Source organism: Pristiophorus japonicus, chromosome 6, assembly GCF_044704955.1.
Source record: "Pristiophorus japonicus isolate sPriJap1 chromosome 6, sPriJap1.hap1, whole genome shotgun sequence".
In the NCBI taxonomy this organism is placed as follows: domain Eukaryota; kingdom Metazoa; phylum Chordata; class Chondrichthyes; family Pristiophoridae; genus Pristiophorus; species Pristiophorus japonicus.
The window spans coordinates 224,603,067-224,675,155 of NC_091982.1; the positions used below are offsets into that span (position 1 = coordinate 224,603,067).

The following is a 72,089-nucleotide window of genomic DNA, read 5'->3' on the forward strand; positions in this document are numbered from 1 at the left end:
TGTTCAATTGGTCTACCATTTCTTTGTCCCCCGTTATGACTTCCCCTGATTCTGACTGCAGGGGACCTACGTTTGTCTTTACTAACCTTTTTCTCTTTACATATCTATAGAAGCTTTTGCAATCCGCCTTAATGTTCCCTGCAAGCTTCTTCTTGTACTCCATTTTCCCTGCCCTAACCAAACCCTCTGTCCTTCTCTGCTGAGTTCTAAATTTCTCCTAGTCCCCAGGTTCGCTGCTATTTCTGGCCAATTTGTATGCCACTTCCTTGGCTTTAATACTATCCCTGATTTCCCTTGAGAGCCATGATTGAGCCACCTTCCCTTTTTTACTTTTACGCCAGACAGGGATGTACAATTGTTGTAGTTCATCCATGCGGTCTCTAAATGTCTGCCATTGCCCAACCCCTTAAGTATCATTCGCCAATCTATCCTGGCCAATTCATGCCTCATACCCTTCTTTAAGTTCTGGACCATGGTCTCTGAATTAACTGTTTCATTCTCCATCCTAATGTAGAATTCCACCATATTATGGTCACTCTTCCCCAAGGGGCTTCGCACAACGAGATTGCTAATTAATCCTCTCTCTTTACACAACATCCAGTCTAAGATGGCCTCCCCCCTAGTTGGTTCCTCGACATATTGGTCTAGAAAACCATCCCTTATGCACTCCAGGAAATCCTCCTCCATCTTATTGTTTCCAGTTTGGTTAGCCCAATCTATATGCATATTAAAGTCACCCATGATAACTACTGCATTGCATGCACCCCTAATTTCCTGTTTGATGCCCTCCCCAGCATCACTACTACTATTTGGAGGTCTGTACACAACTCCCACTAACATTTTTTGCCCTTTGGTGTTCTGCAGCTCTACCCATATATATTCCACATCATCCAAGCTAATATCCTTCCTAACTATTGCATTAATCTCCTCTTTAACCAGCAATGCTACCCCACCTCCTTTTCCTTTTATTCTATCCTTCCTGAATGTTGAATACCCCTGGATGTTGAGTTCCCAGCCCTGATCATCCTGGAGCCAAGGACACCGATGCTGCTGGAATAGATGGCAGGTAAAGTTGAGGTGACTGAAGCGCCCTGTCAATGGTGAGAGAGCTTGCTCCAAGCAGATGACAATGAATAGAGAGTTCACTGAATACAGTTCCAAAGTGCATACACCTCAAAGTCTCTTCCAAACTATGAAGGCTTAAGCTTCTGACATTGGAAAATGACCAGCTGTGAAATGGCAGCTGTCAACTAGGCAAAGCAATAGAGAGTGACTAAGAACCCAACTCCAATTACCTGGCATGAAACCCAAGGGACCCCAAAATTGGTAAAATTGTAAGTGTCTGCTTTTAACCCTCTTAACAAGCATTTAAGTAAAAGAAACACTTGCATTTATATCCCGCCTTTCACAGCCACCGGATGTCTCAAAGCGCTTTACAACCAATGAAGTACTTTTGGAGTGTAGTCACTGTTGTAATGTGGGAAATGCGGCAGCCAATTTGCACACAGCAATGTGATAATGACCAGATAATCTGATTTTTTTGTTATGTTGATTGAGGGATAAATATTAGCCAGGACACTGGGGATAACTCCCCTGCTCTTCTTCGAAATAGTGCCGTGGGATCTTTTACGTCCACCTGAGAGAGCAAATGGAGCATCGGTTTAACGTCTCATCCGAAAGACGGCACCTCTGATACTGCGGCACTCCCTCAGTACTGCACTGGAGTGGAATGATGTTAATTATCTGTCCCGCCGCTTACTGTCGGGTCTGCTATCCGAACGCAGATCTGACAGCTGAGAAATTCACACGGAGGCAGGTTCTGAGCAGCATCCCGACCCGCTGTCAATCATGGCCATTTTGACAGTAGGCCCGCCTCCAAACCCGCACTCACGTGGCTGGAAAGATTCCGGCTCTAGAGTGGGACATGAATTCACAATCTTCTAATTGAAAGGGAAGAATACCATTACTAAACCAAGCTTAAATAGAGCCAGCTTCCACATATATACTGATGACACCCAACTTTGCCTCTCCACCATCAATACTGTTGCTGCTCTCTCCAACTACACATATCTGTCATTAACACTGAAAGAGATTTAACTTCTAGTTCAATGTCAGTAAATCTAAAGCTTTGGAATAGTCTTCAACCTAACCTGAATTCCTTCCTCACATCCAATCCATTACTAAAACTGCTTTCTTTCAACTCCAAAAATGGCCACCATCTCTCCTTACCTCTCTCCTATTGCTGCCAAAACTCGAGTCTGTGTCCATTTTGACTTATTTTATCCTTTGTTGGTCTCTACTCTCCTTTGCTAGCCTCCAGCCTCTCAAACTATATCTTATCCAGAGTACCTTGTCCCTTGCCCACGCCTGCATTATTCCATGACTGTCCATGCTAAGCTCCATTGGCGTCCCGTTCCCCGATGGATCAATTATAAAATCAGCTTCTTCAAATTCCCCAAATGACCACCTCCGCCCTATCTTTGCGATCTCCTCCAGCTCTACATCCTATATCCATCCTTGTTTGCTTGTCCCTCCATTCCATCATTAGTGAACATTCTTTCAGTCACTAGGCCCTTGTCCTCCAACACTCCATCCACCTTGCTGCCTCCCTCTCTGGTTGCAAAAGCCTCCTTAAAATCCCTGCCGTTGACCATTTCTCTGCTGTGTGTCTGTCTTTTTTTTGTAAAGCACTGGGATGATACTCTCTGCTGTGGGAGAACTATTGAAATGCAAGTTGCTGTCAAAGTGCTGAGAAAGCAACTCAACATACCTGGGGATAAACTGCACTAGCATTCTGTGGCCTGCCCTTTATACTGTAGTGTGCAAACTAGGGCACTCACAAGGGTGGCTCCACATAGCATGAACACCACAATATTTAGGACACGGTCTGTGTGTGTGATTCACAAATATGCCTGTTGTGACAAAACCATCAGGATTCCAGATTTTTTTTAAATACCCACCTATCCATAATCTTAGCAGGTGACAACTTATAGTGCACAACTTCTCTGCAATCGCATAGGAACAGACTTAAGTAGTTGATAGGCGCCGTTCTGCTACAGGCGGTGCTTCCTCTCCCCCTCTCCTCCTCCTCCCCTCCAACTGCAGGAGGCACGGTGCCAAGCTGTGGCGCAGCGCGCGTGCTTGCCATCCCTTCTCCCCCAAAGTGGGCGATGCACTTCTCCTATCGCTGCATGTCTCCCCCTCCCCTCCTTCTGTGTGTGCACGGTTACCTGGATCCCTCCCTCCGACACACTGCACACACTTTAACAGGTTTCCAAAGTGCCGCAGACTGACTGCCCCAATCTGCTGACACACTCACAGCTACACATTTACACACTCACAGTTACACACTCTCCTCCTCCTCCTCCTCCTCCTCTGGCAGCGCGCGCCCGCCTCGCCCCGTTGCGCATGGCGCGCGGCCACGAGCCCCGGTGCGCGCAATGCGCGTGCACTGTCCGCTGCGGCGCGCCCGGCCGGCTATGCGCAACGCGCCTGCTCGCTGCGCCTTATAGCCGCGGGGCGGGCGCTGCGGTTGTTCACTGCAGCATCGCCGGGCGGGCGGGTGGAGAGAGAGATCTTCATCCAGACAGCAAACAGTGTGAGCCACAGCCGGCTCTCCTGGCCCCACTTCCGCACACTGTCTCTGCACCATGGCTGATCAAAAGCAGAAGAAGGATTTGGAGGAGGGAGGCTGGAAGAAGTTTATCTACAACCCGGGCACCGGCCAGTTTATGGGCAGGACCGCCAGCAGCTGGGGTAAGCAGCCAAGGGCAGGCAGCACCCGCACCCAGGCTTCTCTGCAAAGCGTGCGGGCACAACCAAATCATGCATCCTTTAAACTATCTAAAATTACTTCTAGAGCTGCATTCTGATTGCATTGTAAAAGCAGCAGCTCCGTCCATTGTGAGTGTTTGCATTCGGGTTTGACAGGTGCATTGTATTTAAGGTTCGGGATGGGCGAGAAGCTCCTTGTACGCGGCGGTTTGGAGAGAGAGGATGCAGTGCCCGCAATGCTGAGATTTCTGAGATGCTGAGGATTGTGCTGGGCAGGCCGGGCTCCCCTTCCCCGCAGGGACTGAAGGCAGAATGTGGGGAGAGGGAGATTGGGACACTCGCTCTCTCATGCCTGGCTATAAGCAGCATTGCTGGCCGGGGGAGGGGGACAATCCATGCTCTGTTTAGGGGAAGATGTTGCTGGTGTGACAATGATTTTTTGGAGGGGCAGGCGGATGGTAATTGGATGGAAACCTGCGCATTATGCAGTGACCGTCAATCACCAGGCTCAGAAGTGTTAACGTGAGCCAACTCCTAATGTTTGCTCTGATTGACTGGCTGTACATTTGTTCCAGCAAGATTTTAATGTTCAAATAGAGGCGCTGACAACGGAGGAAATTTCCACTGCTGTAGGGTCTTGTGGTTGTGTTGTAAATGTGAGAGCTGGATGCAAAATAAATGTCAGTATTTTAAATGTGTTTTTCATTTTTTGATTGAGAAACACCATATCTGATTTAATGCAGGGATTCGCCTATTGAGTAGTAACATTTTATATCAATCAATATCACTTAATACAAAGGTTTGCGTCGGTTGTTAATTGCAACCCTTTCAGAAGGGAGCTGTGATCCTCATCAGACTCGGAAACTAGCAATCCAGCTCTCCCAGAAAAGGAATCCCTGCGGATAAATAACTGGAGAAGGGAAGCTAGGTAAAGCTCTTCAGAACTGCTAGTGTATAATACAGTCTACTTTTAATTCCAAATTAACTGATGCTTTAACATTAAATTTCCACTTTGCTGTTTTACTTAAGTTGCATAATTTAAATTATTTGATTATTCAAACGATTTAATAATTCCAAATTTGCACAAAATCGATAGTACTCTAGCTGTAAATGTAAAGGTCTTGTTTTCTGTATATGTCATTGTGCTGTACTGGTATTGATTTTGTGGGGGGTTTGGGAAGTAACAATAACTCTGACTTTGGCAATTTCTACTTTAGTACATTGTGTCCATATTTGGAAGGGAAGGAAAATCTTACGTGAGGAAATGTTGCTAGGCACACTAGGCAATTGAAGAGCTGTTTGGGTTAACGCGGGTTTGTTTGTGGGGGCAAGGGCAATTCTCTCAATTAGCCTCAAGTACCAAAATGAAAGAGAGTGACGTTTAACCATTTTATTGCTTGGCTCTCCATTTTTTATGATCTATGCAGAAAAGAAAGATGATCTTGTCTGTTTATTCTTCAATGTATTGCATTGTTTGTTTAACAATTTTGCCTGAACAATAGCCACAAGAATCCAAAAGAAGACACCATTCAAAAACATGACTCCAGATAGTTTTAACTGTTTTAAAATAAATTTTCAAATATTTCCACTCATGGGGCTTCTCAGTAAATCTTTTTTGTGTCCTTCATTTTTATCTAAACTGATGCAGGTGCCGTGAGGTTATGAGACGAAATCCGTACTTTGTCAAGAACAACTGCTTATAACTTAATAGTGTGATTTTTTTTCCTGTCTGCAGATTTGCCTTTTTTTGACTGATTTCAGATGTGTTTGTTCATTCCCCTCCCCCCTCCCACCAACCCTCCACCCCCGAAAAAAATCCCAAAATAGGTGTTTTTGAAAACTGGGGGTGGAGGGGGAAATGCGGTTTCTGAACCAAACGTGGACTACAACACACAGCCGCAATGAGTGCCCCATTGGCTTGAGTTGTCACCAATATATTAGCATTACTGTTTAGGTAATGACACAGAAGCTCTGTTGAAGAGCTATTCCTGTGTGAAATATTGCACAGAAGAGCCCTATAAGGGCTTGTTCTTCACTTGATCAACTCCACAAAACAAAGGAAATTATCTATGAGGGGGCAGCATCAATGTCACTCAAAAGATGTTTGCACCATTATTTAATAGGTGTCCCTCCGCACCCCACCTTCCCCACCCCACCTCCAGTCCTGTTTGTAAGCTTCTCATGTGAACTCCATCCTCAGTTCTGGATAGACAGTGGAAGTAGAGATACCCAAGCACTGAATGAGAATGTGAATACTGAAACTCTTAATTTTAAATAATATACTCCAAGCAGCACCTGGTCTGAAGGGGAACTGAGGAGCAGGAAGTGCGGGAGCTTTGTATGTGGAGTTGAACTACACTCAGACGAACCATACCTATGGTAAGGAATGTGACCTTTCAGTGGCTAAATAATTATAATGAAATCAATACCTGGGATGACCTGAGGATAATTACTTAATCATAATACTTGCCTTCCCATTTAATCTGTTCCGTGTTTACTACCCTTTTCTCAGTTGGAGATTCCATTTGAAATGGATGCCAATATTGGCATTGGATAGTGAATAGCCATTACCAATGGTTGTACAACATGTGTGATATCTGAGTCAAAGGAGCTGATTATACTTTTGTATTGTCTATTGGATTGTATATGACACGCAAGTTATATACTCTTGTAAAACATTTTTAAAATTCTCCGGATGTGGCGAACACTGGTATTTATCACCCATACCTCGCTGCTCATGAGATGGTGGTGATAGTGGTGAGCCGTCTTCTTGAACCACTGCAGTCCGTGTGATTAAGGTGCTCCAACAACACTGTTCTTCCCATCATAACCTTGATTTAATAATGCAATGTATTTGCTTCATGGGTTCTTTGCTTAAGAATTCATGAAGCAATACATTGCTCTTAAGAACTAGTTGGTTTATTAACAAAGGTTTAACAATCACACTACACATTACTAGTTCATCCACTAAGCTCACAACTGCATACCTCATCGTGGATGACCTAGACCCATCTGACTGGGGCTTTATTGAGTCTTGTGAACATCACGTGACTGGCTCAGCCACTCACAATGCAACAGCTCTACAACTATTTTAATGTAAAACTATAAATCAATTTGGACCATTAAACAAATCAAATTAAAATTTGGTTGCCGGGGGTGATGATGTACTCCAGTCCCTCCGGTGCCCACCTCTCGGGGAAGGCCGTGAGCATACCGGTACACACTGCGTGCTCCATCTCCAGGGACACCCTGGCGCGAACGTAACCACGGAAGAGAGGCAGGCAGTCGGGCTGAACAACCCCCCTCAACCGCCCTCTGCCTGGACCTGTTAATGGCCACCTTGGCCAGGCCCAGGAGCAGTCCTTCGGCCGTCCGACCTGCCCATTTCCCTCCGCATCGGGTACTCAAAGATCAGGAATGTGGGACTGAAGTGCAACCAGAAATTGAGGAGCAGCCCGTTCAAATAATGTAACAGGGGCTGCAACCTCACACACTGAACATAAACATAGAAAATAGGTGCAGGAGTAGGCCATTCAGCCCTTCGAGCCTGCACCGCCATTCGAGAAGATCATGGCTGATCATTCACCTCAGTACCCCTTTCCTGCTTTCTCTCCATACCCCTTGATCCCCTGAACCGTAAGGGTCATATCTAACTCCCTCTTGAATATATCCAGTGAACTGGCATCAACAACTCTCTGCGGCAGGGAATTCCACAGGTTAACAACTCTTTGAGTGAAGAAGTTTCTCCTCATCTCAGTCCTAAACGGCCTGCCCTTATCCTAAGACTGTGTCTCCTGGTTCTGGACTTCCCCAACATCGGGAACATTCTTCCCACATCTAGCCTGTCTAGTCCAGTCAGAATCTTATATGTTTCTATGAGATCCCCTCTCATCCTTCTGAACTCCAGGTGAATAAAGGCCCAGTTGATCCAGTCTCTCCTCATATCTCTTTCCAGCCATCCCTGGAATCAGTCTGGTGAACCTTCGCTGCACTCCCTCAATAGCCAAACCGTCCTTCCTCAGATTAGGAGAACAAAATTGAACACAATATTCCAGGTGGGGTCTCACCAAGGCCCTGTACAACTGCAGCAAGACTTCCCTGCTCCTATACGCAAATCCCTTTGCTATGAAGGCCAACATACCATTTGCCTTCTTCACCGTCTGCTGTACCTGCATGCCAGCTTTCAATGACTGATGAACCATGGAACACAGACTCCTCAACAGCTCTACAACTCTTTTGGTTGTAATCAAATAAAACAATTAAATCAAGTGCCCCCCTGATTAAAGGGGGAGGACACTCCAAACATTTTTCAAGTGCCCTTTTTTTGTTTTTTTTCCTTATTTGGGTTTTTAATGTGTTTTTTTTTTAGGGCACCAAGAGGCAAATTATACAAGTGCCCCCTAACTGGGGGGACACTAAAACCCAGCAATAAAACAAATTAAACTTTAAAACATATAAAATCAAATAAAAATTTGGTTGCCAGGGGTAATGATGCACTCCAGCGCCTCCGGTGCCCACCTCTCGCGGAAGGCCGCGAGCGTACCGGTGGACACCACGTGCTCCATCTCCACGACACCCTGGCCCGGATGTACGCGCGGAAGAGAGGCAGGCAGTCGGGCTGAACGACCGCCCGCTGCCTGGACCGGCTGACGGAACCCTTGGCCGTGCCCAGGAGCAGTCCGAAGGCCCTCCGACCTGCCCGCTTCCCTCTGCATCGGGTGCTCAAAGAATCAGGAATGTGGGACTGGAGTGCAACCAGAAATCGAGGAGCAGCCCCTGCAAATAATGGAACAGGGGCAGCAACCTCACACACTGAACATAAACATGGAACACAGACTCCTCAGCAGCTCTACAACTCTTTTGGGGGACAAAAATAAACATTAAATCAAGTGCCCCCCGATCTGGGGGCCACTCCAAACATTTTTCAGGCCCTTTTTTGTGGTTTTTTTTGTATTTTTGTCGTTTTTTTTCCGGCACTAAAATCATGATTTTTACAAGTGCCCCCTATAAAAGGGGAGGGGGACACTAAAACCGGCAATTAAAACAAATTAAACTTTAAAACATATAAAATCAAATTAAAATTTGGTTGCCAGGGGTAACGATGCACTCCAGTCCCTCTGGTGCCCACCTCTCGCGGAAGGCCGCGAGTGTACCGGTGGACACCGCGTGCTCCATCTCTAAGGACACCCTGGCGCGGATGTACGCGCGGAAGAGAGGCAGGCAGTCAGGCTGAACGACCCCCTCAACTGCCCGCTGCCTGGACCGGCTGATGGCACCCTTGGCCGTGCCCAGGAGCAGTCCTACAAGGAGGCACTCGGACCTACCCGCTCCCTTCCATACAGGGTGCCCAAAGATCAGGAATGTGGGACTGAAGTGCAACCAGAAATCGAGGAGCAGCCCCTTCAAATAATGGAACAGGGGCTGCAACCTCACACACTGAACATAAACATGGAACACAGACTCCTCAGCAGCTCTACAAACCTGTGAGCATACTCAAAGGTGCATACATTACAAATATCATTTTCATTAAAAAAATTGTCTTAAACAAAGGATGAACCAGACTGTACACAATCTTGGTATCATATTTGATCCCGAGATAAACGTCTGAACATATATCCACGCCATCACTAAGACTGCCTATTTTCACCTCCATAACATCGCCTACTCCGCCCCCGCCATCTGCTGCTGAAACCCTCATCCATGCCTTTGTTACCTCTAGGCTTGACTATTCCAATGCACTCCTGGCCGGCCTCCCACCTTCTACCCTCGGTAAACTTGAGGTCATCCAAGATTCTGCTGCCCATGTCCTAACTCACACCAAGTCCCATGCACACATCACCCCTGTGCTTGCATGCCTCCATGGCGTCGTCCGTTCCCATGTCTATAATCCCCAACAACTCTACAACCCCCTCGCCCCTCCCGAGATCTCTGCACTCTGCCAATTTTGGTCTCTTGAGTATCCCCGTTTTAATTGCTTCACCGTTTGCAACGTGTCTTCAGCTGCCAAGGCCCTAAGCTCTGGAGTTCCCTACTAGACCTATCCCCACTCGCCACCTCTCTTTCCTCCTTTTAAGATGCTCCTTAAAACCTACTTCTTTGACCAAGCTTTTGGTCATCTGCCCTAATATTTCCTTTTGTGTTTGTGTCAAATTTTGTCTGCAAGCATTCCTGTAAAGTGCCTTGGAGCATTTTACTACGTTAAAGGCACTACATAAATGCAAGTTATTTTTGTTGATAATTCATGCACGTGGAAATATATTTCCAGGGATATGCAAAATATGCAAAATGGATACACATGAGGAAGGCCATTTGGCACATCTTGACTCATCCATACAGAAAGATTGTATAATTTCTTACCACTCCATTGCAACACAGCTTCCAAATGTTTGTGCTTCCAGGGAGTTTGCCTCCACTACCCTAGGTAGGAGTCAATTCTATGTGTTATTGAATCTTTGTATGAAGCAATACATCCAGATATCAGTCCTAAATCTGTTTTTTCATAGTTTAAACGTGTTCCCCCTTGTCCTACTCTCTTTTGAAATAGTGTTCCATATTTATCTTTCCAACATTCCATGGACTCTGGATCAGTTCCTATGGATTGGAGGGTAGCTAATGTAACCCCACTTTTTAAAAAAGGAGGGAGAGAGAAAACAGGTAATTATAGACCGGTTAGTAGGGAAAATGTTGGAATCAATTATTAAAGATGTAATAGCAGCGCATTTGGAAAGCAGTGACAGGATCGGCGGTCCAAGTCAGCATGGATTTATGAAAGGGAAATCATGCTTGACAAATCTTCTAGAATTTTTTGAGGATATAACTGGTAGAGTGGATAAGGGAGAACCAGTGGATATGGATTTTCAAAAGGCTTTTGACAAGGTCCCACAAAAGAGATTAGTGTGCAAAATTAAGGCACATGTTATTAGGGATAATGTATTGACATGGATAGAGAACTGGTTGGCAGACAGGAAGCAAAGAGTGGGAATAAACAGGTCCCTTTCAGAATGGCAGGCATAGAAACATAGAAACAGAAAATAGGTGCAGGAGTAGGCCATTCGGCCCTTTGAGCCTGCACCACCATTCAGTAAGATCATGGCTGATCATTCACCTCAGTACCCCTTAATGATTGACTAGTGGGGTACCGCAAGGTTCAGTGCTGGGACCCCAGCTATTTACAATATATATTAATGATTTAGATGAAGGAATTGAATGTAATATCTCCAAGTTTGCAAATGACACTAAGCTGGGTGGCATTGTGAGCTGTGAGGAGGATGCTAAGAGGCTGCAGGGTGACTTGGACAGGTTAGGTGAGTGGGCAAATGCATGGCAGATGCAGTATAATGTGGATAAGTCAGAGGTTATCCACTTTGGTGGCAAACACAGGATGGCAGATTATTATCTGAATGGTGGCAGATTAGTAAAAGGGGAGGTGCAACGAGACCTGGCATCATGGTACATCAGTTATTGAAAGTTGGCATGCAGGTACAGCAGGCTGTAAAGAAAGCAAATGGCATGTTGGCCTTCATAGCAAAAGGATTTGAGTATAGGAGCAGGGAGGTCTTGCTGCAGTTGTACAGGGCCTTGGTGAGACCACACCTTGAATATTGTGCGCAGTTTTGGTCTCCTAATCTGAGGAAGGACATTCTTGTTATTGAGGGAGTGCAGCGAAGGTTCACCAGACTGATTCCCGGGATGGCAGGACTGACATATGAGGAGGGACTGGATCGACTAGGCTTATATTCACTGGAGTCTAGAAGGATGAGAGGGAATCTCATAGAAACATATAAAATTCTGACAGGACTGGACAGGTTAGATGCAGGAAGAATGTTTCCAATGTTGGCGAAGTCCAGAACCAGGGGACATAGGCTAAGGATAAGGGGTAAGCCATTTAGGACTGAGATGAGGAGAAACGTTTTCACCCAGAGAATTGCGAACCTGTGGAATTCTGTACCACAGAAAGTCGTTGAGTTCAGTTAGTTGGATATATTTAAAAGGGAGTTAGATATGGCCCTTACGGCTAAAGGGATCAGGGAGTATGGAGAGAAAGCAGGAATGGGGTACTGAAGTTGCATGATCAGCCATGATCATATTGAATGTTGGTGCAGGCTCCTGAACCTATTTTCTATGTTTTTATGTTTCTGTACCACTTACTATTTTTATAGCTCTTATAAGGTCATCTCTTGGTTATCTTCTTTCAAAGCTGATTGTTTCTTGAGTCTCTTAACTCATTCCTCTTTCTCCAGGATCAGTCTCTTGGCTCTTCTCTGCACAATCTAAAATGCCAATCATTTTGGTGACTAGAACCAGGCACAGTACTCAAGGGCACCTTATAAGGCAGCTTTAACTAATTTTATTGGGCTACTAATACTCATTTACATTGTTCTTTCCCAGTTAAAAGTCTGCAGTACACATTCTGGACAGATTTATAATGTAATATTACAAGAGACTGAGTAGCTGCCTTGATCAAGTGGCTTATCGAGGCATGAATATCTTTTTTGAGATTGTTAAATCCTTGTAATATATTATGAATTAACTGTTATCCATGAGACCTGCCTCCTGCTTTTTTGACTCTCTTTCCACTAAACTGCTGACTGTCCAACTTCCCTTCCTGGCCCCCATGTTAGCTGATAATGTAAGCAGTTCCCGCTCCTCGGGTACTCAAATCTACCATTAACCCCCAACCCCTCAGAAAATCCACCTTTGACCCCCTGACCTTGCAAATTACCATCCCAATCTCCGACCTCCCTTCTTCAAAGTCCTTGAACGTGATGTTGCCTCCCAAATCCGTGCTCATCTTTCCCGCAACTCCATGTTTGAGCCTCTCCAATCAGATTTCTGCCCTGCCACAACTCTAAAATATCCCTAATAAAATTCACAAATGACATCCTCTGTGACTGTGACCATTGTGCACTATCCCTCCACATCCTCATGGTATGGTCAGCTATGTCGCCTTTGACATAGCTGACCATACCATCCTCCTCCAATGCCTCTCTCGCCATTGTCCAGCTGAGTGGGACAGCCCTCGCCTGGTCCCACCCTTGCCTATCCAGTCATAGCCTAAGAATCTGCTGCAATAGCTTTTCTTCCTGCCTTTGTACTGTTTCCTTCTGGAGTGCCACAATATGCTTTCCTTGGTCACCTCCTATTTCACATCTGCCTCTTGGCGACATTATCTGAAGACACAATCAGGTTCCACATGTACGCTGATGACATCCAGCTCTACCTCCGCATCATCTCTCTCAACACCTCCACTGCCTCTGTATTGTCAGACTGCTTGTCCAACATCCAGTCCTAGATGAGCTGAAATTTCCTCCAAATAGACATTGGGAAGACTTTGGCCCCTGACCCAAACTCCACTCCCTGACCACCGATTCCATCCCCCTCTCTGACCTGTGTCTCAGGCTGAACCAGACGTTTTCTGACCTTTGTGTCCTATTTGATCCTGAGCTAAGATTCCGAACCCATACTCTCTCCATCATCGACCGCCTACTTCCACCTCTGTAATATTATTGGTCTCGGCACCTGCTTCAGCCCATCTGCTGCTAAAACCCACGTCCATTCTTTTGTTATTTCCAGATTCGAATCTTCCAATGTTCTGACCGGGACCAATCTTCTACCCTCCATAAACTTGAGCTCATTCAAAATTCTGTTGCCTCCAACCCAACTCGCACCAAGAAACGTTTATCCATCACCCTGTGCTCCTTGATCTATATTGACTCACAGTCCAGCAGCGCCTTGATTTTTAAAAGTTTTCATCCTTGTGTTCAAATCTCTTCATGGCCTTGCCCCTCCCTATCTCTGTAACATCCTACAGTCCTCCAAGAACCCTGTGTTCCCCCCCCCCCCGCCACTTCATTTGCCCCACCATTGGTGGTCGTGTTTTCAATGGTCTAGGCCCTAAGCTCTGGAATTCTCTCCTTTAACGCACTCCTTAAAACTTTCCTTTTTGACCAAGCTGTTAGTCACATGTCCTAATATACCCTTCGGCTTGGTTCATTTTTTCTGATTACGCTCCTGTGAAGCGCCTTGGGATGTTTTACTACGTTAAAGGCACTATATAAATACAAGTTGTTTTTTAAATGTCTTTGTCATTGAATATCCAGTTGACTCTTTAATATTAAAATTTAACTGACATTTGGATGATGGTAAGGGGAGCTCTAGTCTTGCTTGCAAACATGTCTGCTAGTTCTACATTAGTCCAGTATATAATGTCCCTAAATATCATATAAATTAATGGGTAAACTATTCCCATTGTATTGCTTCAGTATTTCACTGTTATGAATTGTGTATTCCATTAAAGTAATGAGTACTGCAGAAATCATTAATAATTTGTTTTTCTTCTATGCTTATTCTGACAAAACAAACAAGAAATATCCAATATAACATTTGCCGAAAGTGATTAACAGCACAATAGTGTTCTCTTCCAAAGCTTTAGACCAAGTTGTGTCAGATCAACAAGTCTAAATACTTCATTATAATGTGCTTCTAACAATGCAGGGACAAGAGCTAGAAAATAAAAATGTTGATTAAATTGGATTCACTTAAAATTTTGCTAACAATTGAAAAGATTATATCTGAAGCATCTATGTGGGGTTAATGTTGCAATTCATTACCATACTATGATAACCCTTCATCCTATTACTTTGGTGTCAACGTTTTCCATTATAAATTCCAAATTCTACATTTATAATGGAAACTGCCGATAAAAACTGTAAAACTATAATTACACACTCCCACCAGTGGTGGCACTGTAGTGCCTCAGCTTTGCATCTTGTAGCTCCTGAGCCTTTACTACCGAGAAACCCCAATACTCCAACCAACTCTATTTCTCTATCTCCTAATTTAGTATACATTTTGCTATTCATCCATAATATAAAATCAAATTATTATTAAAATGAGAATTGAAGTCTGCATTAGTTCAATTATTTGCATCTTCTAACCCTACTTCACTGAAGACTATACTTGATTTTGACTCTGTGTAATGCCTCAAGTGATTGACTAGTTAGATGTAATGACACCTTTATATAAAATTATCTGTTGCAGTTAATTAAGTTTAGTGTAAAAACTAATTTGCTGAAAAATCTTAATGTAAATTGTTTTCTGATGGAAAATAAATTCAATATTCATATTTTTATTGTAATCAAAGTACATACAACAGTGTAAAATTGGTATTTGTGAAGTATTTAAACTTTATAATCTAACACTTTGAGAGAAGTTTTGAAAGGGAATTTTATTGTGCTGTTTTTATTTACTTTGGTTGCGATTATTTAGGAATTTTACTCTTTCGTTTAATCCTACAAGTATATTTTTCGTCACGTAAGAAATATGTTGAAAATTCTGTGAATCCTGCATTTGTGATGTGCGGTGACATTTATTCAATAAATTCACAACTCTAATTTTGAGCTTTAAGTTGCACCTAAGCTTAAAACAGTGATCTCCAGTTCCTGCAGGAACAACCTCCTAGCTTTCTTTGCATCAATCCCCATTTATAATGTTGTTTAACCTGGGTCCAAAATGTATATTTTTCAAACGATGAGAATCTTTCCTTGTACTTAAATTATCTAAGCCCTGGTTTGACTCTCTTTGGATCTTGTCAGTATGGAGATCAGAACTGGGCATCAACTCCAATCGTAATAAACAATAATTGAAATATGGAGCTCAATTTATTACTTTTCAGTGGTGTGTCCAACAATGTTTAGCAGCTAGGAACCATTTGTTATCATGTAAGGGTTTTATACATTATGTAAGCACATAAACATTTATTCAGGTTGAGCGTCCGAAATCCGGAGTTCCGAAAGTCGTAATGTTCCGGAATCCGGACACCGGGCCAATCCGTGGCCGAGTCGTCCGGAATCCAGAAAATGTTCCGAAATCCAGACCCACCGCCCCCATCCCCACCCTGCTCCTCCTCCGTCCGGACCTCTCTGTTGTCGCCCAGACCTCCCACCTCTTACCTCGGCCCTTTGAAAGATGTTCCAAAATCTGGAAATACCCGAAATCTGGAAGAGCCTTGGTCCCGAGGTTTCCAGATTTCGGACGCTCTGTAGTAGGTATAAGAAATTAGATTATAGTGGATTTTGACACAACGACTCCAGACTTGGGAGAACTGAACAGTCTAGGTTTCTGTAGTAAGTATATGGAGTGGTAATACCAGAAGTATTCATTTGCATGAAATAATTGCATCATTGGTATGAATGCACTTTTTTTTCAGCTGTAAGGTGCAGTGTAACTATAATGAGAATGCACTATGTAATGGGGGGGAGGAAGGCGAGGTTATTTTCTTGGACTCCAGATTGCTAAACTTTAGCCTGTCTTTCATCCTCCCGGGAGAGAATCTTTTTCTGTGGATTTGATGGAGATTCTGCAAAAGTGATTTTCAGGCAAAAGGAGCAATAATAGTTATATTATACCATATAAGCAAGCAATCGCTTATTGAAAGCTGAGTGGCTCTTGCTATTCCTCCCACCCAGGCAAAGTGCAAGGAATTGTTTTGTGGTTTAGCAAATAGTTGCATTTGATTTACTGAAACTGATCTTAAACTTTCTTTGTCTGTAATCTTTTATTGAACAAAATCTTAAACCAAGCTCTTGGTTGATTTTTGGTCATTTGACCTACCAACCTTCTGAGATGGAAACACTAGAACATTCTATAGCGAGACTCAAGGTATCCAGATGATCTGGTGTTTTAGCCCTTTGATACCACTTTCTCTTGTCTACAAACTGGTGTGTGCATTTTTCTTATACTGAAGTTCTGTAATCTTGTGATTGTCTCTCAAAACAGTTGCATTCCCGATTTCTAATTTCTGAATCCCTTGTAAAACCATTGTGACTGGTATTTGGATCAGCATCTTCACATTTTCGTTCTCCTTAATTAGTCAATTAAGCGTGGTAAAATACCCTGGTTTTACAACTTAAAATCCATAACTTCCATGAATATGTTTTTATTGGGGGGTGGGGGGCAGGGTGGGGGTATATGGTAGACATAGAAAGACTAGCAGAAGAGGAAGACAATATTTAACATGGATATATATGCGGTAATACATTTTGGGAGATAAAATGAGGAATGGGACCACTGAATGGAACAACTCTGAAGAAGGTAAATGAATAGATACAAGAAGGGATTCAATACTCCATTCTCTGAAGGTGCAGATAGATCAAGCCAACAGCATTTTGGGTTTTACAAATGGGGGCATAGAATATACATGTAAAGAAGTAATACTATTTTCGGCCACCGTTATGAGAGATTTGAGATCCTGGGACTATTTCCACTGAATCAGAGAAGACCAAGAGGATATTTTAGAGATTTTTAAAAACAACAAAAATGATCAATTTTGATAGAATGAATCGGGAAAGACTATCCTCTTAGTTGGGTCATTGAAAAATGTAAAATTGTTACTGAGAGTGAAGAGAGATGTTAGGAAAATTTATTTTATGCAAAAGGTTGTTGGAGCATAGAATACTTTGCCACAGAAACCATTGCATCTTTTAAGGGAATATTGGAGATATAGTGGAAGGTACAGGGCCTTGGGGAGAAAGTACAGCAGTGGGATTAGTTTTGGGATTCCTGTAGCAAGGAGCCAGCATAGACACGATGATTGAATGGCCTTCTGTGCAGTAAACTTCTTTGGTTCCAATTGCTTATTTTATTTCCACTTTTATTTTGGTTCCTCGTCTGACGTTATTTGAAATGTGCACTCGAGTTTAAGCATTTATTCAAATTCTTATCTATTCTCTTTGCTCACCCTTCCTTCCTTCTTCCCAGTCCTGACTCCAAAACACAGTGCCCACTGCTTCAATTCTGTGGTTTGCAGTTGTGGTGCTATGTGAAAAAGCACTTTATATGTTGTCTGGTTACTGGTAAGTTAGAAATGATAAGCAATGTTTCAGCCACTCATGCACTCCTACATGCAGGATAATGTGTGAGCTGTAAAATGAATATATGAGGGATGAAAGGTATTTGGGAATACAAACTAACTTTTTTTATTTTTTCTGTTCAGCTTTGATTTTTCTGTTCTATCTGGTCTTTTATGGCTTCCTTGCTGGTCTGTTCAGCTTCACCATGTGGGTTATGCTTCAGATGCTCGATGATTACACACCCAAGTACCGTGACCGAGTTTCCAGTCCAGGTAACTGTTTCATATTGGTCATTGTTTTGAAGAATGCTTGTCGATAATCAAGTTTTTCAACAATGAACTCAACAATAGATACAAGTTTTTTTTTAATCAAAACTTTCACAATTGCATTTTATAAAAGTCAGCTTGGATTAGCTGCAGTGCACTTACCTCTAATTGAGAAGATTGTAGCTTAAAGTCTACTCTAGGATTTAAATACTCAGTCCAGGCTAACACTTCAGTACAGTACTGAGGGAGTGCTGCATTGTCAGAGGTGACGTCTTTTGAATGAGACATTAAACCAAGGCGCAATTCTGTCCAAATGGACACAAAAGATCCCATGGCAGTACTCAAAGAAAAGCATCACGTTCTGGTTAGCGCATATTCCGCAGCCAATAACACCAAAACAAATTATCAGGTCACACATCTAATTTGCTGTTTGTGGGACCTTGTGGTGTACAAACTGGCTGCCACATTAGCCTATAAAATAGTGAGTACACTTCAGAATTAATGAATTGACTGCAAAGCAGTTTGGGATGCCCTGAGTACATGATAGTTGCAACATAACTACAGGAAGAAAATTTAAAATGTGATTGTTATAGGGCTCCTTTTTAAGTGTATAATCTTTTTAGAGCATATGGCAAGCAAAATATATACTGAATATATCCACTGTGAAAACTGCAGCGGCTCAAATTAGTTTGCGTAATAGAAGCCATGTAGCTTATCAATAGACTTTCCCAAATCATTGGGACACAAAGGAAAGAAAATGAATGGGGCAAGTACCTGGTTACTAAATCTCTCTTGTAAATTTATGGCATTGGAAACAAAGCGGTGAAGTGGTGATCTTGTGGTAGAGGTGGGGACATATAGAATGATACAGCACACAAGGAGGCCAATCGGCACGTTGTCCCTGAGCCAGATAATGGTTTTCTTCTTACCTGGTCTGGCCTATATGTGACTCCAGACCCACAGCAATGTGGTTGACTCTTAACAGCCCTCTGAAATGGCCTAGCAAGCTACTCATTTGTACACAGCCATTACGAAAAACAATAATAAGAATAAAACTGGACGGACCACGTGGCATTGACCTCGGTACCGGCTACGGACACAACAACGGTACACCCAGCCCAGTTGACCCTGTAAAGTCCTTCTCTCCAACATCTGGAGAATTCTGCCAAAATTGGGAGAGCTGTCTCACAGACTAGTCAAGAAACAGCCTGACATAGTCATACTCACAGAATCGTACCTTTCAGCCAATGTCCCAGCCTCCTCTATTGCCATCCCTGGGTATGTCCTGTCCCACCAGGGATGTTATACAGTCAGGAAGGAATGGCCCTGGGAGTCCTCAACATTGTCTCCGGACCCCATGAAGTCTCATGGCTTCAGGTCAAACACGGGCAAGGAAACCTCCTGTTGATTACCACCTACCGCCCTCCCTCAGCTGATGAATCAATACTCCTCCATGTTGAACACCACTTGGAAGAAGCACTGAGAGTAGCAAGGGCACAGGATGTACTCTGGGTGGGGGATGGACTTCAATGTCCATCACCAAGAGTGGCTCGGTAGCACCACTACTGACCGAGCTGACCGAGTCCTGAAGGACATAGCTGCCAGACTGGGCCTGCAGCAGGTGGTGAGAGAACCAACACGAGGGAAAAACCTACTTGACCTCGTCCTCACCAATCTACCTGTCGCATTGGTAGCAGCGACCACCGCACAGACCTTGTGGGGACAAAGTCCCATCTTCACACTGAGGACACCCTCCATTGTGTTGTGTGGCACAATCACCATGCTAAATGGGAGAGATTCAGAACAGATCCAGCAGCTCAAAACTGGGCATCCATGAGGTACTGTGGACTATCAGCAGCAGCTGAATTGTATTCCACGACGTAGCCTCATGGCCCGGCATATCCCTCACTCTACCATTACCATCAAGCCAGGGGACCAACCTTGGTTAAATGAGGAGTGTAGAAGAGCATGCCAGGAGCAGCACCAGGTGTACCTAAAAATGAGATGCCAACCTGGGGAATCTGCAACACAGGACTACATGCATGCTAAACAGCGGAAGCAGCATGTCATAGACAGGGCTAAGCGATCCCACAATCAACAGATTAGATAAAAGCTCTGCAGTCCTGCCACATCCAGTGGTGGACCATTAAACAACTAACGGGAGGAGGAGGCTCAATGAATACCCCCATCCTCAATGATGACTGAACCCAACACGTGAGTGCAAAAGACAAGGCTTCAGCCAGAAGTGCATGGATAATCCATATCAGCCTCCTCCTGAAGTCCCCACCATCACAGAAGCCAGTCGGTTCAGCCAATTCGATTCACTCCACGTGATATCAAGAAGCGGCTGAGTGCACTGGATACAGCAAATGCTATGGGCCCCGACAAAATCCCGGCTCTTGTGCTGAAGACTTGTGCTCCAGAACTAGTCGCGCCTCTAGCCAAGCTGTTCCAGTCATCATGATCATAGGCTGTCTCTCGGAATCAAGGAAGACTTGCTTCCACTCCTGAAGTGAGTTCTTTGGTGCCTGAACAGTCCAATACGAGAGCCACAGACTCTGTCACAGGTGGGACAAATAGTCGTTGAGGGAAGGGGTGGGTGGGACTGGTTTGCCGCACGGTCTTTCCGCTGCCTGCGCTTGATTTCTGCACGCTCTCGGCGATAAGACTCGAGGTGCTCAGCGCCCTCCCAGATACACTTTCTCCACTTAGGGCGGTCTTAGGCCAGGGACTCCCAGGTGTCAGTGGGGATGTTGCACTTTATCAGAGAGACTTTGAGGGTGTCCTTGTAACGTTTCCTCTGCCCACCTTTGACTCGTTTGACATGAAAGAGTTCCGAGTAGAGTGCTTGCTTTGGGAGTCTCGTGTCAGGCATGCGAACTATGTGACCTGCCCAGCGGAGCTGATCGTGTGTGGTCAGTGCTTCAATGCTGGGGCTGTTGGCCTGAATAAGGAAGCTGATGTTGGTGCGCCTATCCTCCCAGGGGATTTGTAGGATCTTGCGGAGACATCGTTGGTGATATTTCTCCAGCAACTTGAGGTGTCTACTGTACATGGTCCATGTCTCTGAGCCATACAGGAGGGCAGGTATTACTACAGCTCTGTAGACCATGAGCTTGGTGCCAGTTTTGAGGGCCTGGTCTTCAAACACTCTTTTCCTCAGGCGGCCGAAGGCTGCATTGGTGCACTGTTGGATCTCGTCGTCAATGCCTGCTCTTGTTGATAGGAGGCTCCCGAATATGGAAAGTGGTCCACAGTGTCCAGGGCCGCGCCATGGATCTTGATGACTGGGGGGCAGTGCTGTGCGGTGAGGACAGGCTGGTGGAGGACCTTTGTCTTACGGATGTTTAGTGTAATGCCCATGCTTTCGTACACCTCAGTAAATACGTCGACTATGTCCTGGAGTTCATCCTCTGTATGTGCGCAGACACAGGCGTCGTCCGTGTACTCGACGACAGAGGTTGGGGTGGTCTTGGATCTGGCCTGGAGACGGCACAGGTTGAACAGGTTCCCATTGGTTCTGTAGTTTAGTTCCACTCCAGCGGGGAGCTTGTTGACTGTGAGGTGGAGCGTGGAGGTGAGAAAGATTAAGAGGGTTGGGGCGATGATGCAGCCCTGTTTGACCCCGGTCCGGACGTGGATTGGGTCTCACTGGCATCTATCCGACAATGTGGAAAGCTGCCCAGGTATTTCCTGTCCACAAAAAGCAGGACATATCCAATCCGGCCAATTACTGCCCCATCAGTCTACTCTCAATCATCAGCAAAGTGATGGAAAATGTCATCAATAGTGCTATCAAGCGGCACTTACCAATAATTTGCTCACCGATGCCCAGTTTGGGTTCCGCCAGGATCACTTGGCTCCAGACCTCATTACAGCCTTGGTCCAAACATGAACAAAAGAGCTGAATTCCAGAGGTGAGGTGAGAGTGACTGCCCTTGACATCAAGGCAGCATTTGACCGAGTGTGGCATCAAGGAGCCCGAGTAACACTGAAGTCAATGGGAATCAAGAGGAAAACAATCCACTGGCTGGAGTCATACTGAGCACAAAGGAAGATGGTTGTGGTTGTTGGGAGGTCAATCATCATAGCCCCAGGACAGCATTGCAGGAGTTCCTCAGGGCAGTGGCCGAGGACCAACCATCGTCAGCTGCTTCATCAATGACTTTCCCTCCATCATAAGGCCAGAAGTGGGGATATTCGCTGATGATTGCACAGTGTTCAGTGCCATTCGCAACTCCTCAGATAATGGAGCAGTCAGTCCATGCCCGCATGCAGCAAGACCTGGACAACATTCAGGCTTAGGCTGATGTGTGGTGCGAATGTTACTTGCCACTTAAGTGCCAGGCAATGACCATCTCCAACAAACGAGAGTCTAACCACTGCCCATTGACATTTAACGGCATTACCATCGCCGAATCCCCCACCATCAACATCCTGGGGGTTACCATTGACAGAAACTTAACTGGACCAGCCACATAAATACTGTGGTAACAAGAGCAGGTCAGAAGCTGGGTATTCTGCGGCGAGTGTCTCACCTCCTGACTCCCCAAAACCTTTCCACCATCTACAAGGCACGAGTCAGGAATGTGATGGAATGCTCTCCACTTGCCTGGATGAGTGCAGCTCCAACAACACTCAAGAAGCTCGACACCATCCAGGACAAATCAACCTGCATGTTCGGTACTCCATCCACCACTTAAACGTTCACTCCCTCCCCCACCAGCGCACCATGGCTGCAGTGTGTAACATCTACAAGATGCACTGCAGCAACTCGCCAAGACTTCTTTGGCAGCACCTCCCAAACCCGTGACCTCTACCGCCTCGAAGGACAAGAGCAGCAGGCGCATGGGAACACCACCACCTCCACGTTCCCCTCCGAATCACAGACCATCCTGACTTGGAAATATATCGCTGTTCCTTCATCGTCACTGGGTCAAAATCCTGGAACTCCCTCCCTAACAGCACTGTGGGAGTACCTTCACCACACGGACTGCAGCAGTTCAAGAAGGCAGCTCACCACCACCTTCGCCGGGGCGATTAGTGATGGGCAATAAATGCCGGCCATGCCCCCGACGCCCACATCCCGTGAATGAATTTTAAAAAAAACTTTACTTTTTGTGTGAATATGTCTAATCTATACTCTCATCTTGTGTTTGAATGGTTGCGATAGTTTGTGCACTGTATTAGTGGCCTTGTTTATTGTTGATCACTCTCTTTTTATCGACACATTGTAAAAACACCTCCCCCTCTTTGTCAGTTACATTATTCTCACTTCAGTTCAATTTGGATAATTAGGGGTCGAAATTTGGTTAATGACGTTGCCCATTTCCGCCGGAGAGGGACGGCTAACGGGCGGCTAAGTACTTGTCGGCAGCGACCTGGTTCCTGGTCTGTCGGGAAATTTAGTTCGGCGGTGGGGGTGGAGGCAAGACGTACTGCTGCGCGCTCAGCCACCCACGTGATGGCATCATCGAGCGTGCAACGCCCCCTTGCTGCCACTGCTGGGAAATTGAGTGAGTACGGTGGCCTTACCGGCTGGCGTCTGTACCACCTGGAAAAGGTGGTGGGACATCGGTGATCCCGGAATGGGAGTGTCCAGGGATCAAGGTAAGTGTTTATGTTTATTAGGTAGCATTTAGGTACTAATGGGACCAGTGGGGAAGTGTGGGTGAGGGAGCTGCCGCTCCTTTGGTGCCCGAGGATGAATGGGCAATGTAACTTTTAGCACTGCTCTCTCATCTTTTGGCGGCAAAATTGAGTTTTGCACCTACCGCCTGGCTTTAAAATCGGCACTCAGCCGGTGACACTGCCTCACGGCGGGACCCAATTTTGACCCCTTAAGGTCACTCATTTATTCTAGAATTGTTCCTGCATTTTTTCCCTAATTCGTTTACATAGGTCTTGGGCCTAGAAATTCGGGTCATTTGCACCTTCCATTGGTGCTAATGAGGCGCAAATGACTTTAGGCGGCAGGCCACTCACGGGGCAGTAGTTAAAGGGGAGGTGCAGTGCTTGTTTAAAAAAAGATGCCATTTTTTGAGCGCCCCGTTGAAGCTTTGAATGCAGGGTCTATGCCGCGATCGGTTACCCTGGCACTCTGCGTGAGTGCTGTTGGCACGGCACCCCTGCTCCCTGGTGGTCCAAGTTAGGCCCATTTTTATAATGCTAAGTTTGCAGCTTGGGCCCTTCCCTTTAAGAGCCCCTCCTACGCGGCAATGCTACACGGCCCAGTGCGTAGCACTGCGCCCTGCTCTCAACGCGTCTGCCCCGCTAGAGCCCCAGAAAGGAAATGGAGTGCGTTGTTTTGCGCTCCACTTCCTTTCGGGGGCGATAACCCCAATTTCTCGTGAGAGACGCAACTTCAGTGCCTGGCGCAAAGGCTCGAGCCTTGCGAGTTTCACCGTCCCCAAACGGGGTGCAATGGAATTTTGGTCGCCATCTCCTTTTCACTGTTTGGTGGTTTATAATATACTCCCGTTAGAGTAACAGTACTCTCCTTGTTTCTTAACTCTAACCAAATAGATTCAGCTTTTGTACTATGTATTAGTGTTGTAACGGTAACACTGATTAACAATACCACATTTCCTCCCTTAATCCTACCCTCTTCCTCCTCAATATTTTGCGACCAGGATTGTTAGTTTCTGATGATGCCATGTTTCTTGGAATACTTTTAGATCAGACTCCCTCATCATAATTTGTGCCTCTAGCTCTCCAACTTTATTCATACTTTATGCATTAATGCACATGCAATTCAAATAACCTTCTGTCTGTTTGCAATTTAATTCATTCTGTCATCTTTCTAACTGTTTTTCTCTTTTACTACACTCCTTGGGGCCGAAATTGTCCTCTGCCTGAAACGGGTTGTGCCTACCGTTTTTCAAATGTTCCATTGGGGCGGACAATCCAGTGATTTTCAGCTCTTTGGCTTATATTTCCGGTCGGAGCGGTGTTAGCGTGGGGAGAGGAGCGGAGTGCCAACACTGAAGTCATCGTGCTGGTGTGTCACAAATTCAGTTAAAGGGGAGGGCTGCTGCGAACTCTGCAGCCACTTTAGTGGTAAACACTGGGCCACCAGGGAGGGTTTCGGTTGGGCCAGCGGCCTGGCACCCAAGAGTGTTGGCGGCCCGGCCGAACCCGTGGGCATAATTGTCAGCCCGACCTGGCAGTCGGCCAACAAGAAAAAATAAAATGGAGTCGCTGGCAGCGCCATCTCCCTCCTTAGGGCAGCCATGCTGCCCAGCCACAGAAAGGGTACCAACAGAAAAATTTCTTAATGGCACCGACCAGCGGCAGCACCACTCCCACGGGGCAATTTCATAAAGGAGGTCGCCGCCGGGTCAGTAAGGGGTCGGCACATGCACGACGTGGCGGGAAAATGGGCAGGGCGGTCCTCTACACCGCTCCAAAACGAGGGCAATATACAAAATGGCAGCCCCTCTGGGGCAACTTGTTGGCCGCCATTTTCAGGCAGCCACAGGCCTTCTGGAAAGGACTCGACCTGCAAGGATCATCAGCAGGTCAGGGCCTTAAAAGGAGCATACCATTTCAAGGTACAGCGTGTGCTGGAGAGTGATGGCTGTGAAGAGGGCAACTGGATTGGTCATCACCAATGTCCAGATCGCTGATTGGAGCGTGGGCCGGCACAACAGGGGCGGCGGGTGATCGTGGAGCGATGTGATTGGGGCCCAGGAGAGGCGTGAGTTCGGGGCCCAGAAGAGGTGAGGGCCCAGGGGCAGCACGGACCAGTCCACACTGCAATATGTGTGCACACTAGGTCCATGCAGCAGAGCTGGTCTCCAGTCATCTTGGGTCATCCTTGCCACTGGACCAAGACCTAGCTCTGTCAAGCCCGTGTGGTGGCTGGTGTGCAACAGCCACCCCACGTTAAAAAAATCCACGCGCAGGCATCTTCCACCCTTCAGGACCTGAATATTAGATCCATCATTGAAACACCTGTGAACTCATCCCTTTTTGGCGTGGAAGCAAGTCATCCTCGATACGAGGGACTGCCTATGATGACAGTGATGATTAGAAAGGGACAATTTCAAATGTCTTGTCTCTTTTGATGCGGTTTTCATTTAATTAGTCAAATCTTGCAATTTGTGTTTTTTGAGAAGCCAATGAAATGTTGTCTGGATGCAAACCAAGTGGTCATTTTTGCCAATATTCTGAGTGATTGGGAGTTGGGTTAATACTAGATTTTAAGTAGGTACTGTCTCCGGTTGGGTTATTGCATCAGCCTGTTGATACTACTTATTACTGAAGGAAAATAATGCATGGGCAGGATAGGCTGATTTTGCTGCCTAGTTAATTCTGAATGAAGAGAATTCCTGTCCTAGAGGAAATTAAATTACCTTGTATTTATAGCAGAAAAACCGACCATTTGGCCTAACAGGTCCATGCAGCCTCCTTTCACCCTTCTACATCTAACCCCATCAACATATCCTTCTATTTCTTTCTCCCTCGTGTTTATCTGGCTTCCCCTTAAATACATTCATACTATTCGTCTCAACTACTCCTTGTGAAGGCAAGTTCCACATTCTAACCACTCTCTGGGTAAAGACGTTTCTCCTGAATTCCTTATTGGGTTTATTAGTGACTATCTTGTATTTCTGGTTCTGGTCTCTCCTGCAAGTGGAAACATCTTTTCAACATCTACCCTATCACACCCTTTTCATCATCTTGATGATTTCTATCAGGTCACCCCTCAGTCTCTCATTTCTAGAGAAAAGAGCCCCAGCCTGTTCAACCTTTCCATATAATCTCTCAATTCTGGTATCATCCCAGTAAATCCTTAATGCACCTTTCTCCAGTGCCTCTGTATCCTTTCTATAATATGGGGACCAGAACTGTTCACAGTGCTCCATGAGGTCTAACCAAGGTTCTATTCAAGTTGTAACATAACTTCTCTGTTTTTCAAATCTATTTCTCAATAAATGAATCCCAGTGCTTTGCTTTATTTTTATGATCTTATTAACCTGCGTTGCTACTTTTAGTTATTTATGTATCTGTATCCCCAGATTCCTCTGCTCCTCTAACCCATTTAGACACTTATTTTCCAAGGAGTATGTGACCTCCTTATTCCTACCAAATGTACCACCTCACACTTACCTATATTCAGGTTCATTTGCCAATTACACAGCCATTCTGCAAGTTTATTAATACCTTCCCGTATTTTGTTGTAGACCTCCTCAGCATTAATTATACCCTCCAATTTGGTGACTTATTTGCACTTTCTATTCCTGAATCCAAATTGTTTATGTAAATAGTGAACAACAGTGGTCCCAGCACTGATCCTTATGGAACACCACCTCTCACCTTTTGCCAGTCTGAGTAAATTGTCAATAGCTTCTGGCAAAAAAAGACTTGAGTCGTCCACCGAAACGGTTATCGACGTTACAGCAGTGCCTGCACCTCCAAAGTACTCAGTTGGTTGGACAACATTTTAGGATGTCCTGAGTCGTGAAAGGCGCAATATAAATGCAAGTCTTTCTATTTCATTGTCTGAACATTCCTTGAAGAATAATTTAGTTCAAAGTCCTTTGCTGTCTTACTAGTTGGAAGTTAGTAGCCCATATTAGGGAGAGTAGAAAGGAGAAAATCATCTTTCACAATATGTCAAAAGATCATGCAGCCCACTGCTTTCAACGTTCTCTAATGGAACTCCTATTCTTGGATGGGAATTTTTAATTAAACAAGTTTAGTTCACACTGGAAAACTGTTCAAACGCAGCAGCCAAACAACTGTTCTATCCAGGTTCAGCTTAGTCAGCCAACTCCGACTCGAGGGAATTTACACAATTACCCTTTTTGTTCCCAGGGAAGTTGTAATTTGGGAGCAAATGTTCCTTAAGTAGGGCCAGCAAGGCTGAGAGAGAGAGAGAGCTTGCAGCTGTTTCCTGTGAATTATCCTGTCTCTCAGATGTTCATTAGGAAGGGGTTTGCTTCTGACTTCTGCAGTAATTGGACCATTGTTTCTTTGGATGCATAGATGGTAGAGACTATGGGAAAGCTTTAAGGAACCTCTCCCAAATTCTTGCCATTGTCCAAAGATTTGTGTACTCTTCTGTACACAAGCTGCTAGTCATGGAGCTATTGAAGAGATAACACAAGGCCAGAAAATTCAGTTCTATTCTATTATTTTGTAGTCCTGAAAGGTGTAGGGCATTTTGTCTATCTTGAATCTCTGCACTTTTAATATCTTAATCCATAAGGAGAAGTTTAAGACCGATCATCCAAATAGTCTTCAGATTGGGTAGTCGTCTGATCTGATACTGACTTAGTGTCTTTGCCAACTGCTACTTGATGGCGCTGGTCATTGTAGCAGCTTTGTTCACGCAAGAGGAATTTGATGTATACTTAGATTGGGATTATGAATAATGGCATGATATGCCGCGTCCTTGGTAGAAGATCAAATGTGCTGAGCATGAATGATTTGATAGGATGACCCTAACAAATGCAGTCAGAATACGATTCCAGCAGTCAGTGTGGGCTCGATTATCCTCACAAGAACATAAGAAATAGGAGCAGGAGTCGGCATTTGACTCCTCGAGCCTGCTCCGCCATTTAATAAGATCATGGCTGATCTGATCATGGACTCCGTTCCACTGCCCTGCCCGCTCCCCATAACCCTTTATTCCCTTATCGCTCAAAAATCTGTCTATCCGCCTTAAATATATTCAATGACCCAACCTCCACAGCTCTCTGGGGCAGAGAATTCTATAGATTTACAACCCTCAGAGAGAAGAAATTCCTCCTCATCTCCGCTTTAAATGAGCGGCCCATTAGACTATGTCCCCTAGTTTTAGTTTCCCCTATCAGTGGAAATATACTTTCTGCATCCAACTTGCCCAGCCCTCTCATTATATATGTTTCAATAAGATCCCCTCTCATTCTCCTGAACTCTAAACAGTATAGACCCAACCTCCTCACCCTATCTTCATAAGTCACCCCCTCATCTCCGGAATCAACCTAGTGAACTTTCTTTGAACAGCCTCTAATATCCTTCCTTAAATACACAGACCAAAACTGTGCGCAGTACTCCAGGTGAGGCCTCACCAACACCCTCTACAGTTGTAGCAGGACTTCTCTGCTTTTATACTCTATCCCCCTTACAATAAAGGCCAACATTCCATTTGCCTTCCTGATCACTTGCTGTACCTGCATACTAACTTTTTGTGTTTCGTGCATAAGGACCCCCAGGTACTGAAGCACTTTGTAATTTTTCTCCATTCAAATTATAATTTGCTTTTCTATTTTTTTCTGCCAAAGTGGATAACCTCACATTTTCCCACATTATACTCCATCTGCCAAATTTTTGCCCATTCACTTAGCCTGTCTATATCCCTTTGCAGAATTTTTGTGTCCTCCTCACAACTTGCTTTCCACCCATCTTTGTATCATCAGCAAACTTGGCTACATTATACTCAGTCCCTTCATCTTAGTCATTAATATAGATTGTAAATAGTTGAGGCCCCAGCACCGATCCCTGCGGCACCCCACTAATTACTGTTTGCCAACCGGAAAATGACCCATTTATCCCAACTCTCTGTTTTCTGTTAGTTAGCCAATCCTCAATCCATGCTAATATATTACCCTCAACCCCATGAACTTTTATCTTGTGCAGTAAGCTTTTATGTGGCATGTTATCGAATGCCTTCTGGAAATCCAAATACACCACATCCACTGGTTCCCCCTTATCCACCCTGCTCATTACAGCAAATTTGTCACCCATGATTTTCCTTTCATCATAGGCGGTCCCTCTAACGAGGATGACTTGCTTCCACAAGAGTTCACAGATGTTTCAATGAAGGACCCGATGTTCCAGTCCTGAACTCCAATTGAGGGGGTGGAAGATGCCTGTGCGTGGATTTTTTTAACGTGTGGTGACCGTTGCACATCAGCCACCATGGTGACTCTGCTTGATTGAATTATGCTTTTCCAAATGTCCTGCTATTGCTTCCTTAATAATGGACCACAGCATTTTCCCAACGACCGATGTTAGGCTAACTGGTCTATAGTTTCCTGCATTCTGTCTGCCTCCTTTTTTAAATAGTGGAGTTACATTTGCAGTTTTCCAATCCGCTGGGACCTCCCCAGAATCCAGGGAGTTTTGGTAAATTACAACCAATGCATCCACTATCTCTGCAGCCACTTGTTTTACGACCCTAGGATGCAAGCCATCCTCCAGGAAAGTGTTCATATTAAAAGTGCATAATGCCAATTGGAAGCATTTTATCCACTGATGTCAGGAACACTGCTTCAAGCTGTTTGGGAGTAATGTGCCAGAAATTTTCAACTGCAGCTGCTGGTAAAATAGGCTTCGAGTCCATGTTGCTGCCATTTCAGCCTACCAGATAAGGTCATGGTATTCTGCAGAAGAAAAGTTGGCTACTACTTCATAGCTCCAAGATGTTTCAATAGACTTAAGTTTAGTTCTGAATAAACTGTCAAGCTTTGAGCCTATAATTTCTTGTAAACTGAAGCTGTTTGCCTTCAAAACTGCTGCTGTGACTCGTGCAGAGCCGGCAAGCCTAATTCATTGGACAATACTTAATCTGGATTGAGGATAGGGTTGTTCAGCAGTCTCACTTCTCATTCATGCCCAAAATTAGCTTCATTTTCAACTGTCTCAGGAAATTGGTGTACTGAAGTGTAATCTACTCTCATGGTTTCAAGAGGAGATACCATATGGTTGATTTACACAAGGCATTACTATGTAAACCTTTGCCAGTCTTCAGTTTTATTTTCCTAATGTCTCCCAACAAATCTTAATTCCTCACCTACAGTATTTGTAGATCTGTGATATGTTTTCTGATTCAACACTGAGGTTGATTGAATGAATGTTAATCGCATACTGTTTGTAGCATTTGCCATCTTTTAAGTACAGACTTCATGTAAGAAGCTCTGTCCTGGCAACCCCTCTCTTTCTGACCTGGTATGCAAGACCAGTGGCTTACTTTGTTTTTGTGTACATTATATATAGATATATAATCTGTATATAAATTATAGAACACTCTTCACTGTTTCATATTTTATAATTCAAGCGATTATTGTTAATTGTCTCTAGTTGGGTTTCTGTGTTTGCTCCAAAAGTAGTTTGGAATGTTTTAGAACTTTTCGCTAGACTCTGATTCTAATCTAATAATCTAATAAAGAATTGGGAATGCAATTAGTGAGACTGGACAGTCAGCAGGATGTGGGGAAGGGGCCCTGATTTGAAAGTGTGAAACTTAAAGGGTCATCACTGAAAGTGAATCCCCTGCTTGTAGATGGGGAATTTGTGTAGGGGCTGAACTTCAAAGAATGGCAGATTAACTCTATGTAGGCAGATTAACTTTACTCCAGACCAGGGAGACATTTTGGACATCCGTGTGCTGGTGCTGACTCATAATAACCTTCTCTCTTAAGAGTAAGCAACAAACATTGGGCAATACATGCACACGCATTGCGTGTATGTGAATTCAAATATGGAAATACACTGGTAAAGTGTATTTGAAGATTATCCCAACCTGCATGTGCCTGCTTTCTGCATTTTTCTGAAATAATAATTTTCACACTATTGATGCAATTTTTTTGCAAAGTGTGTATGTACCAGTGGGTTTCAATGCAGGACTTTGTCTCTTAATGTAGTAGACAATGAATCTTCATTTGGCTAAATGCTAAGGATTTTTGAAACACAATGGGTCAAATGTTTGCCTAGGGTGGAAAAAACAATTCAGCTGGATATTTAAAACATTTTTAATATGTTCTTTAATGTCCAAATAGATATACTTATTGCAATCTGTTTCCTTTATTTGTAGGTCTTATGATTAGACCTAAAGTAGGATCTGCCCTGGAAATTGTATTTAACAAATCTGATGCTAAGTCTTATGAAAAATATGTAGCTGCTCTTGATGGCTTTCTAAAACGTGAGTATTGATTAATTTGAATATTTCCCAGTGTTCTTTGTGTGCTTAATTCATTCTTGTTGAAATACATTTTTTTTTATAGCTTATGATGATTTGATGCAAGCGCGAAAAAATATTTTTTGTCACCCCGGAGATTACCTCACGCAGCCTGAAAGTATATTGGTGAAAAAGGCATGTCAGTTTAACCGCACAATGCTTGGTGACTGTTCTGGAGCAAACAATGGCAGTTTTGGCTATAATGAGGGAAAGCCATGTGTCCTTGTTAAAATGAATAGAGTAAGTATTCCTTAAGAAATATCTGTTTGAGAATGCTCTGACTAGCTAGTTCTGAAACTAAATCTTACGATTTGTTTTCTAGATAATTGGATTAGAGGCAGGTGAAGGCATCAATCCTGTATTAAACTGTTCAACCAAGGTTAGTTGTACACCAGTTTTTTGTATTGAATTCTGTTTTGTCTTAGTTGCAGTTGATTCTTTTTAGGACTCCGCTAAATGCAGCACTAAGGATTGTAGAGGGATGTGGTGGTTCTCTCTCATATCCACTGCCCTGCCACGTCCCCTCAAATCCAGTCAAATTACCTTCACCTTTTTTATAGGACTATATGAAAAGAACTTTCAGATCTTAAACATTACCTGTGTTAGCAACACTAGTCAACCAAATTGAGCAGGTTTGGTTGCTACTATGTAGACAAAGTGCGGGGGACATTGAGAGGAAATGTTAGTTTCTGAAAATATACCACAAGTCTGTCACATGTCCACAAAATTGTCTTTTTTTAATAAATTATTTTGCTCTCCAACCCATACTTTCCATGGTCTATTTTTGACCCTTCTTTCCAATTTTTAATTATTTTGTTTTTAATTTTTGTTTTAGCTTTTAAATTTATGATGTTCTTCCTTTCTGATCTGCCTGCCCTAAAGCTCCCCACCTGTCCTAGCATGAGCACAAGCTGAAGACTGTTCAGTCTCTACACTGTTCAAGACCAGGTGCAGCCTCCGCTCTGCCAACTTCCCCAGTCCTGAAATGGTTTGTGTTTACAATATTGTTGGCTATTTATATATTGATTTTATAGGAATTTATTGCTAATATGATTTTAATATTCTGTTGGTTGTTTTGTATAACAATTTGTAATGAAATCTTTGATCCATTGGATATAATTATAAATTGAAATATTAGGTATTTATACAATTATAATTGGGTATTAATATAATTTCATATTTAGGTGTTTATATAATGGAATAAAATCTGTTCGATATTTATATATAAATAAAGATTTTTCTTTCCTATAGTTGTCCATTAAGTCCCGCAGATCTGCTTCAATCCATCTTAACTATTTGACCATTAATGCTATATTGCTTATGTGGTTATCAGTCTGTGCACTCCTGGTCAAACTATTGTTCTGTAGCTGGGTCCCAGTTTCCCAGTTCCTCCGAGCCCAAGCTCGATCCCCAACTACCAGCTCCCACTCTCCACCCCTGACCTACCTACTCATCGCACACCTGATACACTTCAGGTCCCACTACCAAAGAGTCAAGATCCTTTCTGCGGTTATCAAAGATTTGGAGCTTCCGCGTCTGCCTCCAGGTCTCCGTGACAGGTGAGAATAAAAGGCACAGAAAGGGTGCAGAGCACGCTAGAAAGGCCAGCACAGACCTGCAATGAAAGGCAGCATCTGAGAGACAAGAGTAAGAGATCTACAGGAAAAGAGATAGAATTGAGGAGAAACTTGCATAGAGTGAGTAAGACTTGTAGAGCTGGAGATAACTAGAGTGTATGAGGGATCAGAAAAAGACATTCGAAGACTAATAAATGCAAAGAATCAAAGTAGGAGACACAAGAAGAGGTACTTTTTTTATCCTATAGGGAATATCATGCGAGATCAACTGGTAAGTAAAAATGAATTAAAAATGAAATGATATCTAATTTTCAAAATACAAGTGTGTTTTTTCCTGTGTGGGTTGACGATACTGTTTTCTTTCTATTATCCCACTCCCCCCCCCCCTCCCCCCACACACACACGCACAAAGATACCTTGCTTAGTTCTCTTAGCCATCACCCTTGTGTGAGTCATATAATGCTGTAACCTGAGGGGGAGGCTAATGGAGGATGGCAACAGCCTAAAGTCCCTTTTCTACCTGTTTCCCTCCAGCGGGGAAGTGCTCATAACCCATTGTCATCCAATAATAAAAACAGGAAATGCTGGAAATACTCAGCCGGTCAGGCAGCGTCTGTGGAGAGAGAAACCGAGTTAACGTTTCAGGTCCATGACCTTTCATCATGCAAAAGTTAGAGATGGTTTTAAGGAAGGGGGTGGGGGAGGAGGGAAGAACAAATGGGAAGGTCTGTGATAGGGTGGAAGGCAAGAGAGATGAAATGTCAATGGGGATGATGGTGCGAGGCAAAAAGGGGGTAGTAATGGGACAAGTAAAGAAACAAAAGCTGTGTCTAGTGGAGCTGTAAATGGAAACAGCAGAACCATTACCAACGCTTGTTGTCCGAAACAATGGTTGCAGTGGTTATCGGTCATCATCCACCCAGCTTCAAAATCTTCCCTTCCTTATTCTCCCGCTGGCTAAAGTTTTTTGGCCATCATCAAAATCCTTTCTGTTGCAAAATTTTACTTGGAATAAATTATTTTACACCATATGAGTTGTAGAACTAGGGTGCACTTTTCACCAACAATTTGATAAAATTCTCTTGAAGGAATAACTAAATTGAGTAGTTTCTGTACTAAACATCGCCAGTGCTTTTTTTTAAAAAGTCATATTTTTTGACTAAATGTTGACCAGACATTTCAGGTCTGCTTCTCAAAGTTGGTCCAATGACTTCCCTTGAGCTGCCTGGATCTCGGAGTGATTAATTTGATGGAAGTTTTACTTTGGATTTGGTACTGCAGAGAGAGCTGACACCACCATTCTAGGGACCTGAATGACAAGGCCCTCGGAGTGCTCCATTTACTACACTGAGGACAGGAAGTTTGGACCAAATTGGGAGCCAGCAAAGCTGCTGGACATGAGAAACAGCACTATTAGCAACATTTATAGCAATAGTAGTCAGTCGTGCTTTCTTCCAAACACCACCTGCTCCAGGTTAGTCCAAACTGCTGGTTCACATTTATTGGAGGAAAAGAGAGCTGGAATTATATGTTTTTGTGAGGAGCAAATTTGATATTTTATAATTTTCTTGCTGTATTTATTTAAGATCAAGTTGAGCGGTACTATGAAAGAAAATGCCTTCATTACACTTCCTTCGTTTAAGTTGAGGAATTAGTGCAATGTAGAAAGCTAATGTAAAATTGTAAAGAACTGAAATTAACTGTATAAAATCCAATATCTAAGAATTGTAAATGTTAAGGTTTATAAATAAAAATATCCTATAATATAAAGCTTAGATGAGTTTGTTAAAATTTGAGGATAGAAATTCAGCTTGCATATAAAAAAAGTCATCCAGAAAATGGTTTGGGGGGTGGGGAGATTCACCAATACATTGTCAATTTGATATTTTGGTACCACATAGTAGTCCAACAGGATGTAGTCATTTCCGTTCCCCGTTGCATACAAAGCCAGCCTGGTGCTTGTGTTTACTATGATTTTTCCATAATTAACTTGCATTCTTGGTAGTTTACTGTCCTCTTCAATTCTTCATGTAGAGAATTGCATTTTCACCTTTTCTATCGTTATCGGATTGACTGATTTTTGGAATGTATATTTTTCTGTTTCATAACGCTCTAGTTCAAGGCTTGGTTTCAAGACTTGTGCATCCTGCCATAGATTATTGCTATTCATCAGCTTGACTGCCTAGCACCAGACAGCTTAACAAATTTCAGATATGTACAGCATACTCCAAATTTCAGCTAATCTCATTTTAACAGCCTGGCTGGAAAATTATCTTGGAGAATAGGATGGCGTTGCTCAATAATTTCTCCTTGAATGAATGCAGCCCTTGTGGTGATGGTGTTAGGTAGGGAATTCCAGGATATTGACCAAGTGATGATGAAGGAATGGCAATATATGTTCAAATCAGGAGGGAGGCTTCAAGGTAATGGTGTTCCCACAATATCTCTGCTCTTGACCTTATCAGTCTTGGAGATTGTCAGAAAGGAGCCTTCATTAAATCAAACAAGATCATGGTCTCTGTCAGATAGTGTGCCCTAAGATAGGGTGCTCAAAGTCACTGTTTGTGTTTATTTAGTTGAAAGAATAGTATAATGGTGATTTGGGAGATAGTCTCCAAGTGCTTCCTGTAAAGCCTTGGTTTATGTGGAGCTTGTGCTGCAGGATGAGCCTCTGTAATTAGAATGGCCAGAGAGTCCACTGGGTTTGAGGGAACTTCACAGAATAGCTCAACTCCAGCCAGGTCCAGCATTCACTGCAAGATTGATAAACGCTTCTGCTTTTAGTCCGGACCCGTCTTTGGGCACAAACCGGGTGCAGCACGTACCCAAAGCAAAAGTCCTGAGGATCAATAGAAATTTGTCTTTGGGCCTCATCTGCATACCTGGGGTGAGCTGCTGGCACTGGTTGTGCCTCCACAGGCAGCTTGCCCCATATGTGATACTAATATTAGTCTGCCTGCTTTGCCAACAGCAGCCCTCGGGTAAGTCCCAGAAGAGAGTTGCGTCGCGACTCTTGTGGAATCGGGGGAAGCACTCCCGCTCTTTCTAGCTCCATAGAAAGGTATATTGGAGAATACACTTTTATAATGACGGAATTATTTTACAATTGTTGTATAACAAGGGAAATGTTTGTCTTCATAGGGCAGAAAACATTAGTGGGAGCTGTGTACAGACCACCAAACAGTAGTAGAGAGGTTGGGGACAGCATCAAATAAGAAATTAGCGATGCGTGCAATAAAGGTACAGCAGTTATCATCGGCAACTTTAATCTACATATTGATTGGGCTTACCAAACTGGTAGCAATGCGGTGAAGGAGGATTTCCTGAAGTGTATTAGGGATGTTTTTCTAGACCAATATGTCGAGGAACCAACAAGAGGGCTGGCCATCCTAGACTGGGTGATGTGTAATGAGAAATGACTAATTAGCAATCTTGTTGTGCGAGGCCCCTTGGGTAAGAGTGACCATAATATGGTAGAATTTTTATTAAGATGGAGAGTGACACAGTTAATTCAGAGACTTGAGCAAAGATAACTTCGATGGTATGAGGTGTGAATTGGCTAGAATAGACTGGCAAATGATACTTAAAGGGTTGATGGTGGATAGGCAATGGCAAACTTTTAAAGATCACATGGATGAACTTCAACAATTGTACATCCCCGGCTGGAGTAAAAATAAAACGGGGAAGGTGGCTCAACCGTGGCTAACAAGGGAAATTAAGGATAGTGTTAAATCCAAGGAAGAGGCATATAAATTGGCCAGAAAAAGCAGCAAACCTGAGGACTGGGAGAAATTTAGAATTCAGCAGAGGAAGACAAAGGATTTAATTAGGAGGGGGAAAATAGAGTATGAGAGGAAGCTTGCCAGGAACATAAAAAATGACTGCAAAAGCTTCTATAGTTACGTGAAGAGAAAAAGATTAGTGAAGACAAATGTAGGTCCCTTCTCGTCAGATTCAGGTAAATTTATAATGGTAAACAAGTTGAACAAATACTTTGGTTCTGTCTTCACGAAGGAAGACACAAACAACCTCCCGGAAATACTAGGGGACCAAGGGTCTAGTGAGGAGGAACTGAAGGAAATCCTTATTAGGCGGGAAATTGACGGGATTGAAGGCTGATAAATCCCCGGGGTCTGATAGTCTGCATCTCCGAGTACTTAAGGAAGTGGCCCTAGAAATAGTGGATGCATTGGTGATCATTTACCAACAGTCTATTGACTCTGGATCAGTTCCTATGGACTGGTGGGTAGCTAATGTAACACCACTTTTTAAAAAAGGAGAGAGAAAACAGGTAATTATAGACAGGTTAGCATGACATCAGTAGTGGGGAGCATGTTGAAATCAATTATTAAAGATGAAATAGCAACGCATTTGGAAAGTAGTGACAGGATCGGTCCAAGTCAGCATGAATTTATGAACGGGAAATCATGTTTTGACTAATCTTCTGGAATTCTTTGAGGATGTAACTAGTAGAGCGGACAAGGGAGAACCAGTGGATGTGGTGTATTTGGACTTTCAAAGGGCTTTTGACAAGGTCCCACACAAGAGATTGGTGTGCAAAATTAAAGCACATGGTATTGGGGGTAATGTACTGACGTGGATAGAGAACTGGTTTGCACACAGGAAGCAGAGAGTCGGGATAAACGGGTCCTTTTCAGAATAGCAGGCAGTGACAAGTGGGGTGCTGCAGGGCTCAATGCTGGGAACCCAGCTATTTACAATATACATTAATGATTTAGATGAAGGAATTGAGTGTAATATCTCCAAGTTTGCGGATGACTCTAAGCTGGGTGGCGATGTGAGCTGTGAGGAGGACGCTAAGAGGCTGCAGGATGACTTGGACAGGTTAGGGGAGTGGGCAAACATATGGCAGATGCAGTATAATGCGGATAAATGTGAGGTTATCCACTTTGGGAGCAAAAACACGAAAGCAGAATATTATCTGAATGGCGGCTGATTAGGAAAAGGGGAGGTGCAACGAGACCTGGCCATCATGGTACATCAGTCATTGAAAGTTGGCATGCAGGTACAGCAGGCGGTGAAGAAGGCAAATGGTATGTTGACCTTCATAGCTAGGGGATTTCAGTATCGGAGCAGAGAAGTCTTGCTGTAGTTGTATAGGGTCTTGGTGAGGCCTCACCTGGAATATTGTGTTCAGTTATGGTCTCCTAATTTGAGGAACGACATTCTTGCTATTGAGGGAGTGCAGCGAAGGTTCACCAGACTGATTCCCGGGATGGCAGGACTGACATATGAGGAGCAACTGGATCGACTGGGCCTGTATTCACTGGAGTTTAGAAGGATGAGAGGGGATCTCATAGAAACATATAAAATTCTGACAGGACTGGATAGGTTAGATGCAGGAAGAATGCTCCCGATGTTGGGGAAGTCCAGAACCAGAGGACACAGTCTAAGGATAAGGGGTAAGCCATTTAAGACTGAGATGAGGAGAAACTTCTTCACTCAGAGTTGTTAACCTGTGGAATTCTCTGCCGCAGAGAGTTGTTGATGTCAGTTCATTGGATATATTCAAGAGGGAGTTAGATGTGGGCCTTATGGCTAAAGGGATCAAGGGGTATGGAGAGAAAGCAGGAAAGGGGTACTGAAGTGAATGATCAGCCATGATCTTATTGAATGGTGGTGCAGGCTCGAAGGGCCGAATGGCCTACTCCTGCACCTATTTTCTATGTTTCCATGTTTCTTCGCTACCTACAATTGCTGAACTTTGAGCAAAGATGTCTGCTGCTATAGTGGAGATCGTTGCCGCATGGCTGTAAAGTGGCACATCTCAAGATCAATTAAAGACAAATAGGGAACTACTTGTAAATCTCTGGCTCCTTCCTCAGCAGGAAATGACTGACTTAAAAAAAATAAATTTTGCAAAAATTCAGTTGTGCTGTATTGAAATGGTCGGATGTAGGTGTGGCACTTTCGGTTGTGATGGATGAAAGACTTTTAAGGGTGGATATTCCACGTCCATCCATAAGTAGTGCCTGCGATTTTCCAATTTGTGCTGATGGTGGGTGAGGTGTCTCATTGCAGACGTGTACTCAAACTCGTTCCTTTCTTGTAGAAATTCTGTCTCCTAGCATAGTTAGGCTCAGTCACTACCCAGCCAGTTCCCATACCCTTGCAGATTCTTTGTCTCAAACATATACGTGTACTGATGCGGTTCTTTAACCTTGTGACCTACAATTGAGCAGCACAATTGCTTATATTTGGGAACTGGAATTTTATTTATAAAATTTTAGATATTTACTGAATGTAACATTGAATCATTGTTTTATTTTTATTTTCTTTATTCATATTCACTCCATTTTACTTTCATGCTGCAAATCTACAACCTAATAACATTTCTTGGTAAGGTGCAAGCACTATATACATTCAGGGCTCTAAAATTCAGTGAAAATGTTAACGCTGCTTTGAAAGCGGCAACAAATGCGGCTCAAGCGTTCCATATGCCCAGCTTTCAAAGCAACGTATTTCAGCATATTTTGATTTTCTTTGTGTGGCATTATAATTGTATGCTGTAACATTGAAATTATTCAGCATAGCAAATGTAGACAAATGTTATAGATTAAGATTCTGCTTGAATTATGAAGGTACACAAGGCAAGAGAACAGTTTTGCAAATTTTCACATTTAAAACATTCTCATGGTCTGAATGGTTTGATTTATGATTTTGTGTGTAAATCTCTACACATTTTAAAGTACAAATTTATATTAGCACAAGTAGCCTAACTACCTCCACAATCTCAAAATTGTATAACTCTTCACTTCCCTCAACGATGACTCCTTCTGGTTTCCTGCACTCACTTGGAGATATCCTGAAACACTTTACAGACGACATTGGGTGCACATGGGAGAGCAAAAAAGACGAAAGCATTGTCGAAGGGAAGGGTCGTTAGGCGGCTTTTGGAGGCAGGGATAAAGGTATTGAGGCGGATGAGATGATAATGCTCCAGAGGGTGAGGTGGCTGTTGATGGAGTGGAGGAAATGACAAATGCATAGGCCTATGTCAGATGGGTGGAGAGTGCATAAGGGTATATGTTAGATTCTCTTAATTTTTAATGAAATGCGAACTCCGGTTGTAGGTTTAACATAATTTTATTCCAACAGCAGCATACAAGCTTTTGGCTGACTGCCAGTCCTTTGTCCTTCTGAGAACACATATGGCTGTTCTTATACCTGATCAATTTACAGACAAGAACTCGCCTTCTTTGACCTTATTGGCTCAATTGATAGACTGTTAACCTCTAATTGGCTCGTTGCCAGACTGTTAACCTCTAATTGGCTCGTTGCCAAAGGTCCTGAAATGTCAAGTTGATTGATGACTTAATGCAGCACGTAGCAGCTCTGACAGGGAGGTCTGTGTTTTCTCACAGACTGCTTGTTTGAATTCTCTATCAATCCCCCCTTTGATTCTTTCACAAACTGAATCATAAAACATCAGGTATCACTGGTTAAACATTCTACAAAATAATTTCATACATGTTAATAGAGTTTCCTTCTAAAAATTTGTTGATGTGTTTCGCCACATATCCGGACTAGTAACTTCCACACAAATTTACACCAACCCGAATACCATCGTGGCCACAATGGAAGTCTGGTTTTAGTCGGTTAATTAACCTTATTCCAATTTAATCCAAATCAATATCTTAATTCACCCAGTAAACAACCTTCCCTTAAGCATAACATACCCCTGTGCCACGTACAGACGGTCTGCGGGGACCTGCAAGGTGCCTCACCTGCGGGACAGCAGCTACAGCTGCCTGGTTGCAACAACATTTAATCAGCATAAACAAACAATATAAAAGTAAAATAATTACAACAAATAGAATTTAAACCTTCCACCAATGAGGTTCCTATTGAACCTAGCCATTCAGTGGCTCCGCTCCACAAAGTGAATGATGGGGGTTGCTTAAGTTTTTCTACCTCCTTTTAGATATGCTCCGCTAAGTGGGTAATTTCTTCGGTGCTACCTGGGATATATGTGCAACACTCAGTTCCGAGTAGGGCGCAAGTACCTCCCTTTTCAGCCAGGATGTAGTCAAGGGCCAGTCTATTCTGTAGGGCTACTGTGCGGATTGCTAACATTTCTGCATTGATTTTAACTAGGGCCTCTGAGGTATCATTGGCTACCCGTTCCACAACGGATGCCATGTTAATGGATTCCCTTGCCAGTTTGGCGGTCCCATACCTGGGGATCAGAATGGGAAAGAACCTCTGTTTCTGTGATAGCTCTCTTAGGACGGTGTAAATGTTCCGACAGTGACTTTATATGATACATATATGGCACAATGTAGGCTAAATAGCAGGATCCTGTCCAATTCTGGGGCAGCCAAGGGTAGGCCTTGTGGCCACACACCCAATAGGTGCCATGATAGGCAATGAATGTTAGCTGTTTCTTTGTCAGCAACATTCCGGGGCCTGTCCAGGCTTTTCCATCTATTTTATTCGGAATCCCCGTTACGTTAAGAACTCCCACATCGGCCCAGTTTGGATGGTTCCGTGGCTTGATTACATTATAGTTCCGGGAGCAGTTACTACACCCCCATATTTTGGCCTCCTTTCATGTTTCTAATCAGACAGACCGATTCCCCGGTCTTCCTATCCCCGTTGTATTAGTGATAACAAAAAATGGGGGCCGTTTGGAATTATTGTACCACGGTTGGTATCCCCCTTCAAAGGTAGTCAGATTGTAATCTGCTGACTTCCATTTACGTGCCCAGTTTTCCGTATCCTGAAATGCATTGCCTGTTTTGTTTTGATTAATTATCCACTCAGCCATTTCCAAGACATTCAAGGGAACTGGCCTCAAGGGAATCCCTCCCTTTGAGTGAATAGGAATATGCGCACACACCCAACAACTAGAAATGTTACCTTGTTTGGCATAAATGTATGACATATATAAAAGGATATTTACATGTAATTCCCTGGCTACCCTACTTATTCCCTTTGGTGCAGAGGGTCGGCTAGTAAGAAGTAGGCAAATGCCTAGAATACCTACAGTCAGTAATACAGTAAATTTATACATTTTGGCAAAAAGTAATTATCCTCATCAGATTTCAGTTACGAGTGCTCGTTTAACGTGTGAAGCGTGGATCCAGGCTTTCTTTCCTTGGACTTTAACAGCTGCCTGGGTGGTCAATAAGACTTGGTAAGGTCCCTCCCACTTGGCACCCAAAGGTTCTTTATGTAACTTTTTCACATAAACCCAGACTCCTGGGATTATGTCGTGTCCTCCTTCGGGTGGATTACGCCAAGCTGACGATACCTGTCGGGAAACAAAACTAATAACATTGGTTAGGTTCTGACAGTATGATAACAAAGTGTCACTCATTAAGTGAACATCAGCTTTCCGTAAATCAATAGTTCCTGGCAGCGACATGGGTCTTCCTGTTATAATTTCAAATGGGCTTAGACCTGTAGTTCTGTTTGGGGTTGCCCTAATGCTACATAGCACTATTGGTAGTGCCTGGGGCCATGGTGTTCCTTCTTGATGATATTTGGCAAGCCGATCTTTCAGAGTTCGATTCATTCGCTTTTACTTGTCCTGATGATTGTGGATAAGGACAGTGTAAATCCCACGTAATGTTCAGTAACCTACAGACTTCTTGGCAGACAGCACCTGTGAAGTGTGTTCCCTGATCTGAGTCAGTGCTACTCGGGACTCCCCATCGGGGAATGTAATCCTTACACAAGACCTTTACAATGTGATTGGCTGTAGCTCTTTTAGTTGGGACAGCTTCTACCCATCTAGAGAATCTGTCGACCATGACAAAAATGTTAGTGTATCCTTGGCTTGAAGGAAGAGATATAAAATCAACCTGCAGATGCTGGAATGGTCCGACAGGGGCAGAGGGCCTCAGTTGGGGCATTACCGTGATGGGTCCAGAATTATTTTTCTGGCAGACCACACAGCGATCTGCTACCAGCTGGGCATGTTTTTTAAATCCCCGACCCCACCAGCTTTGCTGGAACCGTGCCGTCATCTGTTGTGAGGCCAAGTGTTCCCATGAGTGGATCTGTTGGGCTAAAAAAGGCATAAGCGCTTGTGGCGCGACTGGCTTGTCGGTAACTCTTTGTCTCCAGACACCATCTTTGCATAGCTTAATTCCTGCCTCAATCCACGTCCATCTCGGGAGCACTCGCCTTGCATTGTTTGAAGGTCTCGTGTCAGAGTCCTGAGTGCTTTCAATCTGCAGATCTGTGTTGGTTCTTCTGGGGCAGTGCCCTGTGAGGCGGCATCTTTAGCTGCCTGGTCGACTAGGGCATTTCCCTGTGTTTTCATGGTATTTTCCTTGGTATGGGCCTTGCACTTCAGGATGGACACTTCTTGAGGTAATTGTATGGCCTCTAGTAAGTCTCGGACTTCTTTTCCATTTCGGATAGGTGTACCAGCAGCAGTGAAGAATCCTCTTTTCCGCCATAACAGACCAAAGTCGTGAGCGACTCTAAAAGCATAACGCGAATCTGAGTAGACATTAGCTGTCTGTCCTTCTGCTATTCATCATGCTTCTGACAGGGCCCGTAACTCGGCCTGTTGTGCTGACGTTCCTGAGGGTAAACATCCTTTTGCCACTACGTCATATAAGGTTGTAACTGCCCATCCTGCTTTTCTGGTACCATTGTCAACAAAGGAGGAACCATCTGTAAACAGGATGAGGTCTGGGTTGTGTAGAGGCTCCTCTGCTGCTAAGGCTGCTTCTTCTGTTTCTTTTAAAATCTCCATGCAGTCACATTCTCCCCCCTCTTGCTCCCTCGATTCTGACATCAGGAGCATAGTTGCGGGATTAACCGGGCTGGCCCAGACGATATGGAGATTAGGAGCTTCCAAAACTGCTGTCCAGCGGGTCCATCTAGCTGCCGTCACCTGAGACATTCTATTCATAGACAGCAAAGCGTGTACTGTGTGGGGACACTTGACAATCAGCTTTTTGGTCGAGGACCAGACCTGCAGTGATCATTACCGCTCGACATGTAGCTTTCATGGCCCTAAGGCAACTTCCCCATCCGAAGGCTACCGCATCCAGTTTTGCCGAATAATAGCCAATAGGTCTTTGACGATCCCCATGTTCTTGTGTCAGTATAGCTGTCATATATCCTTCTTTCTCATGGACAAACAGGGTAAATGGCTTACCACTGTCGGGGATTCCCAGAGCCGGTGCCGAACACAAAGCCTTTTTCAAACTCGGGAAGGCCTCTTGCTGTTCCTTAGTGAGGGTGATGGCTTCTTTAGAGGCACGTTTCCCCTTTAAGATATCATTCAGTGGCTGAGCAAACTGTGTGAAGGAGTCAATCCAATTTCTGTTAAAGTTACACAATCCCAAAAAAGACCTTAGTTCCTGAATAGTGGTGGGTTTTTTTAGCAGCCCAAGTGGCTGCAGTTCTATCCTGGGTAAGTTCTCTCTTTCCTTGTGAAATCTTTTGTCCCAGGTATACAACCACTTCTTGGGATATTTGTGCTTTGTCGATGCTGGCTTTATGTCCTTTCAGACAAAGGTGGTTCAGCAAAGCTCGTAAATCTTGTTCATGCTGTTCTTCCGTGTTTGAAGCTAGCAGGATATTGTCTACATACTGGATGACTGGGAGGTAATTCTCGTAAATGGCTTTGTAAAGCCATGTGGAATACCGTAGGGCTGTTGTGGAAACCCTGCGGTAACCGGGTCCAAGTATACTGTTGTCCTTGGACAGTGAAAGCAAACCACTGTCGAACCTCCGATGCCAGAGGCACCGACCAAAATCCGTTGGCCATATCTATAACCAAGAAATATTTATATTCCGGTTTGAGGGCATTACAAATGGTGGAGGGATCTGCGACCAAAGGAGCTTTTTGATCAATACACTGGTTAGCTTTCCTATAATCGACAAACGCCAAGTCTCATTAGATTTCTGTACCGGCCACACGGGGCTATTGGAGGAGCTATGCGTTTTAAAAAGCACCCCTTGTTTCTCCGATTGCTGAATAACCGGTAAGATTCCCGCGATGGCAGTTGGACTGATGGGATACTGTTTAGTGCATGGAGGCTTGGTCCCGGTAAATGACGCAGACTCCATCTGGAGTAGGCCACAATCGTTCTTATCTTTAGCCCATATCGGGTGTTCCTTCAATTCTTCTTTCTTCAAAGTTCTAATTGACCATGACACCTGACCATTCTCAAAATGCAACGATGAATCTACTTGGATTAGAACGTCCATTCCCAAAAGGGGTTGATCTACTGGGCCTATTCAGACCGGCGTGGTTAGTTCATGTGGACCCAGCCCTATAAGTGTTGTCCTTTTAATTTCTATTTTATGGCCCCCAACTCCATAGGCTATACGTGCTCTACCATCCAATGACAAAGAGTCTCCATATTGTAGGGGTAAGCATGTTAATTCCGCCCCTGTCTAAAAGACAGTCCACATCCTTATCGCCCACCCTCACAGTTATATATAGCCCATCTCCCCTCTGTTGTATTAGTGCGAGGAGGGGGGCCAGGGCGGGCTCTAATCGTTTTTTGCTATCCCAAGTAACTCCTTCTGTTGTATTTCAGTCGCTTAAATGCTTCTATAAGGTCGTTATCTTGTGACAAGCCTGGTTTATTGGCTGAATTGTATCCCTGGCTACATCCTCTTCCCCGGCTGCGACCTTGCTGTTTTGCCCTGCACGTCTTGGCCCAGTGACCTTCTTTTCCACAATAGTGACATTTTCCGGGTAATTTTCCTAATGACAGTTTATCGGAATCCTGGGATTTCCATCCCATAGCCTGTACAGCTCGGACTTTAGCTCCTATATCCAGATCTAATTGGTTACATCGATCCACCAATGCTGCAAAGATAGTTCCTCTACCTTCCCAGTCCTGTAACACTACCTTAAGCATTTTGGACAGTTCTGGCTTTAGACCTGCCACGAAAGCTGCTTTCAGGGGTCCAAACACTTGTTCATCCATTTCCTCATCCGTATTATCCATACCCGAATGTTCTAGCCACGTGCATCTAAACCGCTCGTCATACTCCAGGACCTCCTCTGTTTCTTTCTGTTTGCAGGCTGCAATTTTTCCCCAGTCTGTCTTAGCTGGACTGAAGACTTGCAGCCAGTGTTTAATCACCTCCCATCCTGCATTTAATTCTTGCTCATCCTGCCCCAAAGTTGCTTCTACCTTGTCGTGCAATTTTTCTTCCCTGTGTTTTTGGCACCATTATGGTCAAAATTTGCACTCCGTCCCAGGGATGAAGTTGATATATATCTCTTAAGCCGTCCAATTGGTCCCACGTTTTCACTCCTCCTTTCTTTGGATTGGGCAATTCCTTGGACCATTTATCAATTTTCTCTGGGTCTGCCGGATCATGAAATAAGTATTCTGCATACACCCTTTTCTTCGTTTTTTTGGTTCCGTCCTCATCTGCAGTCTCTTCTGATTTGACTACAACTCGTCTTTTTTTTTTTAAAAAGGGGCAAAGCACACCCCTAATTCTTCATCCTCCGACCCTGTATTGACGGAGGATTCAGAATCCGTATCTATTCCTTGGTCGTGTCTTCGGGTTTGCGCCTTTAATTTATCCAAACATGGCTACCCTGGGAATTGACCGATACATTTTCCTTTTCCGATTACTGTCTCTTGACTTAATGATTTTTTCCATTCTTTAATTTCACCTTTAAGATCTTTAACTTCCGCTTCCGACTTTTCAAGTTCAAGCTTTTTCTGTCGCAGCTGTTCACAAACAGCTTGCAATTGGTCCTTTGTACTGGTCAGGTCCTAATCATGTTGGGAACGCGTTATAATTTCATTCTGCTGTCAGATCTGTCTCATAATGGCTAGGGACCATCTGATTCGCTCTTTATTTTTCATATGGGTCGTTTTTCCCTAGACTCTTTTGATCTCGTCCAAGGACCATTGTCCTTTGGAAGTACCGTATTTTTGTTCGATCTTAATACAGATTTTAGATAAGTTGAATTGTTGCTCTATGTATTCTTTCAACTGTTCAAGGATTTCATCTATCGAAACCTTAGGTGGTGCCTGCCCACTTTTAACGGTTGTAGGCAATTCTTTGCTCTTATCTCCTGCTGCTATAATACTGATTTCTTTACTGGAGGTCACGAGTCATAGGCTTTCCAACCAATCAGTGGGTCGGTGATTAATTAACTAACACACCTCCGAAGTTTAGACGTCTATGGGAGCTCGAGCCAACTACCAACCGAAAGGTTCGCAAACCGGAGGCTTTCGGAATCGCGTAGGAGAGGCAAATTTAGACTATTGACCGAGAACTTTTATAAAGAGGAGTCCTTACCTCAGTATGTAGGTTCGATGTCCAAAATTCAGTTTCTTCCCTCAGCGATCCTGTTCGTGACGTCAAAATTGTTAGATCTCTTAATTTTCAATGAAATGCGAACTCCGGTTGTAGGTTTAACGTAAATTGATTCCAACAGCAGCATACAAGCTTTTGGCTGATTGCCAGTCCTTTGTCCTTCTGAGAACACATGGCCAAAATGGCTGTTCTTATACCTGATCAATTTACAGAAAAGATCTCGCCTCCTTTGACCTTATTGGTTCAATTGATGTTAACCTCTACTTGGCTCGCTGCCAAAGGTCCTCAAATGTCAAGTTGATTGATGACTTAATGCAACATGCTCCCACTCACGTAGCAGCTCTGACTGGGAGGTCTGTGTTTTCTCACAGACTGCTTGTTTGAATTCTCTATCAGTATACAAATGAACAAGATTGTGGAGGTAGGGAGGAGTGAGGCACAAGCCAAGAAGCTTATTCAGCTATCTGGGGCACAGGAAGCCAGTGTAACCTGGCAAGGATGGGGTAATGGGGATGTGGGTGAGAATGCTGGCTGAATGATCTGTAGTTTAAAGAGGGAAGTGATGAGGTCTACTATTGAGAGCCTTGGAGAATCCTATACGTGTTTATGGGAGCCAAAAAGCTTTGGTTTGTCAGGATGTAGCTGGTGGGAGTTGTGGCTCATTCGAGCCTTGCTGTTGGATAGGCATTTGGAGAGTGTAGCAACAAGCCTGAGACCAGTGGGCTGAGCTGGGTGTCATCACCATACATGAAAGCTATTGGAGGCATTGCGTAGGTAGGAATGGAACCATGAGCAAGCAGTGCTATAATACATTGACAAGAGATTTTTGAGGAGGATCGAATGGTTGTTGGTGTTTTAAGTCAGCAGAGAGATGGGATGATAACTGTAAGGCAACAAATTATTCCAGCACGAGAGTCTACATTTCGGCAGTGCCAAAATGTGCTTCACGTGATTTAAATCATCTTCTTTTCTGTTTTCAATCTTGGTTATTTCCTACCATATGGATCTTTTCCTTCTGCTAAAGTTTCTCAAAAAAAAAAGTTTGATCAGCTAATCTGACTGTTGGAACCTAGAGGGATTGACACAGCACCGCAGGCTGGTGTTTTTCCCCATTTGGCTTCAGATAAGACTTCTAAACAATGCTGTAATGGGTGGTGAGATCTCTGGTGGACAAACAGTGGGAAGATTTCTGGTGATCTGTGCTGGTAAGTTGCAATGTTGTGTAGCTAGTTAAACTTCAATTGTGCTACTATGCACTCCTCTGGGGACCCTAAGCTTTTGCTCTTGCCGACCTGGGCCTAAGCAGAGCTTTCCTGGGCTTGAGTAAGTAGAGTGTGCCTTTTATTGGTAAGTGTGCCTACGCATATCAGGCAAACAAACTTAGCAGATTTTTCAGTAGTTTGGTGTGGAGACTTTAAGTATGGTCATTGGGTTTCTGTACATGTTCGAGCCTCGACTAACACAATAAATCTAATTTTCAGAATGATTAGTAATCTTCATAAGTAAGCACACTTTCTGCTCCAAACTTCACAGAAAAACATAACAAACATACCAACTAGCCAGGTACTTCCTCTTAATGAGAAGCACCCCCAGCCCACCTTTGGTTATCTCCTTGTGGCTAGCGTGAATTACCAAATTAGGGTTATATTCAAATTAGGGTTAGTAATGGAAGAGTTTTTCAAATAATATACAGTAACTTAATATACTATCGCAACGATGATGTGAAACTAGAATTTGTACATTGAATAGTTAATTTTAAAAGTCACCACATTGGGCCATAATTTGGGGCCCCTATGGGTGCCTACGAGGTGCACACCCCGTAGGAGCCGTGCAAGTTCCAGGTTTAGGAATGCGAAGCGCATGCACTAAAACCCGGAACTTGCGATCGGTCAACATTCTTCTTGACAGATCTCACACATCCCCCAGGAAAAGGGCCTCCACGGACGGAGATTTGGGCTATTTGCTCAACTTCTACCCAGTGAATGCTCGTGAAATTCTTACACCTGGAAGCAGACATAAGGCCTGTGTAAGACTTTTAAGGAACGGAAAATTAAATTTTTTTCAATAATTTATATAATTAAAAACTTGTGCAATAAGGTAAGTTTATTTTTTGCCCCTTTAAAATATGTAAATTTACTTTTCAAAAAATTGCATTGTTTTAAATATTTAATTAAATGCTATTTTGATTTTAAATGGATATATTAATTTATGACATGTACGTTTATTTTTGGGGGTATTTCCATTCATATTTATAAGGATTCCATGCAGACGGAATCCTGCTAAGCGTACGGAATCCTTTTAAGTATGAAGGGGGATCCCTTTCTTTAATTGGTTGGGCTAGCCCACGTGATCCATGGAACGCTTGCGAACTGCATGCGCCCCTGGGATACGTGGGCCTCTACGCAGGCCTACACATAGATGCCCAGGAACGCAAGTGTCCGAACCTCCGGGACCATCAGGTAAGTTGGTAGAAGTTTTGCTGGTCGGAGGCACCGCCTGCAAATTCAGGGTCATTACTTTTTATTGACAGAGAGAAAAACTACCTAAGTTAGAAATATGTTTTTTTTCGATTAGCAAACCAGGCCTAGGTCGTGTGAAATGGATAACCGTGAATAAACATGCAGCTGGTCCATTCTACAAGTCTGGGTTCACTAAATTCAGGAGTGATTCCTGAGGATTGCAAAGTGTTCAACTTTATGCATGATGTAAAGAGTCAAAGGACACATCTAGATGCAGACAGTAAATTTTAACAACTGTAGAAAAAAGTTGCATTGATTTTTAAGGGGCCTCGTGGGTGACCACTTTGGGGGGGGGGGGGGTTTTCAAAGATGAAGATAATGCAGTTGATTTTATATACTTATATTTTGAAGAGCTTTTGACAACATTCCACATTGAAGAGGTAAAGACTTGCAAAATACAGGTGAAGTATGTCGCTCCATAATTGGATTAGTAGGTGGGCGATATGGTGTTATATTGTATCTGGAGTATGTGTGCGCATTTCTGGTCACCTAATCTGAATATTTTTGCCCTTGAAAGGGTAAAGAGGTGAGCAATGAAAATTATTCAGATTATTAAGCAGTTCTTATATGAAAACATCAAAGCCGGACTTATTTTATTAGAAATTAGACTTTGAGGTGACCTAATTGAAATTTTCTAGGTCATGAAGGAGGTTGATAAAGGCGTGCAGAGAAGAATGCTGTTCACGATATGGCTTTGTGCTGGGAAGTATCTTGTGCTATAATGCAGAGAAAAGCTGGTTTTATGTAATTTTCCCCTACATGGCATATCTGATTGATGAGATGAAGAATGAATCCACACCACCTGGAACCGATTCGAGAACTGCAAAAGGCTACAAATTAGGGCCGGCAATTATTGGCAGTTAAATTCTGCAATTAATGCGTTCATCCTTTTGCCAATTAATTTTTTAACGTATGTTAATTGCAATGGTTGTGCTTCTAGGATTTTTTGCTACTAAAATGTAAGCTCTGCTTTTTGAAGTTATGTTAATATTCCGTTCTTCCTGCTGCTTGAACCATTTTGATCGTGTCACTGAGATTGGTGACTTTCATTTTACATTGCTCTCTGTAGAGAGACACTTGGCCTCGGCTTGGCACTTTCATAACTTTATCATTGAGATTGGGAACTCAGTAGTTTTGTGGGGTGTGAAATGGCGGTTCAGACCCAATTGTCAGCATACCATGGTAGTGTGTGATGGCGCACCTTGCCACTCAACGAGAAAATTCAGACCATACGAATGCACACCTTATTTGCACAATAATATTTGCACAGGCTAGTCTCAACGTGTTATGGTGCCACAAACCAATACTCTGGTAGGATTTGGATTAGATTTTCTCTGACACCAAAACTCTCAGGGGCCAAAAATGCCCACTGCCCGAAACGAGTCGCACCTACAGTTTTTGATTAGTTCTGGCCGCTCCAATACACGGGGCAGCCAATCGGGACAAATTCAGCACGCTGCTTTTTTTGGGATCGGGGCGGAAGTGAGGTCGTGTCGGAGTCGCCGACGCTTGAAGTCGTCAGCGTGCACTGATGATGTCATCGCGCTGGCGTGTCACAATGTCCCTCCCCTTCAGTTAAAGGGGAGCGTCGCTGCCAACTCTGCAGCCACTTCAGTGGCAAATACTAGGCCACCAGGGAGGATTGGGCCGAGCCAGCGGTTTGGCACCCAAACACGCGGGCATAATTGTCAGCCCGATCTAGCAGTCGGGCGACAAAAAAAATAAAATGGAGTTGGCGGCAGCGCCACCTCCTCTTTAAGGGCGGCCACACTGCCAAGCCACAAAGGGCCCCGACAGCAAGGGTACCGACCGGTGGCACCGCTCCCGCAGTACAATTTTTGAAAAGAACAATTCCCACTGGGAAATTTCACGAGGGGGTCGCAATGAGTTGGCGGGAACGGACCTTATAGAAAGGGGCAATTTCGGCCCCCTAAGCTCCACAGTGTTGTCAAGGGAAGTATCAATTGACACATCATAACTGTCAGTTTTTCAAGCTGACAGTTACCATTCTTCACCTGCTGTTGGGCCTACTCATGTTAAAAATCAGCATAGGATTTAAATTTCCTGATGTTCTCCAGGGCAGAGCTGGGCTCATCTGACCATGTGCTAATCTTCAGTGGCTACATGATTGACTTGTGAGCATATACGTACAACAATATACTTGGTAAAAGTGCAGAAGGTTTGTATGAATCTATAAATAGGAAAACAGAAATAGGTTTTTATACTGGGTTGATTTTTGGATGATAGCATCAATAATAAACTTGAAAGAGATGGATGCAGTAATTGTATCAATAAAATAGCGATTAGAACCAAAATTGAAAGATTACATTTTTTTGTTTAAAAAAAAAAAAATTGCTTGTGGCCCTACTAAAATTAATTGCTTTATCTTCAGTTTCTACAGGTACATAAAAAGGAAAAGAGTGGCTAAAGTAAATGTTGGTCCCTTAGAGGATGAGACTGGGGAATTAATAATAAGGAACATGGAAATAGCAGAGACTGAACAAATATTTTATATCGGTCTTCACGGTAGAAGACACTAAAAACATCCCAATAGGGGATAATCAAGGGGCTATAGGCAAGGGAGGATCTAAACACAATCACTATCACTAATTAAGTAGTACTCAGTAAAATAATGGGACTAAAGGCGGACAAGTCCCCTGGAGCTGATGGCTTGCATCCTAGAGTCTTAAAAGAAGTGGCTGCAGAGATACCTGGATTCTGGGGAGGTCCCAACAGATTAGAACACCGAAAATGTAACACCCCTATTTAAAAAAAGGAGGCGACAAAAAGCAGGAAACTATAGACCAGTTAGCCTAACATCTGTCATTGGTAAAATGCTGGAGTCCATTTATTAAGGAAGCAGTAGCAGGATATTTGGAAAAGCATAATTCAGTCAAACAAATTTGCTGGAGTTCTTTGAGGATGTAACGAGCAGGGTGGATAAGGGGGAACCAGTGGATGTGGTATAGTTGCATTTCCAGAAGGCATTCGATAAGGTTCCACATAAAAGGTTACTGCACAAAATAAAAGTTCACGGGGTTGGGGGTAATATATTAGCATGGATAGAGGATTGAACAGAAAACAGAGTCGGGATAAATGGGTCATTTTCTGGTTGGCAACCAGTAACTAGTGGGGTGCCACAGGGATCAGTGCTTTTAACTATTTACAATCTATATTAACGACTTGGATGAAAGGACCGAGTGCAATGTACCAAGTTTCTGATAATATAAAGATGGGTGGGAAAGCAAATCTACAAAGGGGTATGGACTGGCTAAGGGAGTGGGCAAACATTTGGCAGATGGAGTATAATGTGGGAAAATGTGAGGTTATCCACTTTGGCATAAAAAATAAAAAAGCAAATTATTACATAAATGGAGAAAAATTGCAAAGTGCTGCAGTACAGAGGGACCTGGGGGTCCTTGTACATGAAACACAAAAGGTTAGTATGCAGGTACAACAAGTAATCAGGAAGGCCAATGGAATGTTGGCCTTTATTGCAAGGGGGATAGAGTATAAAAACAGTGAAGTCCTGCTACAACTGTACAGGGTATTGGTGAGGCCACACCTGGAGTACTGCGTACAGTTTTGGTCTCCGTATTTAAGGAAGGATATACTTGCATTGGAGGCTGTTCAAAGAAGGTTCACTAGGTTAATTCCAGAGATGAGGGGTTGATTTACGAGGATAGGTTGGGCATCTACTCATTGGAGTTCAGAAGGATGAGAGGTGATCTTATTGAAACATATAAGGTAATGAGGGGGCTTGACAAGGTGAATGCCGAGAGGATATTTCCACTCATAGGGGAGACTATGGGGCGTAATAAGGGGCCGCCCATTTAAAACTGAGATGAGAAGGAATTTCTTCTTAGAGAGTTGTAAATCTGTGGAATTCTCTGCCCTAGAGAGCTGTGGAGGCTGGGTCATTGAAGGTGGAGGTAGACAAATCTTTGAATGATAAGGGAAAAGGGTTATGGGGAGCGGGCAGGGAAGTGGAGCTGAGTCCATGATCAGATCAGCCATGATCATACTAAGTGGTGGAGCAGGCTCGAGGGGCCAAATGGCCTACTCCTGCTCCTATTTCTCATGAACCCATTTGGTTCAGGAATGGGGTGAGGTACAGGGGGAAGCTATCGCAGCAGCGGAAATCTGACATTTTAAAAAACCCAAACGGGTAAGCAGTTTTTAAGCAGTGTTGCATGAGAAATATGGAACAGCTTGTTGTTTATAGGGTTATGCTATATGCTGTCTTTTACAATCTGTTACTAAACTGTAAAGTTTGGTGTCTAAATCTGTGCCCTTTATATACAAAAATATTACTTGTGTTCTACGATTCAGATTAACTTTTGCTTAAATGGTTTTGGATTATGTACCATTCAAAAGAGAAATCTTCAATTTTGATGCACTACTTTTAAATATGCCTCCACTGCTTTTCTTTTCTCTCAATTTTAGAACCCTGATGTTTATACTACCTTCTGTGTTCGAACACTTTTTTGCAAACTCAGTAGTGTTCTGTTTAGCAATTTTAGCTATATAGAAATTTCCAATAATGCTGGTAGTGCTGAACACATGAGTTTGAAGGAAAAAATTCAATTTTGCGATTTTGGAGACATTATTTTTGATGAAATGTGTATTAATTGTAAGTATATTCATTCTATGTATATTACAATAAGGAAAGCTTAAATTTAGGACTTCAAACGGTAATGATGTGAAGTACATTGAAGGGAGTGGCAAGGTGGTTGTGGGGTACCTTTCAATTTTTCCCCTACTCCAGTTGCACCAATGGAAGGTAATCTTGTACTGTGCATCAGATTTCGTTGTAATTGTCTAAGCATAGCTGTTGCTTTTTTGTAAAAACGGTTTTGACTTTTTATTTGTGAGTGATCACTAGCTACTACATTTCACTTGATGTCTGGTTTTGTTACCCTTCCTTTTGCCTGACTGACCAGTCAAAACTGGTAACTCGGGGATTCATTCATCACTCTGCTTCAGAGCAGCATATTACATGAATTCACTCAACCACCAGACTGCACATGTCTAATTCACAAAATTTAAATATTTGCACAAAAGAATGGATGTGTTACTAAATCTGTGGTTTGAATTTTTAAAATTAACGTACTTCATATGCCTACTAGAACCTCTGATCAGTTAGGCAATAGTATCCATCAGTAATATGAGGGATTGTAAACTTATTTTCTGTCTTTATGCAGAACGAACCGAATGTGGATATGCAATACTTTGGATCATTTGATAAAATGTACTATCCATATTATGGCAAAAAATCCCATGTAAGTTTGTTTTAATGTCAATGCTACACTTCCATGCTCCCATGTGTTTGAGGTTGTTTTTGTTAGGTTGGCCTGTATGAATGCAATCATCTGATTGCTAATCTCTTGCCCAAAAGGTTGTGCATGCTGTATCAATTGAAATTTAAGGCTATCAATAGATTTTTGTTAGATAAGGGTTTTGTGGGATATGGAGCAAGGGCAGGTAAATGGATGGCTCACGGGCTGAATGGCCTACTCCTGTTTCTATCTTCCTACAAACGCAGAGTTTACTTTCCAATGTTGCTGTGACAGCTTTCATGTTTCTATGAAGTTAGCCAAGTGAAAATTTGTTTTGTCATGTAAAGCCAGTAATGATAATTGACAAGTAGCCAGCTGGCTTCCTATGTGGAGTTGGGGAAATCGATGCTCCAGATTCGATCTGGTGGAAAATGCTCAGACGTTAGCTAGAAGAGGTGGCATTAAAAGATACAATTGCCTGATCCTTGTTTTTGTCCTTCCTTGTAGGTTAACTACTCACAGCCTCTGGTTGCTGTAAAACTAATGTTGGGTACCAATGATACCAACAGGGATTTAATGATCGAGTGCAAGATAACTGGTACCAATCTGAAGAATGATGATGATCGCGACCGGTTCTTGGGTCGGGTAGCTTTCAGAGTTCACGTAATAGAATAGCATGAATGGGAGAGCTTGCACGATGACTACTTTGTTGTCTTGTTTTTGTTATAATGCGCTGGACCTGCCATTGTAGATGTGTGACCACTTTGAAGGGGGTATGAGCTAGATGGCATTTTATGGTAGCATCATGTTGTGCTTCCAGATATCAAGTGTTAAAACAAATCCTAAATACATAGCTGCCTGCCTGCCTTGCCCCTGCCCAACCCCCTATTGGACCAGTTTACGCACATATTAAGACATCATGCCATAAGGGACCTGTAAATAGCTCGACTTATAACTTTGAATAATGGCGGTCTGTGTCCTTTTGTGCTGTGATTTTTTGCTCCAAGTGTATGTCTAAAGCTTAATGTGCTGTTGCTGTGTACATATTTAATGGAATTAACACAGGTTAACTTTCACGTAGAATAAGAATGGAAAACTTAGAAGCAAGATCAAATGATACCCCAAGGCTGACCATAAATGATTTTATAACCTTTGCAGAATTATGTCTTTCGTGCAGATGCCTTAAAACCTGTATGAAGAAAAAAGAGAAAATAAAACTGGATTTTAAACTTTTTTTGGGTGTGGATTGGTGTTGAAAAAAGTCTTGTCTCTTGAGCAGAAACCTTTGAAGCAGCAGTTAATCTAAACCAGTTTTGTCCAAATGAAATTGCTGACGAACCACGGGTGTGGCTACAGTGACACCATTTTAGCCAAATGCATGAATTGTTGTAGAAAATGCCTTGTATACACACTCTCATAATACAGGTGAGTGTACTTCATGTATATTTACTGAACATCTATCACCATTCACTAATAAAGGAAGTACAGCATTCACAACAATCGCACACTGCTTTTTGTCTTGCCATTTTACCAACAAAGGTTAAAGTACACATGCATACACTAAGCTAATATGAATATTGAGATGACATCCCCAACATACATACCAATCAGAAATGCAATTAGCGACATCTAGATTCCTAATTAGCCACATGTGGCTTGACCTAAACCTTGTATATTTTGTTTAAAGATCCAGGTGATTCTTGACCAATGAAGGCATTTTTTGCATAATAAGAACATTTCCCTCTAAACCAGGAGTTACCGACTCAGAATGGTTTACATTTTTGCTATTTAAACTTTACATACCAGCTACTAAGTTACTCATTTTGCGTCAGTGTATGGGATGATGGGATTCTAATTTCTGCATGCAAAGTTTTAAAAATATTTTACATAAACTGTTAGAACACAGGCATGTTCTTTACCAATATTAATGATAATTAACTTCATTTAATTAACTTTTCCACTTGTCACATGAGTAAGCCTAGGTTGCCCATGGTAAGAAGTAATAAAATAATTTCCATTCCATTGCCATGATTTTTGGAAAGTATGCATGTAATTGTCCTTCCTAAGACCCTGAGCTTACAGATGGTTTTTATCCTCTTCGGTTCTCAAGCCTCACTGTGTGGCCTTTATATGACCAATGAATTATTTGGCATTATCATTCCAGTTTTCCTTTCCCTCTCCCAAAAGTTAATTATAATCTCCCGATGAGCAGTTTAAGGTCTCACAGATGGTGACCTCAGAATTGCCTTGATTGATGGCCAGAAATCTTTCAAGAATTTTTAAAATTTCCAATCAACAAAATCTTGGTCTTGAACATTATTATTAAATCATTGCCATCAGATTTTGGGACTATATACCTAAAAATTAAATCAATAGTTTTAATTTAACCTTTTTAAATCCAAATATAAGTTGTGCTGTGCTAAAATAAAATTTTAGCAGATTTTGTGATAGGCAGCATACTATCTGCCATGAGATGATGCATCGGACGAGATTAAGTTACTTATCACTGCAACATCCCATGTCACAATCAAAACTGCATGATGACTGGTTTAGAACATAGGCAGTCCCTCGAACGAGGATGACTTGCTTCCACAAGAGTTCACAGATGTTTCAATGAAGGACCCGATGTTCCAGTCCTGAACTCCAATTGAGGAGGTGGAAGATGCCTGTGCGTGGATTTTTTTAACGTGTGGTGACCGTTGCACATCAGCCACCACACGGGCTTGACAGAGTTAGGCCTTTATCCAGTGGCAAGAGTTAACCCGGACAACTGGAGATCTGCTCTGCTGCATGGACCTAGTGCACACACATATCGCAGTGTGGGCTGGCCCATGCTGCCCCTGGGCCCTCGGCTCTTCTGGGCCCCCGTACCCTCATTCGCCACACCGCCGCCACGATCTCGCGCTGCTCCTCTGCCACAAACATTCACCGCACCTTCGCCACAAACTCTCGCCGTACCTCTGCCACGAACATTCACCGAACCTCCGCCACGATCACCCACCAAATCTCAGCCACTATCCCTCATCACTCCTCCGCCCCGATCACTCGTCGCAAGTCCGCCACGACCTTCCCGCTCCTCTGCTGTACCAGGGCCTCGCTCTAGCCCAAGCTTCTGCCCATGCTCCAAACGGCGACCTGGATCCTGATGACGTCACCCAGTCGCCCACCTCTCAGCCGTCACACATTTGTGTCGGCTCGCGCTGGAAGCTGCAATGGCCGCTCCAGCTCTTATCCTCCTGACCTGCGGTGATGTCCTCTCGCAGGTCGAGGTGGCCCACGATGTCCCAGGGCCCGGGCTGCTCTTTATCCTCCCGACCTGCGGTGGTGTCCTCTCGCAGATCGGGGTGGCCCACAATGTCCCAGGGCCCGGCGCTCCAGCCCTTATACTCCCGACCAGTTTAGAACATAACCTGTTACTGTATTGAAAATTCCTGTTTCCCAGTGGCACAGCAAAATTATCCAGGGAATTATTGACTCATACAGACCAGTTGCCTTGAGTGGCTCAGAGTTAAGGACTGAAGAACTAGCAAGGGTTCCAACAGCCTATTGGAGGAGAAAAGCTGCACATTTTTTTTCTTTCATTAGGAAGAAACCATGGGCCCAAAATTGATGATATCCGGTTTCTCGACGGTATTTGGGCGGTCCTTCATTTTTTACAGCCAGCTGCCACTGAGATCATCCAGATCGAATTTTATGGTGATGTAACGGGCGGTGCAGGCCATTAGACTCTGCAAAGTTCGGAGGCAGAGTTCTGCGCATGCGTTGTCAAGATGCCGACCTGTCTCTTCCCCCGCTCTGGCCAAAGCTCGGCATGGGGGCCGAGAAGCAGCCGGCGGGGGGGGGGGGGGCGGGGAGCCGAGAGAGGAGTGGAAGGGAGAGAGAGACTGGGGGGGGAGGGAGCCCGGGGAGAGAGAGTCGGGGGGGTGGGGCGGTGGGTAAGAGAGTGCCGGGGAGAGAGAGAGAGCCGGGGGGGAGAGAGAGAGAGAGCCGGGGGTAGAAAGAGCCGAGGGTAGAAAGAGCCGAGGGGAGGGAGCGAGAGTAAGAGAGAGATTGGGAGGGGAGAGACACGGGTTGGGGGAGTGGGGAGAGGGTGGATGATATCCAGAAGTCACACACTGTCACTGTTCACTTCATACCCAATAAACCTGTTAACAATCCATACACAATGCCCCATCTATGGTGGGGTCGGTTAAGGCAGCCACTTGCTGTGGTGTAAGGAGGGACTTTGACTGGGGGAGGGATGCACTTGGACTGGGGTGAAATTGGTGCTGAAATTGTCTAAAATCGCTTCCAATTCCCTATAAATCCTACTGTTAAGCTCTCCGCAACCTTTCATCAAATACTCCCGTTTTCAAAATGGCATTAGGTAAGACCTTACTTTTCAGGACGGTATTTAGGGCGGGCAGTAAATGGATCTTAGTGATCAAATTTGCATTTTTGGGCCGTGGGCAGTAATTGATTTTTAAAAAAATCAAATTTGCATTTCTGGGCATTAAGTGGGTGGTAATATGATGAATTTACAGCCCCATTTGTGGTGTGTGGTGTCATTAATGTGTTTAGCTAACCTTTGTTTACAAACCTTCATTCAAACAGTACTGCTTTTATGAGCAAGAGTTTTAAAATTCCAGGACTCCATCGGGACATTTCTTTCCATAATTTTTTGGTCCTCCCACCACAGCCACTGTGCTATCTGTCACACAATATTTCCGGTGTGATCTAGCAAACAATAACAGCAAGAAACAATCTCTAAACGAGCAATTTTTCAGTTGGTGCAAAGGAGTAATGTGTGGGAATAGGGTTGGACACCACCCAAGCATGTAACCGTATCCATCTTCATCCATGGTCTGACCACCTTGGGTATCAGTGTCTCCAATAATACAAGTACCACCACGATTGATAGATTGTAGCTATTGTGTAAAGTTGTCACTCCACCTCCAAAACCAAACACAGACCTATGTGTAAAAATGCAAAGTATTCTACATGAAGCTTTCTGTACCATATTACATGTTTTCCTTTTATACCCATTCCTGGGCATATTATACATCTTCCCTTAAGAGCAAGAAGCTTTAAAAACATGCCCTACTCTTTGATGCAATCATATCACAACAGGATATTGTCAGGTCAATCAGACATTAAAACTGCTGCTACCAGAGTCATAATTATGAAGTGGAGCCAAAAAAATGAACATGGACAAACATGTTAGCTGACCTAGTGGGGCAATAAACCTGATCAAAATACATTTCTATCAAAAGAAATAATGAACTTTTAAAGTTGCTGTACATTGGAGGCGGTGGTTAAGAGCTATTCTTTCTGTGGAGCTGCAGAAACTTCTTATAATATTCTCCGATATTCCAGGGAAGGCTCATACAAAGTGTAGCTGGTATCTCACATATCATAACTAAGGCTAGAACTTAATTTTATATTTCTGTAATCCAGTAATGGATAGGCGATACATCTGAAATTTCACAGCCCATTCCCATGCTCATTTGTGACACTGTATTCTCAGGTGAGTATGAGGTGATGTAGCAATGCTGCACTCCAAATCTATTACTAACTACATTAATGCTGAGTACTGCAAATTTTATTTTTAAAAAGATAGTTTCCTGCCAGCAATGTTCCCGTTAAACTGCACGGCCACGCAGCGCTTCAAGAGTCCCGCACAGCTGGCTTTCTGGCTTATAACTAGAGAAACCGCACAGACGCGGTATTTTGAATGAGCGGTGAAGCTCGATAAGGGGACCGCGCATCCCTCAAAAAATGACAGGGATCATTGCCTGCCGGTATGGTTGGTGGTTATTCTGGTGACTACATACTATATTTTTTTATCGGCTGCACATCTATACAGGCTGCACTGGCTGTATTTGAGTAGAAAAAGCCAGATATACCGTGGGATAGCCACCAGTCATTACATTTGCGTTTTGATGGGATAATATATTTGTCATATCTTGCGGTCATCATCAGCATACAGTAAATGCTGTGACTTTTTTCCCTACTTTATGCAAACATGGACATTTGCTCACCTGTGACTTTTTCGATTTCTTTTATATTGACATCTTAGTCATTCTGTATTGATTTCTTTTTAAGCAGTGGAACAATCTGTTTAGAGAGAATTCCGGAAATTGAGTTCTGCCACATTTGTTAAAGAAGAAATGTCCTTACTACAAGCCACTTACAACTGCAGGCCATACTATCTTGTGACCCAATTTTTCAAACCGCATCACTAGGACCTTATTTTATGGGTATTTTTAGCCAGCATTCAACATAGATAACTGAATTAACAGATATTTATACAACTTGGACTTTCAAAAGCATTTGATTAAGGCTTTCATGTGCGGCTGTTAAAGAAGAATCGAGCTCCTGGAATTAGTGAGTGATTAGCTAGCGGGAGCTGGTTTGGCAATAGAAATCATATCAATGGAAAAAAAAACAATAACATTAAATGTCTGTAGTCATCTGTTCTGGATCCAAAGTTGGTTACTCTCTCCATAAATACAGAGGAAAATATTTAAGTGAATTAGACAAATTACACGGGGGGGGGGGGGGGGGGGGAAATCAACCTACCATGAATCTTCACCGTATGCAATGTGGTCAATGCCTGAAATATAAGTTGACACTTGAAGAATAGTGCTGTTTTCAGTATAGTGTCCTACAGTGCATGCTTCAGCAACCCTGGTTCAGCAAGTGATGTCACCTTAACACTTAATGTTTTATATATGATTCCAGTAAATTGCACTGTCTGGAGTGATGTCTACCTGTAGGAGAAACTGGGCAAAGTTTATTATTAGACACCAAACATTGAGGTGCAGCTTAAAAAACTCGTTTGCTTACATTACAATTAATTGTGCAAAGTACTTTGTTGAATGTAAGTATTTATTTTCTCTATAAATTGTGTTCAAATACTGTACTCTCAATAAAATAGTCTTTACCATAATTGACAGGTGGTGTGTGTACTGGTCATGAATAATTCATGATGCACAAACACATCACTATAAGAGATAAAAAGATGACTGGGAATTTATTATAAGATTTGAGTGGAAAGGATGTGTTCAGGTGTCACAAACCACTCAAGCAGCTCCCTGGAGCTTAGCTGGTAAATGAACCATATGCTTTAGGACTGAACTAGACAAAGCAAAATGGCCCCATTTTCAGTCTCTACTGAGCCAATTCCGAGCAGCGTGGGATTGGGACGGGTGTAAGGCAAGGGCAAAAGGCTCAAAAAAATGGCCCTAACATCTGCCAGTTAGAGAAAGGAAAGATCAACGAAAATTCCTGTTCCTGATTTCTATCCAATGACTAGCCATTATGCCATTTAAATACTGTGGCAACAAGAGCAGGTCAGAGGCTGGGTATTCTGCAGCGAGTGTCTCACCACCTGACTCCCCAAAGCCTTTCCAACATCTACAGGGCACAAGTCAGGAGTGTGATGGAATACTCTCCACTTGCCTGGATGAGTGCAGCTCCAACAACACAGGAAGCTCGACACCATCCAGGAAAAAACAGGCCGCTTTATTGGCAGTCCATCCATCACGTTAAACATTCACTCCCTCCACCACCGGCGCACCGTGGCTGCAGTGTGTACACCCACTGCATCAACTCGCTAAGGCTTCCGCAACAGTATCTCCCAACCCCACGAGCTCTACCACTTAGAAAGACAAAGGCAACAGGTGCATGGGAGCGCCATCACCTCCAAGTTCCCCTCCAAGTCACACACCATCCTGACTTGGCAATATATCGCCGTTCCTTTGTCGCTGGGTCACAATCCTGGAACTCCTTAACAGAAATGTGGAAGCACCTTCACCACATAGACTGCAACGGTTCAAGAGGACGGCTCACCAACATCTTCTCAAGAGCAATTAGGGATGGACAATAAATGCCTTGCCAGTGACGCCGACATCCCCTGAATGAAAAAAAACCTCTTCTTCCAGCAAGCACATCTGAAAATATGTGAGTGAATGAATACAGGATCAGACAGTTACAATAGTTCCTCCGTTGGATGAATTATCTGCTGACGAGCAGTGTTTAGTTTCACACATAAAACAATAGATATTTGGGCATGTACCAGAGGACTGCTAGCATCCATGGATCTGAAAACCAGCACATGCTACTGCCTTCAAGGTAAGGGAAATGGGAGGGGAAGGTAAAAGTGTTGTTCTGCAACTGTTTTACAGATGCAGTATGTATTTTAAACACATTAATTCAGATTTTGAAAAAAAATGGGGCTGAGCTGGCCCATAATGCAAGCTCACCCACGTAAACAACTTATATTTATATAGCGCCTTTAACGCAGTAAAACGTCCCAAGGCGCTTCACAGGAGTATGATGAGACAAAAAATTTGACACAGCCATATAAGGAGAAATTAGGGCAGGGGTCAATGAGGTAGGTTTTAAGGAGCATCTTAAAAAAGGAAAGAGAAGTAGAAAGGCAGAGAGATTTAGGGAGGGAGTTCCAAAGCTTGGGGCCCAGGCAACAGAAGGCACACAGCATCGGTGGCAAACTGGACTGAATTTTGTGAAATAAATTTCTCTGCTGATGAAAAGCTTGGTTTATAGCACACTGGCTGGTGCAGGGGGGGAGGGAAGGTGGTGGGTGGCAGCACAAGATCCAGCGAACCCCCAGTTCGGCATTAATTAGGAAGTGGCGGCGGCTAAAAGTGGATTAATGATCATCGTGGAGACAAGTAGGCAACACTTAGCGAAAATGTTGAAGAATTGGAGGTCACGCTGCAGTAAAAACTGGCCAGTCAGTAAAAGCGAGATGCAAGCGGAGTGGAAGGTCAATGAACAAATCAATTCTGTTACTCTGATCCCTCATATGTGGCTAAGCAAATGAGTTTGCTGGTATTAGGAGGAAGGTAACGAAAGGTAAGCGAGCTCCTCACTTCTGAACCACATTGTAGTGAGGCTCATCAAGCAGGGTAGAAACCTAAATTGAGAACTTCAAGCACCATTTAAAGCATTGTGTACAACTATTGCCCGTTAGCAGATATACTTTCATTGCCAAAGCCAGATGGTACACTTTTCTTGCCAGTGGAGGTGGCTGAAAAAAAGCAGACAGAAACTAATTTCCCAGCCCAAGACACTCCTCTGCTGTTGGTTGGTTTCTCAGTGGGGTCAGCAGCCATGGATTAGCCCACGTGTCTCCTAAGAGTCATTCCCCCTGTAACGGATGCTCACAAGTTTGTAGAGCTGTTGCATTTAAAGGGGCTGCTCCTCAAATTCTGGTTGCACTTCAGTCCCACATTCCTGATTTTTGGGCACCCTGTGCGGAGGAGAGCGGGCAAGTCATCTTCAGCCGGTCCAGACAGCGGGTGGTCGAGGGAGTTGTTCAGCCCGACTGCCTGCCTCTCTTCCGCAGTTACATCCGAGCCAGGAGATGGAGCATGTGGTGTCCATCGGTACGCTCACGTCTGCGAGAGGTGGGCGCCGGAGGGACTGGAGTGCATCATAACCTCCGACAACCAAATTTGAATTTGAATTATGTTGATAGCCAAAATTTAATTTGCCAGTTTTAGTGCCCCCTCTAATAAGGGGGCATTTGATGTGATTTGATTTGATTGATGGTCTCAACTAAAAAAGTTATAGACCTTAAAAAAAGGGACACTTGATTTAAAAGTTTTACAAAAATAGTTGTAGAGCTGTTGCATTGTGAGTGGCTTAGCCAATCACGTGATGTTCACAAGATTCAATAAACCCCAGCCAGTTCCACGATGAGGTATGCAGTTGTGAGTCTAGTGGATGAACTGGTAATGTGTAGTATGATTGTTAAACCTTTCTTAATAAACCAACTAGTTCTCAATAGCAATGTGTTGCTATGAATTCTTAAGCAAAGAACCCATGAAGTAAATACATTACACCCCACTCCAAAAAGTTTCATCTAAAATGCAAGCATTGTGGGCTACCGCATAGCTAAAACACCAAGTCTACTTCCTGGATACAATTAATGGTCAGATACCAGCAGAACATTAATTGAGAACAAGCATTTTCTGTTCATTTAGGCCATGGGGTTGAGATGGGGAGTTTGGTGTTTACCTTAGTGTCATTTATAATACCCTGTCCTTGAGGGAACCCTACCACCATATGAAGATTCTATACTCTGTCCAACTGATGCCAGCTTTCCACAGAGAAAATGATGAAACAATTGATTCTTTCAAACATAGTGTTTAACACTTATTTGACTGCCTGATGTGGCAGATGTCCCCTGATGCAGCTTGGAAGCTGCAGGCTGTGAAACCATCACTTCTACGGAAGAGTTATCCCTGTTCCAGAGGTTGTTTGCAAGTCATCCAACAGGAGATGGTGCAGCTCTGACAGTTTCTCTTGTCAAAGAGAGATAGTGAGGCCAGGTAGTGTCTGCATACAGCGCGAGAAGGAAGAGAAACATTTTCCATGAAAATTACTTATATTAAATTTTAGCACAGCAGTTATGAATTATTTATGTTCTGCTACACGCAAAGCTAGCTGAGTTTCACGACTTGAGGCAAAATATATGTAGTGTTATTGCTACTGATATTATTAAATAATAAAATATCAAGCTAAGTTGGCAGTTAAAGCCCAAGTCATAGTCTTGTGTGGTGTTATTCTGCTGATTTCCAAAACCAGCAAGGATCACCTGAATGCACACGATAAAGCTAGTGAATGAAATAAACTGAAGTGGATTCTCTATCCATTCCCTGGAAATTTACTTCAGGTATCTAGCTGGGCAAATGAATAAGTGCTCCCGGGAACTCATGGAGCTAGGGCTCATCTACAAGAGTAATCTGAAACATGGCAACCAAAAATATCTAGAATTAAAAAAGTAAAGAAATCCCAAAGTATAGCAATGTGTTTGAAGACTTTTAACAATGGGGAGTTTGGTGGAGGGGTTTGGGGAGAACTTTAAAATAGGGTGGAGACAACTGAAGGCTCTGGCACTAAAATTGGAGCAGTGGGAGGGGAAGAATGCTTAGCTGGTCAGTGTGACTTGACCCAGCAGGGTAGGTCAGACTGGAGAAGGCTACAGAGAGAAGGCTGTAAAGGGCCTTGTAATGAGGATGAGGATGTTAAATTTGATCCATTAGGGGATGGGGAGCCATGATAGATCCGTGATGAAGGGGTGAGGGGGGTGATGTATGATTAAAGTTTGTGCAGGAGGTGGAGTTTTGGAAGTCAGGAGGCCAGCAAAGATGACGTTGAGGAAATCAAGTGGAGGTGATAAAGGTACGGATAAGAGTTTGGTCATCAGTGGGAGAAAGCTAGGGTGGAGGTGGTTAATGAATCTTGATGATAGATGAGATACAGAGTTTAAAATCCAGCTCTGGGTCAAACAGGAAGAGGAATGGATTTGTTGGCAAGGATATTCTGTTTTTGGCAGGGGCTGGTAGCAATAGCTTATGTCTTTCCGTTGTTCTATTGTGGGAAAATCTGGATCATCCATGATTATGTCAGCAAGGAGATGGCCATAGGGTCAAAGAAGGTAGTTGAAAAGCAGAGCTGGGTCTCATCAGCATACATTTCGAAGCTGATGCCATGTATAAGGTTACTGAGGCGCAATATGTAGATGATGAGGGGCCAATTGACGGACTCTTGGAGAACTCCAGAACTGACTATGTGAAAGCTGGAGGAAAAGCCATCCCTGCTGATGCACTGGCTACATTGGGACAGATAGAAGTGGAACCGTGCAAGGGCAGTTCTACTGAGGTGGACCACAATTGAGAGATGATGGAGGAGGATGGCATAAACACTGCAGGGAGGAGGCAGCGGACCTGGGTGAGGTCTGAGTGGGAGCAGAGCGAGAGCGGGAGCAACGCAACAGAGGCAGAATTCGAAAGAGTGACATCAGAGTAGAAAAAGTGACATCGGCACAAGGGAAGGAGCTGATTGAGGAGTAGCCGGTGAGTGTTTTTTGTTAAGTTTTATGTTTATTGCTGCTGGGGTAGTTCTTAGTCTATTAAATAGAGGTATGACAGGGCAGCTCAGTCCCATGGAGTGCACATCCTGTACCATGTGGGAAGTCCTGGACGACCACACGTGCAGGAAGTGTTATCAGCTACAGCAACTCGAGCTCCGCGTTTCGGAGCCGGAGAGGCGGCTGGAGTCACTGCGGTACAGCCGTGGGACTAAGAATTTTGTGGCTAGCACGTTTCTAGAGGTGGTCACCCCACAGCTTAAAAGTGTGCAGGCAGAGAGGGAATGGGTGACCTCCAGACAGAAGAGGAGGACTAGGCAGGTAGTGCAGGAGTTCCCCCAAGTCCATCTCATTCTCCAACCGGTATTCTGTTCTGACGGTGCCTCTGGGGAGTGCAGCCAGAGCCAAGTCCACAGCACCACGGGTGGCTCAGCTACATGTGGGGGGGGGGGGGGGGGGGGAGGGGGAGGAAGAAGAATGGAAGAGTAATATTGGTAGGGGATTCAATAGTCAGGGGAGCAGACAGGTGTTTCTGTGGCCGCAGACATGACTCCAGGATGGTTTGTTGCCTCCCTGGTGCCAGGGTCAAGGATGTCACTGAGCGGCTGCAGGGCATTTTGGGGGGAAGAGGGTGAACAGCCAGAGGTCGTGGTCCACATCAGTACCAATGACATAGGTAGGAAGAGGGATGAAGTCCTGCAGGCAGAGTTTAGTGAGCTAGGAGAGAGATTAAAAAGCAGGACCTCAAAGGTAGTAATCTCCGGATTACCCCCGGTGCCACGTGCTAGTGAGTACAGAAATAGGAGGATAGAGAAGATGAATGCGTGGTTGGTGAGATGGCTGGCAGGCGGGAGGGCTTTAGATTCCTGAGGCATTGAGACCGTTTCTGGGGAGATGGGATCTGTACAAGCCGGACGGGTTGCACCTCAACAGAGCCGGGACCAATATCCTCATGGGAGGGTTTGCTAGTGCTGTTGGGGAGGGTTTAAACTAGCTTGGCAGGGGGATGGGAACATGAGAATAGATTCAAAGGGGAGAGAAGCCAAGCTGTTATTGGGCAGCAGAAAAGTAGAAAGTGAATTTGGAAGATAGAGGAAACAAGGGCTGGAAAATAGACAAGGGAGTTTGGCACCACTAAATGGTATATACTTCAATGCAAGGAGTATAGGGATTAAGGCAGATGAGCTGAGAGCACAGATAGACACTTGGGAGTATGATATTATAGCCTTTAATGAGACGTGGCTGAAAGAAGGGCAAGCATAGCAGCTCAACATTCCTGGTTACAGGGTTTTCAGACGGGAGAGGGGGTAAAAAAGGAGGGAGGGTCACAATATTGATTAAAGAAACAATTACAGCTGTGAGACAAACAAGGCCATATGGGTTGAATTGAAGAACAAAAAGGGGCGATCACACTACTGGGAGTGTACTATAGACCCCCAATGAGAGGGAGATAGAAGAACAAATATGTGGACAAATTGCTGCAAAGTGCAAAAACTATAGAGCTGTAATAGTGGGGGATTTCATCCACCCTAATATTAACTGGGAAAAGGTAGTGTGAATGGTACAGAGGGTGCGGAATTCCTAAAATGCATTCAGGAGAACTTCTTTAGCCAGTGTGTAACAAGGGAGGGGACGGTTCTGGACTTGGTTTTGGGGAATGAAGAGGGGCAGGTGGAAGGGGTATCAGTGGGAGAGCATTTTGGTGCTAGTGATCATAATTCAGTTAGATTTAGGGTAGTTATGGAAAAGGACAAAGGTGGACCAGGAATAAAATGTTTTTAATTGGGATAAAGCCAATTTTGCTGAGCTGAAATGGGATTTGGCCTAAGTGGACTGGAAATGGCTATTTGATGGTAAATCAGTGTCAGGGCAGTGGGAGGCATTCAAGGAGGAGATCCTGAGGGTACAGAGCAAGTATGTTCCTTTAAAGAAAAAGGGTGGGGCTAACAAATCTAGAGCCCCCTGGATGTCAAGGGACATTCAGGGTAAGATAAAGAAAAAAAGGGAAGCTTATGACAGATACCGAGAACTCAACACTGCAGAAACTCTAGCACAATTAAAAAAGATATCAGGTAAGCACAGAGGGAGCATGAAAGAATGTTGGCAAGTAAAATCAGGGAAAAACCAAAGATGTTTTATAAATACATTAAAAGCAAGGGGATAACTAGAGAAAGAATGGGGCCTATTAGAGGCCATAAAGGAAATTTGTGTCTGAAGACGGAAGACATGGGTAGGATTCTTAGTGAATACTTTGCATCTGTTTTTACAAAAGAGAGGGGCGATGCAGACTTTGCAATGCGGGGGAATGTAAAATATTAGACGAGATAAATATAGCGAGAAAGTATTAAGGGGCTTAGCAGCTTTGAAAGTTGATAAATCCCCAGACCCGGATGAAATGTATCCCAGACTGTTAAGAGAAGCAAAAGTGGAAATAACAGAGGCACTGACCACCATTTTCCAATCCTCTCTGGCTACAGGTGTGGTGCCGGAGGACTGGAGGGCTGCTAATGTTGTACCTCTGTTTAAAAAGGGAGAAAGGGATAGACCGAGTAATTACAGGCCAGTCAGCCTAACCTCAGTGGTGGGAAAGTTATTGGAAAAATCCTGAAGGAGAGGATAAATCTTCATTTGGAAAGACATGGATTAATCAAGGACAGTCAGCATGGATTTGTTAAGGGAAGGTAGTGTCTGACGAACTTGATTGAACTTTTCGAGGAGGTAATCAGGCGGGTTGATGAGGGCAGTGCATATGACGTAGTGTATATAGATTTTAGCAAAGCTTTTGATAAGGTTCCACATGGCAGACTGGTAATGAAAGTAAAAGCCCATGGGATCCAGGGCAAAGTGGCAAGTTGGATCCAAAATTGGCTCAGAGGCAGGAAGCAAAGGGTAATGGTTGATGGGTGTTTTTGTGACTGGAAGTGGGGTTCCATAGGGCTCAGTGCTGGGTCCCTTGCTTTTTGTGGTATATATCAATTACTTGGACTTGAGTGTTGGGGGTATGATTTAAGAATTTTGCAGATGACACTAAAATAGGCTGTGTGGTTGATAATGAAGAAGAAAGCTGCAGACTGCAGGAAGATATCAATATACTGGTGGGCAGAACAGTGGCAAATGGAATTCAATATAGTTAAGTGTGAGCTAATGCATTTGGGGAGGTCTAACAAGGCAAGGGAATACACATTAAATGGTACAACACTGAAAAGTTTAGAGAAACAAAGTGACCTTGGAGTGCAGGTCCACAGATCCATGAAGGTAGCAGGCCAGGTAGATAAGGTGGTTAAGAAAGCATATGGAATACTTGCCTTTATTAGTCGAGGCGTGGAATACAAGAGCAAGGACATTATGTTTGAACTGTATAAAACACTGGTTAGGCTGCAGCTGCAGTACTGTGTGCAGTTCTGGTCACCACGTTATAGGAAAGATGTGATTGCACTGGAAAGGGTACAAAGGAGATTTACAAGAATGTTGCCTGGACTGGAGACTTTTGTCTATGAGGAAAGATTGGAGATGCTGGGTCTGTTTTCTTTGAAACAGAGGAGGCTGAGGAGAGACCTGATTGAGGTGTATAAAATTATGAGGGGCTTGAATAGAGTGGATAGGAAAGACCCGTTTCCCTTGGCAGAGGGGTCAACAACCAGGAGGCATATAATTGGGGGGAGGTATAGAGGAGATATGAGGGGAAATTTCTTCACCAGAGGGTGGTGGGGGTCTGGAACTCACTGCCTGAAAGGGTAGTAGAGGCAGAAAGCCTCACCACATTTAAAATAAACTTGGATGTGCACTTAAAGTGCCGTAATCTGCAGGGCTCCAGACCAAGAGCTGGAAAGTGGGATGAGGCTGGATAGCTCTTGCTCGGCCAGCACGGACACGATGGGCTGAAATGACCTCCTTCCGTGCTGTAAATTTCTATGATTCTATGTCAATGACAGATGAAGTGTCACGGTCACAGTCTTTGACTAGGGCAGTCTAGATGGTGTGGGCAGGGCAGACACTGGGCTGAAGCGATTCAAATAGACTTGCAGCAGCGGTGAGCTGAAAGGCAACAACACATTCAGGTAAAACAAAAGAAAAAGTACTGCAGGTGTTGGAAATCTGAAATAAAAACAGAAAATGCTGGAAACACTGAGCAGGTCAGGCAGCACCTGTGGAGAGAGAAGCGTAGGTTAACATTTAGGTGATTTGACCTTTAGTCAGCATACAAACTTCAACTGTAGCCCAAGGAAGGTCTTGTACAAATTCAACATCGCTTCTTTGCTTTTATATTCAATATCTGTATGCATAAAAAAACAGAACCTTATTTGCCTTTTTATGGCCTTTTCTATCTGAATCACTTTTGACAATCTATTATTTCTGCACCCCTCAATCTTTGTAAACAATATACTTCCTTTCATTACACTTTTTCTCAAAACATTATGACTTCAGACTTCTCCACATTGAACTATATTTGTCATCCATTTGCCCACTCAATTAATTGGAGGACATTTCTCTTAATCAATATTTGGCCTGATAGGTATTGGAAATTCGAACAACAATCCGATTTTGTGTACCAGGTGACAGTATCAAACAGTTCCAGCACAAGTATTGCATGGCCTGATGCAGAGCAAAGCTCCCTCTATACTGTCCCAATAACATGTCTTGCTCTCAGCCTCAGAAGACGACTCATCGCTACAGCACTGTAATTGTTTTGTTTTTCCCCACAC

The 72,089-nt window shown here is 43.6% G+C and overlaps 1 protein-coding gene across 1 annotated transcript; it reads left to right on the plus strand.

Moving 5' to 3' along the window:
• The first annotated feature begins 3,563 nt into the window (after window positions 1-3,563).
• Window positions 3,564-56,719, plus strand: atp1b3a (ATPase Na+/K+ transporting subunit beta 3a). The gene is made up of 7 exons (XM_070882384.1): window positions 3,564-3,756; window positions 17,768-17,896; window positions 31,695-31,802; window positions 31,885-32,078; window positions 32,161-32,217; window positions 55,428-55,505; window positions 56,010-56,719. The coding sequence occupies exons 1-7, from the start codon at window positions 3,651-3,653 to the stop codon at window positions 56,175-56,177; spliced, it is 840 nt and encodes a 279-aa protein (XP_070738485.1). The 5' UTR covers window positions 3,564-3,650; the 3' UTR covers window positions 56,178-56,719.
• Window positions 56,720-72,089: the final 15,370 nt, after the last annotated feature.

Bases quoted from the DNA above. Each gene is read 5' to 3' on its own strand.
- atp1b3a (XM_070882384.1), top strand. From the start codon at position 3,651: ATGGCTGATCAAAAGCAGAAGAAGGATTTGGAGGAGGGAGGCTGGAAG. The intron at 3,757-17,767 runs GTAAGCAGCCAA...TTTTCTGTTCAG, and splicing joins CAGGACCGCCAGCAGCTGGG to CTTTGATTTTTCTGTTCTAT. The intron at 17,897-31,694 runs GTAACTGTTTCA...CTTTATTTGTAG, and splicing joins TGACCGAGTTTCCAGTCCAG to GTCTTATGATTAGACCTAAA.